The 72,089-nt window shown below is 34.4% G+C and overlaps 1 protein-coding gene across 1 annotated transcript; it reads left to right on the forward strand.

The window, feature by feature from the left end:
- The first annotated feature begins 17,852 nt into the window (after window positions 1-17,852).
- Window positions 17,853-28,857, forward strand: LOC127718763 (mucin-2-like). The gene is made up of 2 exons (XM_052224815.1): window positions 17,853-26,573; window positions 28,795-28,857. The coding sequence occupies exons 1-2, from the start codon at window positions 17,853-17,855 to the stop codon at window positions 28,855-28,857; spliced, it is 8,784 nt and encodes a 2,927-aa protein (XP_052080775.1).
- Window positions 28,858-72,089: the final 43,232 nt, after the last annotated feature.

Genomic DNA, 72,089 nt, shown 5'->3' on the forward strand with positions numbered 1-72,089 from the left:
TCCTGTGACACTAAATATGAACTAGATGACGACGAGGGTATCGTATACTCAAAACTTTGTGTCCAACATGTATCACTACAAAAGTCAAAAAGTCTGAAAAGACCAATTTTTGTCTGAATTTGCATGAATTTTTACTCGACATTCTCTCTTTGTCTGAAATATTTTTAAAAATTCTTGACAAAGTCTGAATTTGTCTAAAAAAAGTTCTTGATTTTTCTTGACATATGTCTTGACAGTATTAACATTGTCTAAATATTTCTCGACACTTTCTTTATCATTTGATAAGTGTCTTGATTAGTCTCGACCAACTCTCGACTGTCTTAAATTTGTCTCGATCAGTCTTGACATATTCTTGACATTCTTAATAATGTCTGAATATGTCTTGACACATTCTTGACAGTCTTAAAGCTGTCTGAATATATCTCGACACATTCTTGATAGTCTTAGAGATGTCTTTACACTATCTAAACAGTATTAAGTTCGCCTGAATTGTGTATAGACACATTCCTGACAGTTTAAACACTTTCTTTTGCTGTTTTATACTCATTTCTATTATTGCTAAACTCACCTTAGAAGAATTAGGATACAATAATCTGATAATATATTGCTAATTATAAAAAGCCACAGTTTGGTACAATAATTGATTATTTACCATATTAACATGATTAACGTTGAATATTATGCATGAAAAATGAAATATGTCTACAGTATGATTTGTTTCAATCACTTAGCAATTATTTATAAGATTTATAAATCAACATTTGTAATTATTTACAAACCCACATTTGAATTGGTTTATATCAACATACTCACATCTGTATTTGTTAATATTTTCATACCCGTATTTGTATCTATAAAAATATTTATATACCCAAATTTTTAATTATAAAAATATTTACATGCTCAACTTTTGTTTTTGTTGTAATAAGTGTAACTTGAAATAACAGTTTATTCTATAAAGAAAAATAGAGATAAAGATAATTCATGTATATTGGTCCTTAGATATAGGAAGATGTGGTATGAGTGCACGTGAATGAGACAACTCTCCATGCTTTGTAAAGCTCAGAATTGTTAAGTAAATTTAAGACACAATTCAAAATGTTCAGAATATGCCAAGCCATACTGAGAAAAAAGAAGAATGTCGAAAACCTGTCGAGAAATTCCAAGACAGTATTCAAATGTCGAGAATTTGTCAAGAAATTTTAAGACCATATTAAGAATGTCGAGAATTTGTCGGGTAAATTTCATACAAATTTAATATAAATCAGAAATTGTCAAGAAAAATTAAGACAAAAGTCATACTTTTGGAGAATGTCGAGTAATTATTCATGCAAATTGAGACAAAAATTGATCTTTTCAGACTTTTGGACATTTATTTATATACAACACCTGTAAAATCGTCTATCGATAAATTGCTTGTCATTAACGACAATCACAATTGCTTAATTTTAATGTTTCTTTGATACTTTGAACTGTCTAAATGTGTGCGTCTTTTTGTGTGTGTGTGTGTTTTGTTCCTAATGTAGTGTAAATGATATGCTATAATCTCTCAATATCTCTGTATTAGAAGAAATAAAGTCAATAAAAATAATAATCATCAAATTATTTGAAAAAATAAATACTTTTATACGTTAATTAAGCCAAAGAATAAAGATGCAACAACGTCAGCGTTAAACGTAGATTTATTTACAATGTCTATTCCACTTAATTTTGCTTAAATACGATATTGTCGTCGAAAGACGTATTTCGAAGTGAACATTTGTATAAAAAGAGGCGAAAATACCAAAGGGATATTCAAAACTCACAAGTCGAGGAGAACCGACAAAATATTCAAAACTCACAAGTCGAGGAGAACCGACAAAATATTCAAAACTCACAAGTCGAGGAGAACCGACAAAATATTCAAAACTCACAAGTCGAGGAGAACCGACAAAATCATGGAAAAAAAACCAAAAACAATAAAAACAAAACAGTCTATGAAACTTTACACAAACAACTTAAGATTGCGCAACACAAACCCCACTTATAACCAGGGTATCCTTTGATTTGATTATCAAGGGTCTGCTGCATGTAATATGACATTCTTCATGACCTCAACTGCTTAAAAATAGTTTCAGTTTAATGTAAACACCCAGAAGTTGTTTTACGTTGAAGCTAAATAATGTGTAATACATTTTGATTGACTGTACTGAAACTTTACTGTTTTCTTTCTCGTGTTTTTTCAATTACTGTCTTTTTCAATAATATTAATTGTTTTATTATAATAATGATTTTTAATTTAATCTGATGATTTATTAAAACCAACATGGAAACCATATATTTCACCAAAGAAGTTACTCAATTTGATAAGATAGAAGGCGGAGTCTAATTCTTATCAGACATGTTTAAGAAGAGGCGTTAAAACCATGCTGCGATCTGTAATACATGTTGTCATTCATTTTCAATTGCAATTACTTAGAAAAATAGTGGTTATTACTCAGTTTATGAAATAAAATACTACCCATCTTCATAAGCATGATCAAGCTATAATGGGCTTTGAACATGTCTTTTGGATAAAAAAAGAAAGAAAACAACAACAAAAGAATCCCTCAAACAAACAAAAAATTGATAATAATTGTATCTGCATTTTTTTTTACTTGTCTATCATAATCCACAAAATATCGTCTATTTCATCTTGTGTTGAAAAAAAAGTGTATCTGCACACTATTTTACTCGACCTGCTATTTTATCCATAAAATCAACTATATTTTTCAAAAGAAACAAAAATGCAAACATTCGATTAAAAATCTGTTCCGCTTTATTATTGTTAAAAAAATCGTTCTACACCATTATTTACATGAAGGTCTAAATTGCAGCAAGTCACTCATATACTTTATTGCTCGTAAAAGTGGCTACTTTTTCATTTGGTATAATGCTAGTTTGACAAATGTTTGAGACGGGATCGCATTCAGACCATTCATTATCCGTTATTTTTATCGTTGCGAAGAAGTGTTCCGACTGCAACTTTTAGTGAACCCATAAAAGAGAATCCCCCGCCGTGCGAGATTTATTAGTATATTGCAGTGAGTAAATTGAATATATCTCTACTTTAATGGGTCGGACCGGAATTATAATCCGTTATGAACAATCTCAGGTATTTTTATACAACTGTAAAAATTAAAAAAAAAAATATCTGTCTTGCGGTTAAGGAGAAGTTGTCCATACGGACAAACAAACAAATATATACATGTATACAGACAGAAACACAGACAGACTGGCGGAGGGACAGGCTGATTCTGTTATACACACCCTCCCTCCCCCCCCCCCCCCCCCCCCCCCCCCCCCCAAAAAAAAAAGAAAAAAACACTAAAGAAAAAAACTATTTTGGGTATAAAACAGACACATGTTTCTCACTAGTAGATTCTCCTGTGGTGTTTTGACATTTATTACATTTTCTATTCCTTGATTCATTGTGTGATGTTAATTTTATCACGTGACCACAATGATGGGAAGAAGCAAATCTTTATCCTGTCGTTGTACTTTGTTGCACCTTGTTTTGGCTTAATGTGATTTAGAAAAATTCAACACATAGTCTAGTCAATGAAAGTAGATTTTCGCAAATTTCATTTATAAACAGTATGGATAAAAGGGGTCCGAGATCAGAGCCTTGGGGTACCACAGCTGAAACAACGGGGGATAATTAGAAATATATCTTATACCTACATCTGTTTTTTTCAGAAAGATAAATGTCCTCATTCAAAACAGTTTCTTTTTTATTTATAAGTTCATTATGTCCTAGTTCATTAAAAGCCGTTGAAAAAAGAGTACGAAACAACTAAATACATTCACGGCTATTTATTAAGAAAAAGCTTCTGTCAATACTTCTATGTCGTCAAATTTGCATTTCGTGTCATTACAATTAGATTTGTATATATAAACTAAGAAGATGTTTGCTATCAAATTTGTGTGGAAGAGGTCTCCTTTTGGAAAGTCTTTCTTTTGATGTTTGAGGGTTAATATGTGTCCTCTCCGCAACTCTTCTTAATTCCTTGTTTGCGAATTGGTCCCATATCATGAGAAGGCATTTAGTTTTGGGGGCCTCAGTGACCGAGTGGTCTATGTAGTTCAACTACTGTATCACAAGCAGGTGGAAGAAATGTCCGCTGATGTAGGCCCTGATGTATCCGGTGCCCTCAGGTATCCGGGTTAATAGGTCATCGATTAATTCGCACGAAAATATAGTTCCCTATTTGGATCAATCTTAATACCAAATTGTAATGTGACTTAATACCAAAGAGCAAAATAGATACAATGCTTGGGTATATAATTATGCTGTAATTAAATAATCTCTTCATTCTAAATGTAGAACTTCATGGACGTTGTATTGTTTATGTTATGTATTTGTGTAAGTCACATTCGTGAAAAGGGAAGGGTATTGTAGTTACGACATAAGGAACATATCCGATATCATCTGTGAAACGGTTATTCCATAACGGTCAACCAACTCGTGATAGCGTCCGTAAAATTTACGAAGGGATGATTTCAACTTCACCATTTGGAACTCTTGGCTTTATAGCTTCCTTGTGAGCAGCAATCCTCTATCAAGGAAATCATGATAGGAAACACAAGCCAGGGAATATCGTATCAATTGGGAGATATATACTCCGTATGCAGGCGCTGCTGGAATGTTGCTACATAGAAATGGAAAGTTCACAATTGGGAAGACTCGTTTAATAACAGATACTAAGCTAGGTATATAATTATGCTGTAATAAATTAATTTCTTCATTTTAAATGTAGGACTTCATGGACGTTGTATTGTTTATGTTATGTATTTGTTAAGGTGAACAGAGTTTATTGGAGATGAAGTGGTTGCATTTTTGTGGGTTTTTGGGGTGACCTCAGGTAATCCCCGTAATTAAAGAATAGTAAATTCTATGCTATGGTATATAATTATACTGCAATAAACTAATTTCTTCATTCTGAATGTAGGACTTCATGGACATGATGGACATTGCATAATTTATGTCATATATTTGTTAAGATTACTTGAGTAAAATGATAATATTTATTTTTTTTTTTTTTTTTGGGGGGGGGGGGGGGGGGGGGGGTGACCTCAGGTATCCCCTGTAATGAATGAATAATAGATACAATGCTAGGGTGTATAATTATTCTGTAATAAATTAATTTCTTCATTTTAAAATGTAGGATTCATGGACGTTGTATTGTTTGTGTAATGTATTTTTTAAGGTGAACTGAGTTAATTTAAGTTCAATGGGTTATATTTGTTTTTTAGGGGGCGTGACCTCAGGTACACCCTGTAATAAAAGAAAAATAGATACAATGCTAGGGTATATAATTATGCTGTAATATTTTACAACATATTACATAAGGGCTTTATTAAACCAGTCTTCCTACACTACAGATTACCTGATTTCACCTTCATTCAACCAGTCTTTATACACTACAGTGTATTCATTTTTGTTTTATAAAAGTTTCCTCAGGTAATCTGTCTATGAAGACTCGTTTAATAAAGATAACCTCAGCTAGTCTGTTGTGAATGTAGACTGGTTTAATAAAGGTGACCTTAGGTAACCTGTAGTGTATTGAGATTTGTTTAATAAAGGTGACCACAGGTAATCTGTCTATAAAGACTGGATTAATAAAGGTGACCTCTGGTAATCTGTGTATGCAGACTGGTTGAATAAAGGTGACCTCAGGTAATCTGTTGTGTATGAAGACTCGTTTAATAAAGGTGGCTTCAGGTAATCTGTAGTGTTTTGAGATTTGCTTAATAATGGTGTCCTTAGCTAGTCTGTTGTGAATGTAGACTGGTTTAACAAAGGTGACCTTAAGTAATCTGTAGTGTATTAAAATTTGTTTAATAAAGATGATCTCAGGTAATCTGTCTATGAAGACTGGATTAATAAAGGTGACCTCAGGTAATCTGATTATGCAGACTAGTTTAATAAAGGTGACCCCATGTAATCTGTAGTGTTTTGAGATTTGTTTAATAATGGTGACCTCAGGTAGTCTGCTGTGTATAAAGACTGGTTTAAGAAAGGTGACCTCAGGTATTCTGTGTATTTAGATTTGTTTAATAACGGTGACCTCAGGTAATCTGTGTATGCAGACTGGTGGAATAAAGGTGACCTCAGGTAATCTGTATACAGACTGGTTAAATAAAGGTGACCTCAGGTAAACTGTTGTGTATGAAGATTGGCTTATTAAAGGTGACATCATGTAATCTATTGTGTATGAATACTGGTTTAATTAAGGGGATCTCGGGTAATATGTTGTGTATTGAGAGTGATTAAATAAAGGTGACCTCAGGTAATTTGTGTATGCAGACTGGTACAACAAAGGTGACCTCAGGTAAGCTGCCGTGTATGACGACTGGTTGAATAAAGATGAAATCAGGTAATCTGAAGTGTATGAAGACTGGTTTAATAAACCCCTTATGTTATCTTTTGTGAATGAAAACTGGTTAAATGAAGTCCTCAGGTAATCTGTAGTGTATTCAGATTTGTTTGATAAAGGTGACCTCAGGTAATCTGTCTATAAAGAATGGTTTAATAAATGTGACCTCTGGTAATCTGTGGATGCAGACTGGTTTAATAAAGGTGACTTCAGGTAATCTGTAGTGTTTTGAGATTTGTTTAATAATGATAACTTCAAGTAGTCTGCTGTGTATGAAGACTGGTTTAATAAAGGTGACCTCAGGTATTCTGTGTATTGAGATTTGTTTAATAATGGTAACCTCAGGTCATCTGTCTATAAACACTGGTTTAATAAAGGTGACCTCAGGGAATCTGTGTATGCAGACTGGTTAAATAAAGGTGACCTCAGGTAAACTGTTGTGTATGAAGACTGGCTTAATAGAGTGACATCGGGTAATCTGTAGTGTATTGAGATTTGTTTAATAAAGGTGACCTCAGGTAATTTGTTATGTATGAATACTGGTTTAATTAAGGGGACCTCAGATATTATGTGGTGTATTGTGAGTGATTAGATAAAGAGGACTGCATGAAATCTGAAGTATATGAAGACTGCTTTAATAATGGTGACCTCAGGTAATCTGTTTATAAGGACTGGTTTAAGAAAGGTGACCTCAGGTAATCTGTGTATGCAGACTGGTTGAATAAAGGTGACCTCAGGTAAACTGTTGTGTATGAAGATTGCCTTAATAAAGGTGACATCAGGTAATCTGTAGCGTATTGCCATTTGTTCAGTAGAGGTGACATCAGGTAATCTGTAGTGCATGAATACTGGTTTAATTAAGTGGACCTCAGGTAACATGTTGTGTATTGAGAGTGATTAAATAAAGGTGACCGCATGTTATCTGAAGTCTATGAAGACTGCTTTAATAAAGGTTACCTCAGGTAATATGTTGTGTATGAAAACTGGTTTAATAAAGTCCTCACGCAACTTATGTATGAAGAATGGTTTAATAAAGGTAACCACAGGTAATCTGTTGTGTATGAAGATTTGTTTGATAAAGGTGACCTCAGATAATCTGTGTGTATGGAGACTGGTTAAATAAATGTGACAGATTACCTGAGGAATTTATTAAACTAGTTTTCATTCACAACAGATTACATAAGGGCTTTATTAAACCAGTCTTCATACACTTCAGATTACCTGATTTCACATATAATCAACCAGTCTTCATACACTACAGGTTGTCTGAGGTCACCTTTATTAAACAAATCTCAATACACTACAGATTACCTGAGGTCTTATCAAACAAGTTTTCATTCACAACAGATTACATCAGGGCTTTATTAAACCAGTCTTCATACATAGCAGACTACCTGAGGTTACCATTATTAAACAAATCTAAATACACTACAGATTACCTGATGTCACCTTGATTAAACCAGTCTTCATACACAACAGACTACCAGAGGTCACCTTTATTAAACAAATCTCAAAACACTACCAATTACCTCAGATCACCTTTATTAAACCAGTCTTTATACACAACAGATTACCTGAGGTCACCTATATTAAACCAGTCTGTATACACAGTTTACCTGAGGTCACCTTTATTGAACAAGTCTTCATAGACAGATTATCTGAGGTCACCTTTATCAAACCAGTCTACATTCACAACAGACTAGCTGAGGTCAACTTTATTAAACAAATCTCAATACGCTACAGATTACCGGATGTCAACTTTATTAAACCAGTCTTCATACACAATAGATTACCTGAGGTCACCTTTATTAAAAAGTCTGCATACACAGATTACCTGAGGTCACCTTTATAAAACAAATCTCAATACACTACGGATTACCTGATGACTTAATTAAACCAATTTTATATTCACAACATATTACATAAGGGCTTTATTAAACCAGTCTTCATACACTACAGATTTCCTGATGTCGCCTTCATTCAACCAGTCTTCATACACTACAGGTTACCTGAGGCCACCTTTATTAAAACACTCTCCATACACTACAGATTACCTCAGGTCACCTTTATTAAACCAGTCTTCATACACACAGATTATTTGAGGTCACCTTTATTAAACCACTCTCCATACGCTACAGACTATCTGAGGTCACCATTATTAAACAAATCTCAAAACACTATCGATTACCTCAGATCACCTTTATTAAACCAGTCTTCATACACAACAGATTACCAGAGGTCACCTTTATTAAACAAGTCTTCATACACACAGATTATTTGAGGTCACCTTTATTAAACCACTCTCCATACTCTACAGATTACCTGAGGTCACCTTTATTAAACCAGTCTTCATACACTACAGATTTCCTGATTTCATCTTCATTCAACCAGTCTTCATACACTATAGGTTACCTGAGGTCACCTTAATTAAACCACTCTCCATACACTACAGATTACCTGAGGTTACCTTTATTAAACCAGTCTTTATACACAATAGATTACATGAGGTCACCTTTATTAAAAAGTCTGCATACACAGATTTCCTGAGGTCACCTTTATAAAACAAATCTCAATACACTACAGATTACCTGAGGACTTTTTTAAACCAATTTTATATTCACAACATATTACATAAGGGCTTTATTAAACAAGTCTTCATACACTACAGATTACCTGATTTCACCTTCATTCAACCAGTCTTCATACACTACAGGTTACCTGAGGTCACCTTTATTAAACCACTCTCCAAACACTACAGATTACCTGAGGTCGCCTTTATTAAACCAGTCTTCATACACACAGATTATCTGAGGTCACCTTATTAAACCACTCTCCATACACTACAGATTATCTGAGGTCACCTTTATTAAACCAGTCTTCATACACAGATTATCTGAGGTCACCTTTATCAAATAAATCTCCATACACAACAGATAACCTGAGGTCACCTTTATTATTTATATAAATGATAAAGTAAATGACATTGCTAATGATATTAGATTTTTTGCAGATGACACCTCTTTTTTTGGTAGAGTAGATGATGATCATGCTGTAGCAGCTGCTTCTTTGACTGATGACTTGGATGTTATCTCAAATTGGGCAAAATCAAGGGCTGTTTAATTTAACTCAAAGAAAACTAAAAATATTGTACTTACTAGAAGGGAAAGGGAGCATCCACCTGTATTTTTTGGGGATAAATGGCAAAGAGGTTGAGAAAATAAATATTCAATGTCATCTTAGTATTACATTTCAGTCATCAGGTTCATGGAACACACATATATTATTAATGATATTATTTATAAAAAAGCATGCTCTCGTCTATCTGTGGTTCGTCAGGAATATATTACCTTAGCTGTATTTGGCAAAACGTTAATGAATTTTGGTCCTCAATGCTCTTCAACTTCGTACTGTATTTGGCCTATTTAACTTTTTTTGGATTCGAGCGTCACTGATGAGTCTTTTGTTGACGAAACGCTCGTCTGGCGTAAATACAAAATTAATCATGGTATCTATGATGAGTTTATCGTCAGGTTAAACATTTATTAGATAGGAGTTCACTTATAGGTATTTAGTATGCTTTTATTAGACCTATATTAGAGTATGGTGATGTTTTTTTGGGGGGCAATTTGCAGCATGAGTTTGAGCTTCTTCAAAATATTCAAATAGAAGCTGCTAGAATTATTACAAGATTACGATGTAATTCCTCAAGACAAAAACTTTATATTGAATTAAGTTTAGAAACTCTGGAGAATAGACGTAATGAACATAAGCTTCCCAGACAAACCCCTTAGTCTTTGAGGAATGAAAAGTACACTTTTCACCCGCCTCTTGCTCGAACTAGCTCTTATTTTAATAGTTTCATTCCCTCCCCTATAAGACTTTGGAATGGTCTTCCTTTGAGTTTACAAAAATCCCTAAGTTTGGGTACTTGGACTGGACGAGTTTTATAGGCCTGATGATATATTTAAACCTTTCAACTATGGGACAAGGAAACTTAATATAAGTCATTGTCAACTCAAAAATAATGCTAGCAACCTAAAATCTCATTTGTTTAATCAGTTCTTATCCGAGAATACCTTTTGTACTAACTGTAATCACCTTTCGTATTTATTTGCCCTAAGTACAATGATGTAAGACAGATCCTACTTGATTCCATTTACTCCATTGCTGATAATGTTGACATAAATATTGAATTATTACTTTTTGGAAACAGATTATTTACATAATATGATATGAATATTGCTATTTTTAAATCTGTTCAGAAATATATCAGTGACACTCAACGTTTTGTTTGAAATTTACTTAATTTTTGTTTTATTTAGTTTTTTTCTTCTCCACTTCAACATAAATTCATTTATTCCACTAAGCAAGCTTAGTGTCTCTTTCAAGCCATATATATATATATATATATTTCTAATGACTTATAAAGGATATTTGCATGTTTCAAGGTACTTGAATACTTTACATTTAGTAAGTAACACTGTAAACACTTATTTGCTCGTGTTTGCTCATAAGTAGCATGCATGTTCCACTATATTACATTATTTTAAATACAGTTGTTGATAATTGTATTATACCTTGTACATGTAATATGGAGAGCGCCTACATCAGCGGACCTTTCTTCCACCTGCGTATCACAAGCCTGTCAACACTGAGGGTGCGCTGGACTCCAACATAATTTACAAGGATTGTCAGTTTTCATGCCAAAGGTCGGTGGTTCTCTCTGGCTTTATCCACCTATCATAACTGACCGCCACGAAAAAGTCAATAGTGCGAAAAGTGGCGCTAAACACCAAGAAATTAATTTATTAATCAATCAATCAATATTCATTCCTTTAGTTATAGAAGATTCTTAAATGCGTGCATAGATACATTTTATTTTCTCTACCAGAATGTTTAAAATTTGATAATCACATTGTTAAAAAGTTGTTCGGGGCTATATCCTTCTATCTACAGGCAGCATATGTTTTGCAAAGAAATCCTCATCTAAGTAACTAAGAAATTCAATATCATGCCTATTTTAGGTTCTATGTTTAATCATAATTTTTGATTATTTATGGATAGATATCTGATATATATGTACATTTAGTAAGAACTTCATATAATATAGATAGCTTAACTGATTGACTTGTGGCATTTCCATGTCCAGCAGCAAACGTTACAAGTGTTTATAAAACAATGTCATGTTACATTGTAGTATAAATAAATCCTGTGGGTGAAAAAGAAAGACACGCATGCGACATGTATCTATCGAGGTAACAGTCTCCAGAAAGACAGTTCACCTTACTGGGGTACAAAAAAAGTAAAATCACAAAAATACTGAGCTCCGAGGAAAATTCAAAAAGGAAAGTCCCTAATCAAATGGCAAAATCAAAAGCTCTCAAACACATCAAACGAATGGATAACAACTGTCATATTCCTGACTTGGTACAGGCATTTTCTTATGTAGAAAATGGTGGATTGAACCTGGTTTTATAGCTAGCTAAACAATTTGTTCACTTCAAGTCTACCGGTTTTTACTTTCCCCACTATAATTAGCTCTTCCGTGGCGCTGTTTTACCACAACCAATATATGATTAATTGTTTCTTTTTGTGTAAAAAAATCCGGGAGTCATTGTTTGTAACATTTATTGACGCATACATGTATTCTATATGTATTTCAATTTCTTTTGACCTTGTTGCTATAAAAAAGGTCCAGTAAATTATTCCGTTTAAATGAGGTTATTCTGGACACATGTGCCGTCTGCAATAGATACCGAACGTTTACACCGAAAAATCATTGATGTTAAAATCCTCCGACTGTTAAAGTGAATTTGGAATAGAGTTGTAACATATGTAAAGCTATTTACGAGATTCTTCCACCTTAATTAAAGCTGTGATACAGAAGATTATTAAGAAAGATGATAGAAAATAGGAGTATGCATTTGATTGTTTATCGTATTCGAGAATGTATAAGTAAGTTTATTCGAATTCGTTTCAGACTGGAAAAATGAATCAAATGTTACTTGAAAAAGCTCTCTGTTTGTAACAGCTAACAATATTTGCTGTCAGTGCTTTATCTAGAAATACTAGTACAGATTATCATGTTTTTTTTTTCTTCAATATCACACTAATATCACACCCGAGATACCGACAATGATTATAATCCCAAGAGCTTTGGTCGACGGATTATATTGATTGATGTTTGAAACTGTGTGTTATATTGAAAAAGCCATATCACATACACATTATTACATACCGCAAGAAGATGTTTTTCCACGTTACATGACGTTATACAGATAATGGGTTTGATAAAGCCTTTGCAACTGTGACTAGTATCGATATCATCACGGATGGGTGATACAGCCCGATTGCCATTGAGTGTATAACACATGCAGTTTACTGGTATAAACTACTAAGTATATAATAAACTAAAATTATAACATTACAAATTGTGTAACTTTCACTTCAATTTCGACTGAACATAAAAACTGTATCTGAGCATGTGGCGCCAGCAAAAATGTAACCCCCCCCCCCCCTTTTTTTTTCTGTATGTGCCTGTCTAAATTCAGCAGCCTGTAATTCAGTGGTTTTTTTGTCGTGTGTTGCTGTATATCATATTTGTTTTTCGTTAATTGTTTTGTACATGAATCAGGCCATTAGTTTTCTCGTTTGAATTGTTTTACATTTTTCAATTTGGGGCATTTTGTAGCTGATTATGCGGTATGGGTTTTGCTTATTGTTGAAGACCATACGGTGATCTATAGTTGTTAAATTCTACGTCATGTGGTCTCTGGCAGAGGGTTGCCTCATTGGCAATCATACCACATCTTTATTTGTCCATGTAAATGTCTTACTGATTTTGCGCTATGTATTGCACGTTACACGACGATCCAAAAGTAAGAGGATTTTCATTTTATTCCAAGGAACGATTAAAGTTTTCAAACGATCTTTGATTATGTTATGCATAAGTTTACAGGATTTGGTTTTTTTTTTGTTGTTGTTGGATGCGAGGTTTTTTTTTACAAATGAGGTTTAAAGTGACCGACATGCTCATTCATACTCTTTTAAAAATAATTCATTTACATATTTTTTTTTTAGTTTTCAGTTGCATGAATGATTAAATAGTTTCTTTTGGTCAGCGGTTGCATCATGTTCGAAAGAGAAAAACGTGTGATTATTTACTATCAATCGTTATTTTCGATAATGTAACCATGCTTATTAAGCCGGTCGAAATCTCGATTTTGAAAAAAAATATACGTTTTTTTTTTTTCCATTTGGACAAGATGGCTACAGTTTATGAAGTCATTGCTGTGGTAACAATACTTATGTTTTCTACAAGAAAAACACCATTAATCGGGAATACATTAAATGTAATTTAATTGCACAAACCGGATATTTGCTTACCTTGCATTACCTAGAACATTTTTCAGAACCGTTTTCAAAATGTCTATTATCAGATTATCGGTTGAAGTGACAATGATTTTGCCTTAACTTCACAATAAGTTTTACGACAACCAGAGACAACGTACGATATATTGACACACAATTCTAATTTTTTTTTAAACATTAAAAAGTTGGATTGACCTTTCTGCGTGAAAATGGAGAAATCGAATATTGATTTTTTGGAAATATTTTAATTTCTAATTGAATTTTTTCCCTTTTTGCAAGAACATTTATTATATTTAAATATAATTTAACATAAAATGATCATACTTTTATTGAGCTGACGAGTCGACGTATTGTTTTCAATAATGATATAAAGCAAAATTAATATTATTCAAACACTGTGCGAATTGGCTTCTAAAATTTCACATGCATCTCGTGACAAAAAAAATCTCACAGTCCTTCAATTAGCTTTGTGAAAAAAAAAGAACTTAACCAACTAGACAAAAAACAAAACTTTGTTTAAACCTGGCAGCGTGTTAAAATGTCGTTTAATGTCTCGCATAATTTGTTGATCAATTTTAGTAGACGTGTTAGGAAGAGATTTGAATACTGTGTTGATGTTAAATAACAATACCGATACAAGATTTAAATGTGGACTCTCTCAAAATACAACTGCATTGAAAAGTATCACGTCGGGTCTAAATTTTAAGACATGCACGAACATTTTATAGATATTAATATAATGTATTTGTATTTGATTGATATAGGAGTGCAAAACAAAACTGAAAAAAAATACCGGAAGAATGAGAATGACAAATTTTATGGCCACAAGCCTTAATATACATTGAGTGATACAAATGTATGAGTAGAATATGTTTAACAGTCAAATAACTCAGTACGTCCAGCACGCAATTTAACAATTTGATTTAATTCGTATCTTTGATGTCTCCACAAAGTTCCGATAATTCTAAATGTTTTTAAACGTCTGGTGGCGTTTTCTACAATAACTCGACACTCTGAAATTCTTCTATCTAGTTTTTTGCATTTCCTTTTTTCCCTCCGTGGTTTTTTTCTTAATTGGTGTCTCCTATATGGCGTAACAATTGGGGAACTTTATATCTCTAGCGCTAGGCTTTATATCCCTAGCGCTGGATATAGATATAAGTGTATACTATAATGTAAATATATAACGAAGTCCCATGACCATTACATCACGTGAGTAAGGTTCTGTGAAAGTTTCACAAAATATATCATGCAGTTCATGGATAAGATATAAAAATGGGCAGACGGAACAATGAACAAAAGAACGGACGGATGAACAAACAAAAGAACGGACGGATAGACCTCCCCGCCTTTAACTATATTCCTTCCTTTGTAGAAAGCGGAAAGAATACTGAATACTAAGTATTCGGTAAACTATAACGAATGAAATCAAAATATGATTAACCAAAAATAAGCGAGCATTGCAACAGGTGAAAATAAATATTCCGTTTTCAAAATCTCCTCCTGACACAAAGATAATAAAATTAACTTTTACTTATGAAAGCTTAAAGCCACAATATCTTAGAAAAATCGTGGTAGAGGAAGCCGTGATACCAAGAAAAAAAAACTACCGACCGTTCACCGAAACGTAGATTTAACACTGATTGAATAGTGCACGAATTTGGTAAATTTTATCAAACTCAATTCGATAGCATCTAAACAATAACTGGGAAAATGTGAATTAGAATAATTTAGTCACACATTTTAACGGTTTTTTGCAGGTAATGTCCCTTTTCAGAATTACATTAAATTGACAGAGTGGCATTTCTAGATTAAATGAAAATAAAGATAATAGAATAAAAATAGGACAAAATGATATGTCTCCCTTCGAGGGAGAAAAAAAAATCTTACAATTCGAATATTGGAAAACATATTTAGCAGAAATAGTACTTCTACAACTCCGCTTTCAGATTTACTACACTACTCCACATACAACCCGAATTGGCCGATGCCGATGTTTCTCGAATTATAGCAAACAAGGAAACAAGGTTAAATATTTATATTGAATGAACAGTTATGATGGAAGTCGATATCAGAACGAGGAGGGAAACAGTGTCTGTCACTACAGGTCACTATACTGCCTTCAACAAGGAGCAAAACACATACTGCATAAAAAATTATAAAAGGCCCCTCGTATTAAACAACCAAAATCTTCTCACAATGTGTTCTTTGTTAAAAAAAAAGAACTAACAGAAACATTAAAAAAGTCAAATAGAGAAATAAAAAACAGTCATAAAATTTAGAATGGAAATGGGGAATGTGTCAAAGAGACAACAACCCGACCATAGAGCAGACAACAGCCGAAGGCCACCAATGGGTCTTCAATGCAGCGAGAAACTCCCGCACCCGGAGGCGTCCTTCAGCTGGCCCCTAAACAAATATGTATACTAGTTCAGTGATAATGGACGTCATACTAAACTCCAAAGTATACACAGGAAACTAAAATTAAAAATGATACAAGACTAACAAAGGCCAGAGGCTCCTGACTTGGGACAGGCGCAAAAATGCGGCGGGGTTAAACATGTTTTTTGAGATCTCAACCCTCCCCCTATACCTCTAGCCAATGTAGAAAAAACAAACTCACAACAGTACGCACAGTAAAACTCAGTATAAGAGAAGTCCGAGCCCGATGTCAGAATAGGAAACAAAAGAAAATAAACAAAATGACAATAATACATAAATAACAACAGACTACTAGCAGTTACTGACATACCAGCTCCAGGCCTCAATTAAACTGATTGAAAGATTATGTCTTTATCATATGAATAACATGTTTGTGTGTGTTTTTTGTTTTTTTGTTTTTTTTTTGTTATTGTTTTTTTTTTTCTTTCTATCTTTAATCATTTAAGAATAGAACAGAAATAACTTAAATGAATAAAAACACAATTAGTAGATAGTCTTGAATAAAGGGATTTATCCATTACATGACTTTTTTTGTATATCTAAATTTTAAAACAAATATTCAAAAGTACCTTAAATTCAATGGGTTTTAACGGACAGCGCGAACTCAATTTATGTATTTTTTTCAGAAATGTTATTGACAGTGTGTTTCGCTTTATATCTAAGTATCGTCAAAGCCACAAGAGGTAAGTACAATGAAATTGTACAAGAAAAATGTTTATGTATTAAGGCATATTTTATATTGACAATAAGCCCTGAGATTAATCGTTTATTTCAGGCTTTATCTAAACCTTTATTAAACTGTTAAACGAATTTTGTTTTCAAAATGAATTGAATATGTTATTGTTTTTATTTTGAAATAAACTACCAACCAATAAATAACATGATTCGGAAGTTTATACTCCATGCCGAACATGCTTCCGTTGATGCTTTTGCGTCTAATTGAAACAACAACAAAGTTAGTGTTTAGTTAAACGTCTGAATAAAAACGAAGTACATGACCAACATACAAGTAAAACTATTGCCATACAAAAAGAAAGATATAAACTGAAACTGAAAAGTTGGTTTAGCTATAAACTGTAGATCAAACATTTGGGGTGTTTTTCTTCAATGAAAAATGAAAGAGAGATATTTATGCAAAAATATCGGCATCGATACAAGTGATGAAATAATAAGTCAGAATGCTTAAACGTGAAATTTTAGGTTCACCAAAGCTGTGATCGGTATATTTCAATATTTATGAACATGTCAGCATATATGTTTTCTTTCTTAGTTAGCACAGAGGTGAATTTAAATGAAACTACAAGACATAGTTTGACAGAACTAAAGTCAACACCTACAGCGGACAACACGTCTGATATTAACCTATCCTCAATCTTATTCAATATTACGCAATCGAAAAGCAATAATTTTAAAGTAGATGGAGGGTCAACTAATGCATTGCATAATTTCCCAAATTCTAAACTTCAAACTAAATTTGATTATATGACCAAACAACAAGCACGGGTACAGAGAGGAACATTGACTAAGACAACACGATCCCAATCTAAACAAAAGAAAGCAATAATTCTTGGAGTAACACTGCAAACTATAGAGGATGAGATCGTTAACGTCAAAGATAAAACGAATTCTGAAATAAACCAAATGGATGAAATTACAACGACTACGCTTACAGCCACATCTACCATTACTACAAATGTGCAAACTACCTCACCTTCACCCATTACTGCAGATGATACAACCGATGCTACGCATGCAATCACTACAAAATCAACAACCGATGCTACGCCTACGCCTACAACCACAACTTTGCCTACGACCGATGCTACGCCTACAATCACTACCAAATTAACAACTGATGCTTCGCTTACAATCACTACTGCATCGACTACCGATACTGCACCTACAATCACTACTTCACCTACAACCGATGTTACGCCTACAATCACTACTGCATCTACAACCGATGCTACGCTTTCAACCACTATTGCATCTATAACCGATGATACCCCTTCAATAACAACTGAATCTGCAGCCGATGCTTCTCCTACAATCACTACCGAATTTACAATGGATGCTACGTCTACAATCACTGCTTCACCTACAAACGATATAACGCCTACTACCACCAGTGCATCTACAACCGATGTTAAGCCTACAATTTTTTCTTCATCTAATACCGAGGATATGCCTACAACCACTACTGCATCCACAACCGATGCTACGCCTAAAACCATTACTGCATCTAAAATAGGGGTTACGCCTACAACAAATACTTCATCCACAACTGATGATCCGCCTACAATTACTACTGAATCTACAACCGATGGTATGCCAATTAGAACATTTTCATCTACATTCGACACTACCACTACAATCACTGCTTTGCCTACAACCAATACTACATCAACAACCGATGCAGCGAATACAATCACTACCGAATCTACAACTGATGGTATAACTACAATCACAGCTGAATCTAAAACTGATGCTAAAACTACAATCACTTCTGCAACAACCGATGCTACACTTATAAGCATTATTGCATCTACAACCAATGCTACGTATACACCCACTATCGAATCTGTAACCGATGCAAAGCCTACAACCACTATTTCGTTTACATCCAAATCTACGCCACCAACTCCAATTGCAACTACAACCGAGGCTACGTCTACAACCGCTATTGCATCTACAACTGATGCTTCGTCTTCAAGAACTTCTTCATATACAACCAATGCTACACCTACAACGACTACTTCATCTTCAAACACTGATACACCTAACATTACTACAACATCTACAACCGATGCTACCCTTACAACCACTCCTGCATCTACTACCAATACTAAGCCTACAATCACTACTTCACCTACAACCGATGTTACGCCTACAATCACTACTGCATCTACAACTAATGCTACGCTTACAACCACTATTGCATCTACAACCGGTGCTCTGCCTACAATCACTATCGAACTTACAACTGATGCTACGTCTACGATCACTACTTCACCTACAAACGATCTAACGCTTACTACTACCAGTGCACCTACAACCAATGCTTTACCTACAATCACTACTGCATTTACAAATGCTGTTACGCCCACCATGGGTACAACCACTAGTGCATCTAAAATCGGGGCTACGTCTACAACCACTACTTCATCCACAACCGGTGCTCCGCCTACAATAGCTACTTCATCTACAACCAATGTAACGTCTACAATTACTACTGAATCTACATCCGATGGTATGCCTAAAACTACTGATTCGTCTACACTCACAACTGAATCTACAACCAATGCTACGCACACAATCGACACCGAATCTACAACTGATGCTACGCCTACAATTACTACTGCATCTACTACCGATACTAAGCCTACAATCACTACTTCACCTACAACCGATGTTACGCCTACAATCACTACTGCATCTACAGCCGATGCTACGCGTACAACCACTACTGCATCTACAACCAATGCTACGCATACACTCACTACCGAATCTACATCCGATGCTATGCCTTCAATTACTACTGCGTCTACTACCGATACTAAGCCTACAATCACTACTTCACCGACAATCGATGTTACGCCTACAATCAGTACTGTATCTACAGCCGATGCTACGCTTACAACCACTACTGCATCTACAACCAATGCTACGCATACACTCACTACCGAATTTGTTACCGATGCTAAGCCTACAACCACTCACTTGCCTTCAATTGATTCTACAAATGCAATCACTACCGAATCTACAACAGATGAAATTTTAACAGTCACCAATGCACCTACAAACGATGATACGGCTACAACCACTACTTTATTTACATCCAAATCTACGCCATCAACCCCAATTGCAACTACAACCGAGGTTACGCATACAACCGCCATTGCATCTACAACTGATGCTTCGTCTTTAAGAACTTCTTCATATACAACCAATGCTACACCCTCAACGACTACTTCATCTTCAACCGATGATACACCTAAAATCACTACAACATCTACAACCGATGCTACCCTTACAACCACTACTGCATCTACTACCAATACTAAGCCTACAATCACTACTTCACCTACAACCGATGTTACGCCTACAATCACTACTGCATCTACAACCGATGCTACGCTTTCAACCACTATTGCATCTACAACCGGTGCTCTGCCTACAATCACTATCGAATTTACAACGGATGCTACGTCTACGATTACTACTTCACCTACAAATGATCTAACGCCTACTAATACAAGTGCACCTACAAACAATGCTTTACCTACAACCACTGCTGCATTTACAAACGCTGTTACGCCCACCATCGCTACTTCATCAAATACCGAGGATACACCTACAACCACTAGTGCATCTAAAATCGGGGCGACGCCTACAACCACTACTTCATCCACAACCGGTGCTCCGCCTACAACAACTACTTCATCTACAACCAATGTAACGTCTACAATTACTACTGAATCTACATCCGATGGTATGCCCATAACAACATCTTCAGCTACAATCGACGCTATCTCTACAATCACTGCTTTACCGATAACCAATATTGCATCTACAACCGATGCTACGAATACAATCACTACCAAATCTAAAACCGATGCTAAGCCTACAACCACTGATTCGTCTACAATCACAACTGAATATACAACGAATGCTACGCATACAACCGCTACCGAATCGACAACCGATGCTCTGTCTTCAATTACTACTGCATCTACTACCGATACTATGCCTACAATCACTACTTCACCTACAACCGATGTTACGCCAACAATCTCTACTGCATCTACAACCGATGCTACGCTTACAACCACTACTGCATCTACAACCGATGTTCTGCCTACAATCACTATCGAATTTACAACGGATGCTACGTCTACGATCACTACTTCACCTACCAACGATCTAACGCCTACAACTACCAGTGCACCTACAACCAATACTTTACCTACAATCACTACTTCATTAACAAACGCTGTTACGCCCACCATCGCTACTTCATCAAATATCGAGGATACACCTACAACCACTAGTGCATCTAAAATCTGGGCAACGCCTACAACAACTACTTCATCCACAACCGTTGCTCCGCTTACAACAACTACTTCACCTTCAACCAATGTAACGTCTACAATTACTACTGAATCTACATCCGATAGTATGCCTACAACTACTGATTCGTCTACAATAACAACTGATTCTACAACGAATGCTACGCAAACAATCGACACCGAATCTACAACTGATGCTATGCCTACAATTACTACTGCATCTACTACCGATACTAAGCCTACACTCACTACTTCACCTACAACCGATGTTACGCCTACAATCACTACTGCATCTACAGCCGATGCTACGCGTACAACCACTACTGCATCTACAACCAATGCTACGCATACACTCACTACCGAATCTACATCCGATGCTATGCCTTCAATTACTACTGCGTCTACTACCGATACTAAGCCTACAATCACTACTTCACCGACAATCGATGTTACGCCTACAATCAGTACTGTATCTACAGCCGATGCTACGCTTACAACCACTACTGCATCTACAACCAATGCTACGCATACACTCACTACCGAATTTGTTACCGATGCTAAGCCTACAACCACTCACTTGCCTTCAATCGATTCTACAAATGCAATCACTACCGAATCTACAACAGATGAAATTTTAACAGTCACCAATGCACCTACAAACGATGATACGGCTACAACCACTACTTTATTTACATCCAAATCTACGCCATCAACCCCAATTGCAACTACAACCGAGGTTACGCATACAACCGCCATTGCATCTACAACTGATGCTTCGTCTTTAAGAACTTCTTCATATACAACCAATGCTACACCCTCAACGACTACTTCATCTTCAACCGATGATACACCTAAAATCACTACAACATCTACAACCGATGCTACCCTTACAACCACTACTGCATCTACTACCAATACTAAGCCTACAATCACTACTTCACCTACAACCGATGTTACGCCTACAATCACTACTGCATCTACAACCGATGCTACGCTTTCAACCACTATTGCATCTACAACCGGTGCTCTGCCTACAATCACTATCGAATTTACAACGGATGCCACGTCTACGATTACTACTTCACCTACAAATGATCTAACGCCTACTAATACAAGTGCACCTACAAACAATGCTTTACCTACAACCACTGCTGCATTTACAAACGCTGTTACGCCCACCATCGCTACTTCATCAAATACCGAGGATACACCTACAACCACTAGTGCATCTAAAATCGGGGCGACGCCTACAACCACTACTTCATCCACAACCGGTGCTCCGCCTACAACAACTACTTCATCTACAACCAATGTAACGTCTACAATTACTACTGAATCTACATCCGATGGTATGCCCATAACAACATCTTCAGCTACAATCGACGCTATCTCTACAATCACTGCTTTACCGATAACCAATATTGCATCTACAACCGATGCTACGAATACAATCACTACCAAATCTAAAACCGATGCTAAGCCTACAACCACTGATTCGTCTACAATCACAACTGAATATACAACGAATGCTACGCATACAACCGCTACCGAATCGACAACCGATGCTCTGTCTTCAATTACTACTGCATCTACTACCGATACTATGCCTACAATCACTACTTCACCTACAACCGATGTTACGCCAACAATCTCTACTGCATCTACAACCGATGCTATGCTTACAACCACTACTGCATCTACAACCGATGTTCTGCCTACAATCACTATCGAATTTACAACGGATGCTACGTCTACGATCACTACTTCTCCTACCAACGATCTAACGCCTACAACTACCAGTGCACCTACAACCAATACTTTACCTACAATCACTACTTCATTAACAAACGCTGTTACGCCCACAATCGCTACTTCATCAAATATCGAGGATACACCTACAACCACTAGTGCATCTAAAATCTGGGCAACGCCTACAACAACTACTTCATCCACAACCGTTGCTCCGCTTACAACAACTACTTCACCTTCAACCAATGTAACGTCTACAATTACTACTGAATCTACATCCGATAGTATGCCTACAACTACTGATTCGTCTACAATAACAACTGATTCTACAACGAATGCTACGCAAACAATCGACACCGAATCTACAACTGATGCTATGCCTACAATTACTACTGCATCTACTACCGATACTAAGTCTACAATCACTACTTCACCTACAACCGATGTTACGCCTACAATCACTACTGCATCTACAGCCGATGCTACGCTTACAACCACTACTGCATCTACAACCAATGCTACGCATACACTCACTACCGAATATGTTACCAATGCTAAGCCTACAACCACTCACTTGCCTTCAACCGATTCTACAAATGCAATCACTACCGAATCTACAACAGATGCAATTCTAACAGTCACTAATGCACCTACAAACGGTGATACGGCTACAACCACTATTTTATTTACATCCAAATCTACGCCATCAACCCCAATTGCAACTACAACCGAGGTTACGCATACAACCGCCATCGCATCTACAACTGATGCTTCGTCTTTAAGAACTTCTTCATATACAACCAATGCTACACCCTTAACGACTACTTCATCTTCAACCGATGATACACCTAAAATCACTACAACATCTACAACCGATGCTACCCTTACAACCACTACTGCATCTACTACCAATACTAAGCCTACAATCACTACTTCACCTACAACCGATGTTACGCCTACAATCACTACTGCATCTACAACCGATGCTACGCTTTCTACCACTATTGCATCTACAACCGGTGCTCCGCCTACAACAACTACTTCATCTACAACCAATGTAACGTCTACAATTACTACTGAATCTACATCCGATGGTATGCCCATAACAACATCTTCAGCTACAATCGACGCTACCTCTACAATCACTGCTTTACCGATAACCAATATTGCATCTACAACCGATGCTACGATTACAATCACTACCAAATCTAAAACCGATGCTAAGCCTACAACCACTGATTCGTCTACAATCACAACTGAATTTACAACGAATGCTACGCATACAACCGCTACCGAATCTACAACCGATGCTATGTCTTCAATTACTACTGCATCTACTACCGATACTATGCCTACAATCACTACTTCACCTACAACCGATGTTACGCCAACAATCTCTACTGCATCTACAACCGATGCTACGCTTACAACCACTACTGCATCTACAACCGGTGTTCTGCCTACAATCACTATCGAATTTACAACGGATGCTACGTCTACGATCACTACTTCACCTACAAACGATCTAACGCCTACAACTACCAGTGCACCTACAACCAATACTTTACCTACAATCACTACTGCATTTACAAACGCTGTTACGCCCACCATCGCTACTTCATCAAATATCGAGGATACACCTACAACCACCAGTGCATCTAAAATCGGGGCAACGCCTACAACAACTACTTCATCCACAACCGGTGCTCCGCCTACAACAACTACTTCATCTACAACCAATGTAACGTCTACAATTACTACTGAATCTACATCCGATGGTATGCCTACAACTACTGATTCGTCTACAATAACAACTGAATCTGCAACGAATGCTACGCACACAATCGACACCAAATTTACAACGGATGCTATGCCTACAATTACTACTGCATCTACTACCGATACTAAGCCTACAATCACTACTTCACCTACAACCGATGTTACGCCTACAATCACTACTGCATCTACAGCCGATGCTACGCATACAACCACTACTGCATCTACAACCAATGCTACGCATACACTCACTACCGAATCTACAACCGATGCTATGCCTTCAATTACTACTGCGTCTACTACCGATACTAAGCCTACAATCACTACTTCACCGACAATCGATGTTACGCCTACAATCAGTACTGCATCTACAGCCGATGCTACGCTTACAACCACTACTGCATCTACAACCAATGCTACGCATACACTCACTACCGAATTTGTTACCGATGCTAAGCCTACAACCACTCACTTGCCTTCAACCGATTCTACAAATGCAATCACTACCGAATCTACAACAGATGCAATTCTAACAGCCACTAATGCACCTACAAACGTAGATACGGCTACAACCACTATTTTATTTACGTCCAAACCTACGCTATCAACCCCAATTGCAACTACAACCGACATTACGCCTACAACCGCCATTGCATCTACAACTGATGCTTCGACTTTAAGAACTTCTTCATATACAACCAATGCTACACCCTCAACGACTACTTCATCTTCAACCGATGATACACCTAAAATCACTACAACATCTACAACTGATGCTACCCTTACAACCACTACTGCATCTATTACCAATACTAAGCCTACAATCACCACTTCACCTACAACCGATGGTACGCCTACAATCACTATTGCATCTACAACCGGTGCTCTGCCTACAATCACTATCGAATTTACAACGGATGCTACGTCTACGATCACTACTTCACCTACAAACGATCTAACGCCTACTACTACAGGTGCACCTACAACCAATGCTTTACCTACAACCACTACTGCATTTACAAACGCTGTTACGCCCACCATCGCTATTTCATCAAATACCGAGGATACACCTACAACCACTACTGCATCTACAACCAATGCTACGCATACACTCACTACCGAATCTATTACCGATGCTAAGCCTACAACCACTGACTTGCCTACAACCGATTCTACAAATGCAATCACTACCGAATCTACAACAGATGCAATGCTAACAGTCACTAATTCACCTACAAACGATGATACGGCTACGACCACTATTTTATTTACATCCAAATCTACGCCATCAACCCCAATTGCAACTACAACCGAGGTTACGCCTACAACGCCTATAATCACTACTGCATCTACAACCAATGCTACGCTTACAACCACTACTACAACAACAACTTCTCCTACAACTATTACTTCTCCTACAACAAATACTTCTTCCACAACTTCTACTTCTCCAACAACAACTACTTCTCCCACAACTTCTACTTCTCCAACAACAACTACTTCTCCCACAACTTTTACTTCTCCAACAACAACTACTTCTCCAACAACAACTACTTCTCCCACAACTTCTTCTTCTCCAACAACAACTACTTCTCCCACAACTTCTACTTCTCCAACAACAACTACCTCTCCTACAACAACTACTTCTCCAACAACCACTATTACACCTACAACGGTTTTCCCACCTACAGCCGCTACTAAACCGAGAACAACTTCTACTTCTACAACCAGTTTACACACGTCAACAATGGTCCCTGGGAAAGTGCCAGTAAATACAGGTTTGCTCATATTGTAATTTAATGCATGTTGTATTTATTTTGGAATCCTAAACAAAATTTTGAAAAGAGAAAACACCTTTAAGTTACAAAATGCGGATTTTGAACAGCTTATTTTATAATTTGTCTTTTTGTTTTTCTTTTCCCACTCTCATCTTTTATTTGGCTTCACATTTCATTTCAACAAGCAAATATGACCATTTATAAATTATGTCAGAAAAATTTATGTTGGGGAAAATGAAAATAATATTGTATATACTTCACTGGTTTAAGCTGTCACAGTTTGCCTTTTGTTTTTCAAAATACAGCAGTATGACACCTTTATATATGTGCACCAATGGGTGGTTGAAAATAGATTTATCATAGCAGAACTATTTTATATGAGATTTTAACAGTGAAGTAACATTAAGTAGAGTGACTTATACGTATTTATTTTTTGTTTACTTAAAATCTAATAGTTGTTCTGCGTATTTGTTCATTCATTTAAATTGTCCTTGAAATATACCGACTACTACGAGTTATTCGAATATTCCCATTTTCATATTATTTATATGTTCGATTTGAACTTCTTGTTATCTCCTTAATTCCTTTAAGGAGTTAACGTTTCAGTGCAGTTGATATTTTGTTTGAGTGGACCCCATGTAAAAATCAGGACAAATGAATCTGGAAATTTCAGAAAGAAGATACTCAAAGATGTAAGTTTTATTACAAAACTCAGTTGCATTCAATTAATTCTAATCTAATTTCTTATAAGAGTCTTTTGGTTCGTTGAGCAGCGAAAATAATTGCAGTGCTGAAAGATCGTGTTTAAGGCTGCATGGAATTCAAAGTCGTTCAAATTCCGATGCCCTGTAATGGATATTGCTTTGATTTCTATACCTCAAAATACCTTTGTTAAAACTGGTAATATTCCGTAGGGGATCTGTTCAGAGTATTTGACAGAACTACATAACAAACCTTTTTTAAGTCATTGACTTCAGATTTCCCGTCTATCATCTAGGTCGAATCCGCAGTGATGTGCATTCTTTTATGTATTACGTAATTTCCTCTCGGGAACCAGTAGAAAATGTAAGTACTGCATTTCCGTAAGATATTTGATGTTTCCATTCATAGATTTCTACCTGTGCAGTCAATTGTAAAACTTAGCAGCCTGTTGGTGAATGATTGTACAATGTACTGTCATTGCTTTAGTGGACTAGACAATCTGTGAACGAATCTGAAGTGCCAATAATTCCTTTATTTGATAGCAAAAATAAAAAAAAACTAAAAAAAAACAACATATTCATATATATGAGATCTTGAGCTATAAGACAGCACCTTGGCAATCCGTTATACCTAGAACAAACAATTCCACATACCGGAATGCATAAGTATGTAACACAATTTGAAAGTTCATTTTGGGTTTATAGGTTCGAAACAAAAAATCATTGGAATCAAACAGGTAAAATAAGGGTTAATGTGTCTAGTTTTTGGAATTTTCATGAAATGCACTCACTGCATAATGATTAGATGTAAATCCAAGATTTAAACGAAAGAATGAACGGAAAAGGTGAAAAAAGACACAACGGAGGGTTATAACTTTGATTTGCCATTGTATTATTATTTTCTAATCGATAAAAATATAAAGATAAGGCGTCAGTAAACATGTTTAACCCCGCCACATTCTGTATGTGCCTGTCCAAAGTCAGCACCCTGTAATTCAGTGGGTGTCGTTTGTTGCTGTATATCATATATGTTTTGTTTGAATTGTCTTACATTTTTCATTTCGAGGCCTTTTATAGCTTACTCTGCGATATGAGTTTTGCTCATTGTTGAAGGCCGTACGGTGACCTATAGCTGTTAACTTCTATGTCATTTTTGTCTCTGGTAAAGAGTTGTCTGATTGGCAATCATACCAAATCTTTTTATTTTTCGATAAGAAGATGTTGTTTGATTGCCTTGGAGACAACAATACACGAGAGACCAAATGACGTGGAGGAATCATAGGTGAACCAATTTAATACAAACATTTCAGCAATGCTAACTGCCAAAATTGTTGAAAGCTAAATCAAAGTTGTTATACTACACATGTATATGCATAGACGACTTTTAAAACTAGAGACTAATTTTAAATAATCGTTTAATACTAAAATTTCAAAAATCTAGAGGTTTAGTAATTTGGTAAATACAATTTACTAAATTATTTGTTTTCTTTAATTTTGATTTTTTTTTTAGCTTAACAGAGCGTTTGAAAATCTAACTGGATTTATAGCAGTAAAGAACATGAACTTGAGGTAAACATTTTTAAAAACATTCTGTATGTGACTGTACTAAGTCAGGAGCCTGTAATTCAGTGGTTGTCGTTTGTTGCTTTGTACCATATTTGTTTCTCGTTCATTATTTTGTACATAAATAAGGGCGTTAGTTTTCTCGTTTGAATTGTTTTACATTTGTCATTTTGGGGCTTTTTATAGCTAACTATGCGGTATTGGCTTTGTTCATTGTTGAAGGCCGTATGGTGACCTATAGTTGTTAATTTCTGTGTCATTTGGTCTCTTGTGGAGAGTTGTCTCATTGGCAATCATACCACATCTTCTTTTTTTATATCCAATAAATGTATTGTTGGATTAACATGTTTAGGCATTGACATAGAAAAATGGGTAGTAAGGCATGTTGAACAAATGCCTCCCACACCTAGATAAAATGGAGATAATTTATGTTGGTCGATCATACACTATTCAATTTTAAGGAACTGTTTACTGAATTTCGTGTAATCTTTTCTCAATATGGCACATTTGAAATGAATTTTGATTTATGAACATCTAGAAGCAACTGCAACAAAGACACATGAAAGATATTTAAACGTTTTATTGTCTTTCAATTTTTTGTATTTACTTTCTTAGTTCACCAAAGAGCTGGCCAGAAATTTAAATCACTGTTCTAGTAATTTTAAACAGACACCAAAATCAGTAGTATGGAAGTCATTAAACAATAAAAAATGTCATTTTAATAACATTCAAATCTCTGACTTTGTAATATTCTGTGTCATTTTAGTAGCAAGGCAATTAGATAAAAGGTTTGATGTACAGAAGACAAAATTCTAAAAGTATTCTAGGAATACTTGTTTTTGAGAAAAATAATATTGTAATGCCTGTAAACAATGGGCGATTTAGGTCAATGATTCACAGTAACCGTATAATGAATTGGCTACAATTGTACAATTAACAAACTTTAAACATAGCAAGTTGTCATAATTGCATAAAAAAATTGTTAAAATTTTTTTTTTTTAAATTGAAAACGTCGGTAGCGTATATATTTGGTATGCATTTCCTCAATGTAATTGGGGTTCTTTTATAAATGAACGTATCCTATACGTACAAAAACTAATACCACATGAATGATTGAATGAATGAAATAGTTAATGTGTTAACGTTTAAATAATTACAGAGAAAATCCAGTTATCTTGATTATATTGTTCAAATGATGTTATATGAACAATCATCTTGATTTATTTACTTACACGCAGATATACTGAGTGCCAATGAAAACGCAACACTTGTAAATTTCAAATATTTTAAAATATATAAATATTTTTTTTAAATGATTACCTATATCGGTTTGAAAATGAATCGTCAGACTTCTTTCGACAACTTTACGCTTGAATGATTTTAGAAAAAAAAAGTTACGTGCTTACGTTACAGAAAAAGGGGGTGAGTCGAGTGCACCGCTATTTTTCGCACGAGTGATTTTTTCATTGTGTGTTTTGGAAAGCCTCGCTTAAGAATTTAACTTTCCCATCCTTTTTTGTAAGCCACTGCAATAAACTAAGGCGTAGATGCCAAGACTTTCAGACAACCAGAGACATGAAGTTTGGGGCATGGTGCAAGGAGGCATTTCAAGTCGTGAAATTGCACGCAGAATTCAGTGTTCAGCCTCAACAATTACCAGACTTATCCAAAGATTCAATCAAACTGGGTCTTTGAATGATAGACCACGTCCCGGAAGACAGAGAGCAACTACTGCCCAACAGGACCGATACATTCGTCTTCAGCATCTGCGAGATCGGTTCCGTGCGGCTGTCCAAACGGCACGGGAGACTGTCGGCGTCCATAGGAGACAAATTGGAGCAAACACGGTAAGACGCCGTTTGCGCAGCAGTGGATTAAGGGCACGGAGGCCTTTCCGTGGTAACATTCTGACAGCAGTACGACGCCAAAATCGCTTTAGATGGACACAACAGCGTCAGAGATGGTCACACAGGCAATGGACAACTGTCTTATGGACGGACGAATCAAGATTCCATCTTCGTCGTAGTGATGGACGAACTCGTGTGTGGAGACGAAGAGGAGAACGCTATGCAGATTCGTGTATCCAAGAGACAGATCGTTGAGGTGGTGGTAGTGTCATGGTATGGGGAGGAATATCATTCAACCATAAAACTCCGCTCATCACTATCAATGGCAATTTAAACGCTCAACGCTACATTGACGAAGTTTTACGGCCGACCGTTATACCGTTTATGGCTAGGCATCAAGATGTTAATCTTTTTCAGCAAGATAACGCTCGTGCACACTCCGCACGACTCACAACTGCGTTTATCAACAACAACCATGTTCAGACATTACCATGGCCAGCCTTTTCGCCGGATTTGAGTCCAATTGAACACTTATGGGATCAAATTGGACAAGCCGTAAGACGACGACAGCCACCACCAGTTACGCTGCGCCAACTCGAAATTGCATTGCGGAAAAAATGGACAAACATTCCACAACACCGTATCCGACGTCTGGTCAGGTCAATGCCACGTCGTTGTAGAGCTTGCGTTGCAGCACGCGGTGGACACATTCGTTATAGAGACTGTGAGTTAGTGAACTGTAGCGTTGTGATGCATAACCGTATTGCATTCGAATCGTGGCAGTTGAACATTTTTGTTTGACTTTTATCTTTAGATAAACCCTTTAACTGTCATTAACAATTACTATATAGAAAATATTATTTTGTATAAAAATTTTATTTCTAAAAAACTTAGTGTTGCGTTTTCATGGCACTCAGTATAATATAATCATTCATCACAACTCTGCCGATTCCGTACCGCCATCTATGGAGAGAAGCGGAGTCACCCAAGGTTAGCCGATTGATAATATAAAATTATTTTTACAGCTTGAGAACTACAACGGGTAAGCAAAGAATACGACAACAGGTCAACAACAGGTATGTTGTTTATAAATAACCTCTGTTCCACATTAATCAGCATGAATATGACAGCAAAAGGGAGGTTATACAAACTTTAACGGGAACAGATCCCCATTCAGCCAGTCTACATACGGTTTTTGTCGCGTTCTCTGATACGTTGCATATTTTAATGACCGAAACAGCCATAATATACTACATGTACACGTCTTTATTATGCGATACGGATTTTTTAGTATATATATATGCATTTTACATACTAAAAATTAACTAACTTAAAGTAAATTTTATCTCGAACCCAGAAATAATATTGTATAGGATATCAATACTTATATTGGTAAAAAATACTCTGTCGAAGGATCAGCTGGCTTTTAAATGAGTTCATGCCATTAAAAATTTTTGTTAAATTTTCCTGTGTTTCAATTATTCTGAAAATAATAATAAATAGGAAGGAATTGTTAATGGCAAAAATGATCAGCAATTCAAGACCGACTATTCGGTGACTCCTTAAGAAATTATGATCATGTGTTTTGCAGCACAAAAGCTCAGAAGTTTAGGATCTACAAAACATGAATGTGACCAAAAATAGTAGATGACTTCTTAAGGGAAAATGGTTCTTGAATGACGATTTTTTAAGAATGTTCGTGTTTTCTCAAGAACTATAAAATATAGATGAAAACAATAAACAGCAACAATAATCAGCAATGTATGATATAAACAAGCAATATGACCAAAACCATTGGTGAGTCCTTATAAGATTGACTGCCCGTAATTCTTTTTTTGTTGTTGCTAATTTCTAAAATGTTACAAATTATCTTGAAAACTGTAATAGATAGGTAGAAATTGTTTATAGCAAAATATGATCAGCTATACAAGAGCTACAAAAATGCAAAAATGGCCAAAACTGTTGGTGACTTTATCAGGAGTTATTGCCCTTAAACGACGATTTGTTAATATTTGTTTGTGTTTTTGTATATCAAAACAAGGTACAAACTGTGCACTGTTAAGAGATCGGCAATACAGGATTTACGAAAATGAAATTATGGATTGCAATAAAGCTAAACATTAATATAAGAATGGCATATCTTTATCTGTTGAGCGTGTTTGGCTTTTAGAAGCCTCTTGTTTAAAACGCAATGCCGTGGAAGTCTGTCATAATTTGAAGTTCCTTTTTGTTATTCTCAGAAAATTAATTTTCTATAAATTGTTAATTGTTACAGTACGAAAACTACGACGCAGCACGATTTAAAAAACATGGCTAATATCTGAACTTGAAAGTATCACAAAAATAATTTTGGAAAACCTTGGAATACCCAATAGCTATCAGTGGTCTTGTTACATGTAAAAGTTATCAAACCCGAATGCATTATTTTTTTCAGAAGCTGTGTACTAGTAAAACTAGTGTTGATTGTTCAACCATACATCAACACTACTGATAGAAATGTCACCGATATAACAAACGATATTTATATAATAATTAACGGATCACAGAAAATAGGAATTTATATAATTATCGAACATCAGACATTACAAGAGCTGTTAGAATTAGGTAAGCTCAAACTTAAAAAAAATCTTGTAAGCTATTAAATGTTAACTTGGAAAACGCAATTTGACTTAACGACTGAAACCCAGTGTAAAACATACATTTAACTGAGAAATGTATAACTTGATTGGGTGTAGCGTGTCTTTCCATAGCACAACACACTGAAACACATGATAACGTAAACGTTGGGTACTAATCATCATAAGACAGCAACCAGGCAACAATACGTTATAAATAATGGGAAAGTACTCAAGTTGGCCACCATTTTGGTAATGTTTTACTCAATATACATTTTTAGAATAACCGCTAGGCAAACGCATTATGATTTTAAAGATTGTAAAGACTGACTAGTATTGTAGATATCTACGGAGTATAGATTCGATAAGCAATGATTGTCTATGCTTTAAACCTAAAGTGTTCTTAAACATATCGTCAGATATAACTAACGATTGTCATGCATTAATAAGATTTAAGTATGCATAATTTAATGTAATATTATCTATAATGTTTGGTTTTTTTTTTTTTTTTTTTCAAATTTCTTGTACTTGTTTCTAGTGAAATCGGCAGTAAAAATAATTGAGCCTCAACTATGTTCCAAAGAATACAGATTCGACAGTGGATTTTGTTACTTGTATGCACCTTGCATAAACAATCCTTGTCAACATGGCGGGAATTGCGTAGTCAACATACAACGAAAACCGACATGCATGAAAGTGGTTGTATTGGCAAACCATCGATTATTATTTTTTACGCGGCTTTAATTTGTTATGTTTCTACTATAACTGGCACTCAGAATCTACTACTCTCAATACTTTTAAAAAGACTAGTTGACTACAGCTTTTATTAGAATTCTTCGACTGCACTACTTAGGTCTACTCATCCCGTAATTATGATCCTAGTTTAAAGCTGTGACTTTCGGCCTCTTTTACCTATCTACTTTTATACAATATAATATTATGATTTTCAGTCTATGGAAAGTGTGAATCAAGAAATCTGTTTCTTATGTAGAATAGCGATATTTTTTTTTGGTAAATGAGATGCATTGTGGGGAAATCTCAGACGACTTTTGACATTTGTAGGAATAAATGAAAATTCATCTGAAAGTACTTGTGTATTCTTTTTAAAACATGAACGTATTAAACAGGACAAACGTATATACAACTTGCAATGTACTTTGAACATTTAATCCCAAGTATGTTGTTTATATGCATTAAATAAAACCTATGATTTTGAGTTGTCCAAATACTTTGACAATAATGTACCAAAGACAGTGGAATGGCCATTGAACTTATTCGATTGCATTCTACGCCATAATCACTTGTAATAAGACAATTTTTTCTTATATGAGTGCGACGTTTTTATAATAGAAAAGCGATAAAATTATGCCTTTATTATGAAAAAAATTTCCAATGCGATATTTTTCTAATAGATACACGATACTGTTTTCATATGAAAAACATACGATAAAATGGCACAAAACATCCTAACAAAGTAGAAACATCGACAATTATTCATGACAGGTTCGATGGTACAGGCAAAGTATCACTGAAATTTCGTATAGATGATGTACGTATACATTAAACCAATTATACGCATATAAAGAAATAGACACAATGTATGATATCCCCTGCCCGTCGATCAATATTGCTTTTTTTCCAGATTAATATTGCACAGTGTTTACAACCTCCCAACTTCCGATGAAATAATTGTCTGGTTAGTGTCACTCTAGAATAATAAAGTGTTCAAACAGATATATGTATGTACATGTGTAGCATCTGTCATATCTATTTGTAATTTTGATACGATGTGACAGGGCGTGTATTTCCTTGATCGAGGGTTGCTGCTCACAAGAAGAGTTCCAAGTGGTGAAGTTGAAATCATCCCTTCGGAAATTTTACGGACGCCATCACGAGTTGGTTGACCGTTATGGGATATCCGTTTCACAGATGACAATGATATGTTCCAATTGTCCTAACTACTATCCCGTCCCCTTTTCCTGAATGTAATCTACCGAATTAGACTTATCACCGGGTTTGTACTAAAATGAGCAACACGACGGGTGCCACATGTGGAGCAAGATCTGCTTACCCTTCCGACTCACCTGAGATGACCCCCAGTTTTGATGGGGTTCGTGTTGCTCAGTCTTTATTTTTATATGTTGTGTTTTGTGTACTGTTGTTTGTCTGTTTGTCTTTTTCTTTTGAAACCATGGCTTTGTCATTTTTTTTTCGACTTACGAATTTGAACGTCCCTTTTGTATCTTTCGCCTCTCTTTCAATAGTTAAATGCAGTTGTTGAAATTAAAATGAATACTTTATCATGCATTTATTATGCAAACCATTTAAAGTCAATGAAACGTGACTGAAGTTGCAGGGCTAAATAATCTCTGGAAATGAGATATGATAATGCTGTTACAACTGCATACCAAATATCATTGACCTATTGTTAATGGTTCTCCTTAAACTGACTAAAAATCACTTTAAGTCAATGAACCATCTTTTAGAGGGCGAGGCCGTTTGATCTACATAACAATATGCCAATGCTAATACAAATGCATACCAAATACCCATTGACTTATCGTTAATAGTCCCCGTTTTAAAAAACTCATCTTACATGTATCACAAGTTTTAAAAAAAATGTTGACGCCGCCGACGCCACCGGAATCAGCACGCCTCCATTACTTCGTAGAGTCGAGACAAAACATACCTATTCTAACATTTTTTCGACCTCTTATATCTGGCAAATCTATATTTGATGTAATGTTATTGCAATTTTATCGAATTATGCATGACGATTTAAAAGGCTGCATTCGATAGGTTAAAATGTGATTTTAAAGTTGTTAACTAGGATTTGTTTCTTCTTTTCCATTATCACCGCGATTTAGCCTTTTTACGCTTATGCGGCGTTAAGTAATCACCAATAGATCAATCTTTTCCATTACTTAAAGTACGTTTTATCTTCCAGCGATCTTTTATTTGACATGCCTGAAAACTCGTGTTTAGAATAGCGATATTATCTAAACACATTTCTAAGTAAACACATTAAATGTACTTATACTGCAATCAGGTATTTTACTATACAGATAAAGCTATACGTATAAACGTAAGCTTTATACGTCAATGACCTCGACTGACCTATTAGCCACGCCTACTTACCGGAACTACTTTATTTCAACAATGTCACGTCACTTCGATGGCAAGTGTGTCAACAATCGTTAAACTGTCGATAAACTGTCAGTGTTATTAATAAAAATAATAATAAATTCGATAGTTTTGTTTTCTTGAACCAACTATATATTTGTTTTTAGAATTTTTGACATTTTCAATTGATTCTTGAAAAGCCAACATATTCCAATGCCTTAAACCCTCCCCACAAACTTCGACTGCTACAATTTCCAGAAAAATGTCGGACGAAGTCGCAAATTTCAATCTTCTATGGTCTCCATCAAATATGTTAGAAGATGAACAAGATGTAACTTCAAATATTGATGAAGATCTAGAACATGTCCTCATCCAAATAGATATGCTGGCTGATCAAGGAAGTACTGAAATATGTCTTGAATACTCCCTTGATAGTGATACACTCACCACTGACACTGCAAATACATGTATTGCAACTGTTCCAAACACAACACATGAAGACATGGATTTTGAAGATAAACAGTTTGACGAAGATTTTTTACATCTTGATGAAACTGGTGTACAAAACTTTCTTGATAAGCAACAAAACAAAAACACTGCAAAGAAATCATTTTATGACCTAGCATTGGTTACCAGGTTTCTTAGAAAGAAAAATGAAACTAGAGAAATACAAACAATACCAGTTGCTGAGCTTGACTCTCTTCTTTCTAACTTTGTTCTTACTGTACGAAAAAGATGGCCAAGAGTATGAACCGTCGACTTTCCGTGGCTTCATAAGTAGTGTCGAGAGAAAACTTAGGCGTCACAAATATGGTGACTCTATCATTTGAGATGACAATGATGAGAGTTTCCACCTTACCAGAGAAACATTAAAGGCAAAGCAAAAACTATTAAAACAAAAAGGCAAGGGCAACAAACTAAAAGGGCCCAGCCATTAACAGATGAGGAGATCAGCATGCTATTTGACAAGAATATTCTTGGTGACAATTCTCCAAAAGCCCTCCTCAACACAGTATGGCTGAACAATTGTGTTCAATTTGGACTAAGAGGCATCTCAGAACATTACTCACTTCGGTATGTTTTTATATGAAATTATATTTAAGTTCTGAGACAGGTATTGTTAAATGCAAAAAAAAAATTGATATCAGAGAATTTCAAAAAACTAACATAAAAAAAGACCAATATTAAAGCGATATGACATACGTCATAAATCACACACCAATATCTCCTAGATCTCGTCGATACAGTTGTTTCATTGGCAATCATATCGCATCATATCGTTTCTTTTAAACAAGCATAAAAAAGCTGAAATAATCACAGGAATAGATCACATTTTATGTTTATAAAATATTTATAAACCACACGGATAATTTTTACTGCATATTTGCTCGAGTGTAATCAAATTTTCTAACTTCAGGTGAATAAACAATGTACATACATTTTACATAAAATGCATCTATATGTTGATTGATTGATGGTGTATAACACCACTTTCAGACCGCATAGTTATAATGTGTTTTGTGGCGAACAGTTACGAAGTCCATATTTAGTGTACAAACTGCATCTGGTTGTCGCTTTTTTTTTCACTGAATAATACATGCATATAAATCCACTTGATGAATAAACTTAATAGCGTCTCATTCTATACAATTCTCTATATTTGTGATACATCTTTCATCTGTAATAATCTACTGCGAGTGAAATTTTGCATCATAGTATAAAAAGTTGTTGCCACAGCTTGGAGTTTTTAATTCTATAAATAATTCTAGCACAATACTTCATCACTCACAAATATTTATCAAATTCAGACATGTATAAATGTAACTACTCCTTAGTTAGTGGATGGTATGGAGTTCAAATTCTTGCAGCTAGCAGATCAGAATCTCTGAAAATAAAATATGAGACTAGCCACTTAATAAAAGTGATTGGAGTATAATGCATAAGAATAAATACACAGCAAACATGAAATAAAGTCTCATTTAAATATTAAGAAATTTGGTTTTCTCGTCCAAATATGACATATTGGCCTTTTATAGATTTGTATACATTGTAGAAGGCTTTCATACATATACATTGGTCTCTGGTTGATCGTTGTCTCATTAGCAATCTACCGCAAAGTAAGAACGGATTGTCTGATATCATGACATTGTTAACTGCGATTGACCAAGTCCACTGGTGTAACTCGTTCATAAATAAACTATTATTCTCAAATTGTGAAAAATATGATAACGATGTTGTTTTTTTTTCAGTTGGGGAGATGTAACTTTAACCACGGCATATGATGGCACAAAATACCTAGAATTGAATGAAAGGCAGACAAAAACTCGAACAGGAGCAAATGTCGCAGACGTTAAAGAAGTGTCGCCTAAAATATATGAAACAAAAGGGGATCATGATCCAATTAAGTACTATGAAGTATATAAATCAAAGAGGCCACAAAATTTCAGTGATGCAGAGGACCAATTTTGTTGGCGCCACGCACCATTTCATTAGCCGACACACGTTCCCAAATATGGTTTCTTCGCCAGAAAATAGGAGAGAAAAAATGGGTTCAATAGTTAAAACCATGACGATTGAAAGAGGGTTAGATGAACACAAGCGTTTAACAAACCACAGTGCCCGAAAGTATCTTGTTCAGAAACTAAGATCAAATGAAATTCCTGACACAGACATTATGCAAATTTCGGGTCACAAAAATGTTAATTCCATAAACAGTTCCAGTTCAATTTTAGAAAACAAACAGAGAAAAATTTCAAATTTGTTAAGTAATACAAGCAGCGAGGAAACTTGTCACACTTCCACCGGGCCAAACTTACCGTGCACAACAGCTTCAACAGTCCTCTCATCTTTGTCTCAGCCTGTCAACCAACAAAACAACCTTGGTATGATGGCATTTTCCATTAGCTCGCAAACCAACATGTCCAGCCGTATCAATTCCATGTTTTATGGCCCTACTCTCCACATCAACTCCCTCAATGTTTACATGGACAAACCGCCTCAACAGTAATGGCCGCGCGCCAAAATCCGTTAGATCACAACGTGTAATAACATTTGTCAAACTTTTATAAATTCAAACTCTTTATGTCTTCAAATTGTTGATTTACATACCATATTTATTAAATATCACTCTGTTATGAATCTAATTTATTTTCTCTTTCTATTTCCTAAAAATATCAATGTCTTATCGCCTGGACTTTATGAATTACTACGCTATAAAGGGAAATACCCAACAATGGTACCCCAAGAGGGAAATTCTGAACACTTTTTTTTCTTATTAACAATAAATTTGTTACGTATTTTATTTTTGATATTTTTTATCGATTTCAGTATAAAGACAATATTAAAAAAAAACACATATTTCAGGAAATTCCAATAGCGAAAAAAATATTAAGCATCTATTTTGAATTAAAAAAAAATTCATTTAACATGTTTAATTACTCCTTTGCTTGAAGCTAAAATTTTGATCCCATATGGCAATGTCTTAAAGAACATACATGCAAAAAACTTTTGTCCAGGGGCGGGTCCAGCCATTTTTAAAAAGGGGGTTGCAACCCAGGATAAAAAGGGGGGGGTGTTCCAATCATATGTCCTCATTCAAAAACATTAATCGTCAAAAAAATGAAGGTTCCAACCCCCGGAACCCCCCTCCCCTGGATGGCCCAAAATTAAAGGGGGGGGGGGGGGAGGTTCTTGCATATGCAATCTATATTTTTGTATGTGTCCGGTCGTCAGATTTCTAATCAAGACACACCTATCCCTCAGTATGTTCGAATATGAATGTTTGTTTAATGTTGAGAAGGAGGATGGGGATTTTTTTTATTAAACCGTAGCATGTAAAATACATTTATCATTACCTTCGTTGAACTGATACATGCGAGTTCTTTGGGTTATAGATATTGCTTTTTCTTCAGTCTCTTCTGCCAAATCCAACGCCTGAATCAAAATGTCGTCCGTCTTATACCCCGTCCATATTGACAACTGCATACAAGGAGCATGGTGTATTTTTTTTTTGTAAACAGAATGCACGATACTGCCAACCTTGACCTGTTGGTCCATATAAGCACATGCATTTAACGGGAATATGCAAATCGGCAACTTTGAAATTTGTAAAATCTACTCACTTGTCAAAGTTTGAATGAAGATCGTCAAAGTAAGGTTACTAGTGGGGTTTCATCTAAAAAAATATGCCTTTTCTTATTAGTTATGGTTTGATATTGTCAATCAAAATGCTATCCGTTCTTTTTATTTATTTGATATTCAATGTAAACAAATTAAATTATTTTTAGTATCAGGTGTAAGTAAGTTATACACTTCGGGATACGGCGTATCTGGATAAGAAACCCCTCCGGCCTCCGGCCGTCGGGGTTTCTTATCCAGACACACATATCCCTCAGTGTATAACTATTACTTAAACCATTGTCGTGACGTAAGCCTATTCATTTACCATGGATTCTTTTTCTAGAATCAACGCTTTCTAAATCTGTCGCTGAAATGGATTCACCAAATTATATTCAATTGTTTCCTTTGTATGTCTAATTTCATTAAGTTTGAATTAGCTAATTTACTGATTTCTGTTCACTAATGGAATTAATTTAAAAACTTACCTTTAATTTTTGTTACTTTTATATGCCTTCACTGGGAAGCGAACCCGTCCTTGAAATCTGTTATGTGTGACTAACATCAACATATCGACGAAACCTCTCGGCTACCAATTGGTTACAATTTACATGTCTATTTTATATATATAAATGAACATATGATATACATCGGTACAACGGACACACAGGGCTTGTACCTTTATATATACATAATAGGCAATCGTATAGTATCAGTTGGTAGCCGCGAGGTAACATGGTTAAGATCAATGAGTTAAAGAGTCAAGTTAAAGGTAGGGACTTGTAGGTTTAGGTTCGAATCCCTGTCCCTATTCTTTAGTTTTTCTGTTTTTTTTTTTTTCTTATTTTGTATGTAATTGTGGATATTTTTGTAATAATAGTGAGTTTTACCGTTTATTTTTGGATTATTATTGGCTATTTCACATATTTGAAACGAAAATGATTACATTCAATTTGTCCATTTTTGTTTTATAAATATAGTAAGATTTCATCTGTTTTAGTACATAATTTTACAAATGTTTATTCGCAAATTCCTATGCGAGTAAATCGTGATGTGCCTAGAATTAAGCTTCTTGCTAGAAATTTTTGGTAACATACTTATTATATATACTTTTATATATGCTCTTTGGTCAGGTTGTTGTCTCTTTGACACATTCCCCATTTCCATTCTCAATTTTATTAGAAATAAGTTCGAATATGTCAAGTTATTTTGTAAACACAGGTAATATTTAGATGCCTGATAATTTAAAGGCAGACGTGTCGTGTTATATTTGTATTTTTCTAACCAATTAGTTGTGATCTTAAATTTAGTAATGCATCGTTGAACATGATACCATGGTTATTCATACTTACTTACAATTCCTTCTAATTAAGAAAAGGCTTTAATTTTGAAAAGACATTAACACAATAGTTCAAGTTATAGATACAGTGGATAAGCGTTGATTCATGAAAAACAAACCATTCGCCCTCCGGGCTCATAGTTTCTTTTTCAAGAATCAACGCTTATTCATTGTATCTATATTACATATGTCTTGAATATAAACACTTTTAAGTGGGCTTAAACACTAATACCTAAGCTAAGCATGATCCTAACCACAGTTCTCAACACTTTCTCCAATCAAAACATGTTATGATATTAAATATGTTAAAAAAAGTGCGCAAACAATGTACAATATATTTAGAATTGTGTTTAGAATTTAAACACCAGTTATACAGTTTACATGTAGTAAGGATATCGAAAATGCATTTTTGACGTGTTCATATAGAAATTTAATAGATGTTATGTCAATACCACCAATTTGAGAGAAAATCTGGGTCGGTCTATTCAACATGACTTGATTTCATTCTTCACATATAAAAAGTTAAAACAAAAAACAGAACTCCAAGGCAAATTCAAAAAGGGGAAGTCCATAAAAACTGACAAAATCAAACGCTATCAATCAACGGAACAAGTGAAAAACTTCTGCCATGTAACTTTAATCTAATAAAAATATGTTTGGAGAACAATTAAGAATTTCTAAAGATGTCTCAAAAATTCATTTTGACAGTGATCAGTGGGGTTACACTGCTACCTCATATTACATGAAACGTATAGTAACAAATAAAACATACCGCAACTACATAAGAAAATGTCGCATCTACAATTAAATAAATAGCGTTCAATTATTTATTCACAAAAGAAAAACGTAGCAGTACAATTTTTACAAGAATATACACTTCTGCTATTACTTTGGTATTGATCATATTTCAAGGCTTAACTTTTGTTAAAATTTAAATGATAGGGTAACAGTTTATATGTCTATAAAGACATTTCACATTTGTGCTTGTTTAACTGGTCAATTTAACTTTGTTCCTTTAAAACGACCTTGAAAGGCTGATAAACATGATAAATAGAGTATATCATATGGCTTTTTCAATATCACATCCGTATCAACCCGAAACACCAATATAATTCCAAGAGCGCTGCTAATAATAATCGATTTCACAATTTATTGATTAATGGTAAAACATAAATCTCCTCTGTTTGTCGCGTGAATTGATTTCTGTATGAACGTACTAATATATTTTAATACTAAATTTTTTTTATCGCAAAAATCATCTTTTTCCTCATGGAGTGTCTGCATATTTACAATTTCATATTAGACAATATCGCGACTCTACATAAGAAACGGCTTTCTCGATTTGCACTTTTCATAGACTGATTTTTAGAAACGGTAAAATAACAAAAAAACTCTCCACACTTGGAATATCCCCGTGCTCAAAATGGAAATAGCAGGGTGTGAATTTTTAGGCGGGTACATGACGACCGATTAATTTGTGATAAAATGTGACATTTTACCAGTTATTTGTGATTTTGAATGAACTATGATATCTAGTGATTATTCTGACTTTTCATATGGGTAGAAAGAAAGGGAAACGTAAAAGATCATCAAATTCTACGGTTAGTTACACCCCAAGCCCGCACACAAAAAAAAAAATGGCAACGGCATCAAAAATGAATCCATCAACTCCGATAGGCAATGCCATTGGCCGAGCAAATGATGTCATTCACGGCACAAACTCTCATTATTTTAAAACTGGAGTCAGTGTTCCACCAAATACACCGTTTAAAACTATATACCCTAGCCCAGATTCACTACAGTTTACTGACCAGGGGTCCTCTCCGCACATTAGACCGTCCGGCTATGAAACACAAACCTTACATGATGTGATTAAAGACATTTACATAAAACTACAACCACTCGATCTTCTGCCGACGATAAACAATCGACTCAAAAACCTAGAACTTAGATTGAATAATCTAGATAGTGAAATTAAATCAATGAAGGGGCAAATAAACCAACATGATAACAGACTTGAAACAATAGAAAATGAAAATAATTTTTTTACTTAAAGAGTGTGAAAGTCTCAACCAACAAAACACACAATTGTACAACGAGACAAACCAGATGTATGAAAAGTTACTTGACATGCAAAATCGGTCGACGCGGGACAATTTGATATTAAGCGGTATAGCAGAAGTGGCCCGAAGGCGAAACCCCGCCTGAAATTATTGCACGACGCAATGAGCTTTGGCCCGCGTTCCGTCACCATCAACAGCAGGAGGACACCGTCTAGTTTTACGATGTCAAACTGATAGTAAATGGAAGGCGAATTTATCCGTCCACTTATCACCAACCACTTGATTAAACTTATGCTCCTCATCCAGTTCAACGTACTCGTTATCCTGCCGTACACATGCCCCCAGAACAAAATAGCCAACAGCAGTTCCCGAAACCCGGACCTTCCTTCGTCTCAAACATTCCGCGTTACCAACCGCACACTAGAGTTCCGCAACCATTTCAACAGAGAACTGGTCAAACAAGGATCCCTGTATTTCAGGAACAGCAAAATGTGAGAACACCAATGCAGCCTCCACAGCAAGTTACTTGTTAGGACATTGATACAAGAGGCCCTATATGGTGCACTGACTATAGTTCTCAAACACAGAACAGTCTAAACATATCGTGTTTAAATGTTTTTGGGATCAAAAGCAAACTTCTTTTACCTGAATTTATTAATTTGATTATGATGTATGATATCCTTATTTGTCTAAAAATTAAACAGATGATCTTGATCACTAAAATTGCCAGGTGGATACATACATTTTTCAAAAAACCGTAAGGGCCTAAACAAAAAATCGTGGGGTAGTAATTTATAAGAAATGTCTGAGCAAACAGATGAAATTTAAAAAAATGTAACAGCGAATTTGTGCAATGGGTGAAAATAGAAAATACCCCTGAGCAAGACACTTCATTTTTACTTGGGTGTATTTATATCCCCCCTTATGATAGTAAATATTCTTCTACCATGTCTACAGATGCATTTGATGAGATAGAGAGTGAGTTTATTTCTCTTCAAAATGATAGCACTTTTAATGCGCTTGTTGGGGATTTTAACTCAAGAACAGCTGTTTTACCAGATTTTTTTTATGCAAATAAAAATTTGATGCATATTTTACAAGATGTAGAAAGTGATGTTAGTGAATATGTTTTCAACTTTAAAAAATTGCTTTTATATAATGTTCCACTTGAAAGATTTAACCAAGATAAGTCAAAGCCTAATGCTTATGGCTATACATTGTTACAGTTGTGTAAAAACTTTAATTTGTTTATAGCAAATGGGAGAATTTGTCAAGCCAGATATATTGGTAGAGTAACATCCGGTGGTTGTAGCCTTATTGATTATTTGATTGTGTCTTCTGAAATTTTCCCCTTTATTGTAGACTTTAACGTCCTTGACTTTGACCCATTGTTTTCTGACACCCACTCACGCCTACATTTTACTATAAAATATTACGCTAGAGTAGTTCATGAGAACCAGTTTAACCAGTCTGACAACAATTACCACAGATGGGTTAACAGTAAACGTGATATTTTCGTAGATGCCATTAACAATCAACAAGATACAATGTAGCATTGACTCTATTTTGGTGAATCTTGAAGAGGTGAATACCCCAACTCAAGATGAAATCAACAATATTGTTAATAAGATGTCAAATATATTTGTCAGTAGTAGTGAGTCGGGGCGGCGCCAGGGGCGTAGCTGCCGTTAGGCACTTTAGGCACGTGCCTACACATAATTTTTTCACAAAAATTTTTGTTATTAAAAAAAATAATAAACAACGTTATCAGTAGATGCACGTGAAGTCGTCAAAACTCTTTAATTATGAAATATCATTTGTACACTAGTCTATCGTCCTTAGTGAATGAAGTATTGGATAGAATTGTATGTCATTATAGATAGAAACTAAAAACTAGAACTTTGGTCCAGATCATTTCACTTCTATCAACAAATACTTGAATAAACCTCAACATGCTCAAAACCCTGACATTGTATTCTTAGATACATGATTTTTTAATTAGTTGTTTTTGGCTTTCAACTAGCGTACCACTTGGTCTTCATCCGACCTACAATAAAACCCTTGCCAAAGTTGGACGTCTGTTTGGCTGTGCGGGATGTATAAATACGGAGGCACGTCTGGTCAGAATTGGGACATTAAATCCAATGCCTAGTGTAGAGAGAATGCCACGCTCTATGCACATACACTTATATACTTGCAACAACTCTTTGAGGGGTTCGTAGGTGGTCTGAAGAAGGGCAAAATTTCTGTTCCTATCCAATAAATCCTCATTTTCCAATGCATGGCATTTCCAAATTTCCAGACCTTCATCCTGGACGACCCCTATTGCAGGACCTAGATACCTGTTGTATTTATTGTAAATTATTTATTGTGAACATGCATGAACTATTTGCCATTGGCTGTTTAGCAATCAATCAATCAATCAATCAACTAGCTTTCAGTAATTTCGAGTACTCTCAGATCTACGTGAAATGACCATAATTATTCAAATTCCTAAGCAGGTAGGGATTTTACAATACAGTATATCAGAAAATATGAATTTCTTGAATTTTGTTAGATAGTATGAACAGAACAGAACTTCTTCATGAGGCATCGACTGTGTGTGTGTATGTGTTTGTGTGGCTGGGGGAGGGTGAAGGCTTAAGAATCAAAAGATGAATGGTCGATGCGTAGTCCAAAGGATAGTATTATTTTATCTAAAAAAAAAAAGCGTTTGACACAGTTTGGGGGGTAGGTTAATGGCAAAACCTCTTAGCTAGTGGAATTAACGGTAAAATATTGAGAGAAATTGTTAGTATGTGCAACGGTATACAATCATGTGTCAAACAAGGTAATGCATTATCTGAGTTCTTTAGTTGTGATATTGGTGTACGTCAAGGAGAAAATCTATCTCCATTTTTATTTGCAATTTTTTTTAATGATTTAGAAAGTTTTTTTACTGAAAATAATGTTTCAGGACTTGACATGATTACCAACTTTTGTGAAGAAAAAAATCAGTGTTATGTACATTTATTTCTATAATTGTTATATGCTGACGACACAATATTATAAGCTGAGAGCCCCGAAAATATGCAAACTATGTTAGAAAAATTTGAGAACTACTGTATACAATGGAAACTAAAGGTGAACTCACAGAAAACAAAAATTGTTATTTTTTCAAAACGCAAATCCAGACTGAATTATGATTTTAGATATTTGGTGAAACATTAAAAGTTGTCGATGATTGCTCTTACTTGGGTTTAACTCTAAAATATAACGGTAATTTCTTTCTAGCAAGAAAAAACTTGATGCAGCAACCACACAAATTACTTTTTGCTCTGTTAAGACGTACTAGGAATTTGAATATTCCAGTACATCTCCAGTTAAAGTTTTTTGACAGCTTAGTGTCACCTATTTTGCTATATACCTCTGAGGTCTGGGGATTCGAAAATATGAAGGATATTGAGAAAGCTCATTTGCAGTTTATTAAGAAGATCCTGGGAATTCGTACTAGTACACCAAATTATATAGTTTATGGGGAAAATGGAAGGTACCCGCTGCACATTCAAGTAAAACTTAGAATGTTGAACTTCTGGAAGAAATTATTACAAAACCCAAGTAAGTTATCAGGTATATTGTATAAATCATTGCATACATTACATGGTACACATAACTTTAAATTTAAATGGATTGAATGTATCAAGTCTACATTTGATAATATAGGTTTATCTTATATATGGAATGGTCAGTATTTGTTACATAATAATGATATTAATTGTTTAGTAAAGCAACAGTTATTAGATAATTTTTACCAGAACTGGTATAAGGATATGGGTAAATCTTCTAGAGGCGACTTTTATATGTGCCTTAAGAAAGAATTTGTACTACAAAGATATCTTTTAAAACTAACTAAAGTTGATCGTTTAACTATATGTAAACTAAGATGCTCAAATGTAAAATTTCCTGTCGAAACAAGTACATGTAGATGGGTTGGTACATCCATGGAACACAGGATTTGTCATTTGTGTAACTTGAATGAAATAGGTAATGAATACCACTACTTTTTTGTATGTAACCATGTTAAAGTAACATCTCTTAGAACTCAGTACATTCCAACATATTATACACGTTATCCAGCTGTATTTGAAATGTATGGACATTTCTCATTATGTAATATAAAGGTCTTGAAGAATAAAGCTATATTATTGAGGAATTTAGAAAAAATATTGTAAGTAGCTGTACTGTTCAGATAAAACATCTGCTCATAATTAATTTAATGATAGAAATTTGTATATTTTAGCTGCCATTTCCATTTGAATATATGTACTGAATTCCTCTTGTAACACTTTATGTGTCTGAGAGTTTACAATAAAGAATTTGAACTTGAACCTGAACTTGAACAAAAAAATCCCGTTCCTAATATAAATTCAACTGCCGCTAATCATGCTAATAGAAATTCACCTTCAAAATTAAGCACATTTCACAATTGTGTTAAAGGAGGCAATGCCTCTGCAGCTAGATTGTTCAACAAAAACGCTCGTGGATATCCACAAATATTTCCGCGCAATGTCATAAAATGACAACCCTGTTTCAGATTATCTTCAGATAATACAGTTCGGTCATCAGTGAACGGAAGAACTTTATATCTCTCCTTTTCATATGAAATTACTTGTAATACCCAAAGCCTCATATATCTTGTTACATGAACAAAACTGAAATGTAGTATTCAATATGTAAGGCAAACTGGACGTGAATTTTTCAAACGAACACAAGAATATCTATACCGCTTCCGCAGACCTAAGAAATTCAAAAGCTTAGTTTACCAAAATTTACACAAACACAAACACAATATTAAATCTATCAAATCCCAACCACTTCAAACAGTCAATAAGCAACCAACACAATCACATAAACAGTTTGAAGATTCTCGTAAAATTTGCGAACTGTCTTGGATCAAACGACTACAGACAGCGTATCCCCTAGGTCTAAATGACAATATCATGGGCCAAGGGAACATATCTAACACTTCCTTTATTGATACCATGACTATTGTTGATAAACGACAACGTAATCACATGTCTCATGGCAATCGCATTAACCGCAATCAACGAAATAAACATCGTTCTAATTTTACACTTGATGATTTTTTATCTATATTTAAAAACAATGGTAGACATCAATTATTATGTAAACTGGGTCAAATGTCAATTAGTAAATCATATAATATTTAAAACGAGTGTGATGCAATATCGTTTTTTAGTCCAAAATATGAGTGTACACGGATTATTACAACTTTTTGTCACCATAGACTCTTCCCTCAAAGTGACAAACCTGAAGATCATTAAAAGTATTTTACAAAAATAAAATACATTAATAGAGGTATTGATTTTATTGGTTTGTCTAGTATTTTTCATGATTCTACCGTTCAAAACTTTATATCTCCATATTTTGATAACATTGAGGCACCTATAATTTCTTATTCGTATAAAAAACAGAGTAGAAGTTTAATTTTTAATTATACGTCAGTTACATCAGACGTCAGTATAGAAAATAATGCTCCTTCAACATGGGACTGTGAAACGTGGCCATGTAATTACAGGGGACCTCAACATCGTTCAGGACCGAGATTTTATAAACTTTCTGAAAAAGGGACCAAGATATCGTCCACCGTTGAAAATAAATTGGGAAGAGTGTCGTCAGGTTATTACAGATGCTCTTTCATCCTGTTGTTAAAAATGGTGTAAACGAATGAAATCTGACAAAAAGTCAATTGATTCCTATTTAAATAAATGTAGGAATATTGTAGATATTCGTATATCACATTTCGAAAATAGTTTAGAAATAAATAAAAGAGTAAGTAATACGCCCATTCCTATGATTAAAAACAACATTCAAGTACTATCAAAACGTTTTATGTTCGTACCGGCCGACAAAGCAGCCAACAATGTGGTGGTGGTTTGATATAAATACTACACGGAAGTCCTTAAGAATGAAAATATACATTCAACTACATTCAAGGCCGTACGCTCAACAGAGAGTCATATAGTAAATAATCAAGTCACTACCACAGCTCAACTTAAGGACTTCTCGGAACATTTGAAGGTCCCCACTACATGTACTACATAAAAAACCCGTAAAATATCGTTTCATCTCGGCCTCTAGTAAGTGTTCTACCACCAATCTTTCGGTGCTTTTAACGAGTTCCTTACCTTCTATCAAAGAACTTATCGTTGATTTTTGTAATAAAACATGAAAACAGTGGAATTAAACCATTTTTGGAGTGTAAAAAGTTCTTTGGATGTTTTAGATAAATTACGTGCTTTTGATGGTCCTTTTGAATCGGTTAAAAATTTTGAATATTCCACTCTTTATACTACACTTCCACACAATCTTATCAAATAAAAGTTTTCATATCTAATTGAGTGGTCGTTTGATAAATCTGGTTACACATTTATTTGCTGCAACTTATATAAAGACTTTTTCTCTAATGAGAAAGGTAAATATGCTAGATATACTTACTGGAGGTGTGATGAGCTAATTAAAGCACTAAATGTTCTCCTTGATAACATTTATGTACGTTTCGGCAATAAAGCTGATCGACATTTTGTAGGTATTCCTATGGGCATCAACTGCCCCTTTAATAGCAGACTTGTTCCTTTACTGTTATGAATCACAGTTTATGGCCAAACTCAGTAAAGAACCGTCTAAATTCCATTTAATAGATAAATTTACCAACACTTACCGTTATCTTGATGATATTTTTTCGTTAAATAATCAAGAATTCTCTAACTATACTGCTGAAATTTACCCAAAGGAACTTATTTTAAATAAATCTAATATTAACAGCAATAATTGTCCTTTCCTAGATTTAGATATTTGAGTATTACACCAGGAACTCTTCACAAAAAATTACGACAAAAGGGACGATTTGTCTTTCCCTATTGGTAATTTCCATTTTTGGACGGTGATGTTCCTTTGCACCGTCCTACGGTGTTTATATATCCCAACTCGTTCGATATGCCCGTGTATTAAGTGACGTTTTGGGTTTTAATGAGCTTAATATATGTATTACTAGTAAATTATTGAGTCAGGGATTTTGTTACCACAAATGACTTAAAACCTTTACTAATTTCTTTCATTGATACAAAGATTTAGTCTGCAAATTTGGCTGTACCTGTAGAAAACTTGTTTCAAACGGAATAGCAAAACCTTAATTTTACGGTGATGTTGTAAATCGAGCCCGGAAATTTAGATACGATCCGGGTAAACTTATCAATCCTTCAAATAAACTTATTCTAAAAGATTACCTTTTCAACACTGTAATTAAATCTTTGAATATTGATTTTATTGGTATAAATATTCATTTTGTTATCAGTAAGTTAAAACCATACTAAATATTACACATTTGTACTTTCACTGTACTACAATCTGTCAATACCTTTAATAGTTTGGCATTTCACAAGGTCATGTTTTTTCTCTGACTGTTAATGACGTCTTGACTAAATTCATTGTATGTTGGATGTGTACTGGTTGATATTTTAGTCTTAGATACATGATTTTTTTCATTAGTTGTTATTGCTTTGAACTAGCTGTCAGTAACTGCGAGTAAAATGCAGTTTTTGGCTTATATCTCTGAAACTAAAGCATTTAGAGCAAATCTGACAGAGTAAAAATATTCATCCGGTCAAGATCTCTATCTGCCTTGAAATTTTCAGACGCATTAGACAATCCGTTGTTGGGTTGCTGCCCCTGAATTGGTAATTTTAAGGAAATTTTGCAGTTTTTGGTTATTATCTTGAATATTATAATATATAGAGATAAACTGTAAACAGCAAAATTGTTCAGCAAAGTAAGATCTACAAATAAGTGATCATGACCAGAATTGTAAATTGACTCAATCAGGAGTTATTGCCCTTAAAAGTCAATTTTTCACAATGTTTCGAAAATTTTTGTAATCGTTTACAAAATTCTTCTTTTCTGAAACTACTGGGCCAAATTAAACCAAACTTGGCCTTAATTATCCTTAGGGTATTTAATTTTAAAAATGTATCCGATGACTCCGCCCATCAACCAAGATGGCCGCCATGGCTAAAAATTGAACATGGGGATAAAATGCAGTTTTTGGCTTATATCTCTGAAGCATTTAGAGCAAATCTGACGAGATAAAAATGTTTATCAGGCCAAGATCTATCTGCCCTGAAATTTTCAAACGCATCAGACAATCCGTTGTTAAGTTGCTGCCCCTGAATTGGTAATTTTAAGGAAATTTTGCAGTTTTTGGATATTATCTGGAATATTATAATAAATAGAGATAAACTGTAAACAGCAACATTGTTCAGCAAAATAAGATCTACAAATAATTCATCATGACCAAAATAGTCAATTGACCCAATAAGGAGTTATTGCGCTTGAAAGTCAATTTTTCACAATTTTTCGTAAATGTTTGTAATCTTTTACAAAAATCTTCTCCTATGAATCTACTGGGCCATATAAAATTAAGCTAAGCCACAATTTTCAGTAGGGTATCTTGATTGAAAAATGTATCCGATGACCTTGTCATCCAACCAACATGGCCGCCATGGCTAAACACAGAACATAAGGGTTTACTATAGAAGTCTACGGGAAAATTGTAAAAAACAATTTCAAATGGTCAAAACTTGAAAAACTAATTTAAAAAAATATAAGGAGTCTTTGGTAACTATTGTAAGACTACAATAGGACGACCTGCTTTAAATTTAACTACTGAGCCGAATTAAACCAAACTTGGCCTCAATCATTATTAGGGTACCTAATACTATTTATTATGATTTTATCTTTATTTTACATGATTTCATAAACCACAGTAGATTCAGGTGAGCGACACAGGCTCTTGAGAGCCTCTAGTTTTATAATCAAAATCGAAACAACTAAGTTGTCATAACTTTACTAGTCCATTTATTTCAGGTTTTCGTATGTTATTTAACGGTCACCGATTGGGTTATTTTTACAACCGACACGAGATATATTGAGAGACCAGCAAAAAATACATGTGACCAATAAATATTCCCAGCAGTTCAGGAATTCAGTATAACCCACAAACGTGTCTTTGTTTTCAGGGCACGTTTCTTTTTATATTTAAAGACCTGTAGGGACAAGGTTGCAAATGGTGTATGCGTAATCTTTTGGATGTTTTTGTTTAAACAAATAGTCACGGAAAATACTTGTACGTTATAGGAAAATATCAAATTTATTTGTAAAAACTTAGAAACGGCTCGACCACCTTTTTCTCCAGTTTCGTAGCGAGTTCAAATACGTTTAATATTTTCCTTCAATGTACGATTATTTTTTTTCATCCAGCAATTTAACATTTACGCGTAAGTGTATATATATTTTTTTTTTCCCAACCGTTGGATTTATTTCTTAATGAAATCAGCACAACTTAAAAGGGGACCGCGATTAGGACCCCAAATTGAACTGTGACGTAAACAGTAATTTGATTATAACTGTCGCTCACAACAAAAGTGGGATATCAGATGACTATATATAAACGTATACAGTTTATGTTATCTGTCAACATGTAGTTGTATAGTAGAAAGGTTGTTTGCAGGATAAATATAGATTCTTTCATTTGTAACAGTGGATTATCGGATTTATCCAATCAAGATAGTAAAAATATCGAATTTAAAAGTCCGAGTCTTGGCGAGGGCTTGAACATTGAAAATTTAGATATCGAGATTGGATAAATCCGATAATCCACGAGTAACTGTGTAATAAGTTAATTAACAAAGATACCGAACTCTCAGGAAAATTCAAAACGGAAAGTCCCTAATCAAATGGCAAAATCAAAAACTCAAACACATCAAACGAACGGAAAACAACTGTCATATTCCTGACTTGGTACAGGCATTTCCTTGTGTAGAAAATGGTAGATTAAACCTGGTTTTATAGCTAGCTGAACATCTTACTTGTATGACAGTCGCATAAAATTCCATTACATTAACAACAATGTGTGAACGAAACAAACTGACATAATAGGAAAAAATGTCAAAAATAGGGATACAGCAGTCAACATTGTCATTGACTGTGTTATAATCTTAATCACTATAAAACAAACAAATATGTCAACAGAGAAAAACAAAATAGCATATAGACAAAGCACATAAGCAAAAATGAAAGACAAGAATACAAAAAATGACCATAGCACAATAACACAACGACGGGATGTATAAGTACAGAGCCACGCCAAAAGAGTCTGTTTGTCTAATGAAATAACATAATTATATAATAAATTGACAGTTTTGATAAACGAAAATCCCATTCGAGAGCTTTCCGCATTCCACAAAGTTGTCAATTTCTCTAACACCTGTTAGCACATTCTATTCGTCCAGTGAGCTGATAAAGGTTATGATCCTTAAACTCAGTCAATCATCTTCTGAGATCATCGGCAACCACACGTTGATTAAAGTTTGTTTTATAATGTTTCCAGAAAGGGTTAAATTGCCATAGGTTGACTCTTAGCAATGTCAAGGTTACAGGAAGATTCTTTTTTTTTTTCACAAAATATTTATTTAACGTGTAAAATTTTGATTGGAGTATGTTTGATGGTTTAAGTTGAATATTTCTATGTAACATTTACAGCAAAGAAAATTTTGACATTCTACTGTCCACATGCAAAAACCAAAATGGGAACGCGTTTCAAACTATAATTCACCTAAAGGAAGTCCAAGTTAAATCTTGTCACACAGAAGACCATTGTTGTAGGTACATGTATCCAAATCGAGATTATCGCAGCCATTACCAATCAAACGATCCAGTACACGTGTGATGCATGTACAATTTAATAGTCAACCTTAGAACCTTCGGTTCTTTTCATTTTACTTTATTTTCATACAAATCCAGCCATGTTTTCTATTGCACGGAATAAATGCCTTGCGGTGGTTACATATTCGAATGCATACATGAAATAAAAGATTGTACATTTTACATCTGATATTATATATACCTGATTCATTTGAAAGTTATAATGGTTTTTACATTTCAATATTGTAGGTGTTCCGAAGACGACGAGAACACATATTCTGGTGCACACTGCGAAAATAAAACTTCAAAGTTGTTTTCTGATCTAAAATACATAATTGCTGCGGCAGCTGGTTGGTTCACCGCTGTTCTGTTAATTATCGCCGTCATATGTTGTATGTGCAGACAGAAAAAGGGAGACAAGAAGGCCCGATGCGATAATGAAAATATGTGAGTTTTCTGCAAGATCTTTTTTCAGTTTTCGTGAAAAAAAGTTCTTATTGATTTGGTCGATATTACTATATCGATCAGAATTAGATTGTTAGTTTCTGTTGGCTTTTATGATGTATAATACTTAATTTAGCTATATTAAATTCACCGTGTAGAACGCTACATGCGGGGTATTTGCTTTGTTTGACAAGGGGTACGGATTTCGAAGCGGAGAAAAACGATCACTTTAAGTAAAAATATCAGATTTTCCTTTTTTGAGAACTATTTTCATCAAATGATGTATTTCACGAAATGTACCGACCCATAATATATTCCCAGCATGCAGAATCAGACGTCAAAAGAGGTCTTTTTTCTCAGACACCCCTCCTCAGTTTTCTGTGTCGTAGATTTGAGACTTCAAATGCAAGTTGCAGGATAAAAACTACTTTTCGGCGAACTATTTCCGTACTTTTTGTTTGAGAAAACAGAGCTCTTTTGACGTCAGCTTCTGCTTGCTGGGTCGGTACCTTCCGTGCAATACACCATTGACTGCTTTTTTTTTTGCTTTATAACCGCCACCCCATGTCAAATCTGGCCAACGCCCCGCATGTGACGTTCTACGTTATCAGTAAATCGTGTGCTCTACAAGGATCACCAGTCCTTCTCCTTTTATCTGATACCTTAATTACTAAAATGTATGCTACATAGTTTAAGATTTACCCTTATGCGTAGGAACTAATTTGTTTTAAATATGTACTACCTTCCAGTATGTTCTTTTTTGACCGGGTGGTGTAACATCTACTACATAGTCTATCCAAATTATTTTTGCAAAGAATACCGCTCAAGCCGGTGCTAGGTGCCGTCTTTAACTTGCATTGAGATGAGAGTTTTTTCCCCCGTGTTGAAGGCCTCACAGTGACTTTAAGATGATGAGATGAAGAACAGCAATAAAAGCGCTGTTCCTTTGCTTTTTGTGTGTGTTTTTTTTTTACTGTGCATGTACTGATTTTGTGTCATGGATGAATACCAAATATCCTTTGATTTTCTATTACACGGTGAAATTGGAATGCAACCTGTATTCTATTTCAATATTTGTTCACTTCCTGTTGCATCAACATGTATCTGTCAGTTACGTGAAAGAGTAATTTGTTCCCAATAGCTATAGGAATTGCTTTTTACCACGAGTTGATAAAAATCTGTTATGGTATAAGTTTTCAATATCTGAAATGCATTTAAAATGGCTTCAAAATAGATAAACCAAAAGGTATTACAGAAAGTTAAGAATTACCCAAAACGAAAATGTGTTATTTGGAAAATGAAATTTTCTATGAATTAAAGTATTATGAAGGGAAATCAAGTCACTCCTTATTTTGAAAATAAACTTGGTTGTTTTTCTATTGTTTTTTTAGACATGAGCAAGAGAATTTGAGTTATAACCATCCTATGGGACTTTTGAGGCGTCAAAGAGTTCCATCAAACCTTTACTTAACAGATGCTAGTAGAGATGACAGCTATTCTATTGATTATAGAAATAGGCATACCTATATGGAAGGCACTATGGATAGAAATAATGTAAGCATCTAAAAATTAATGTTGCTCTTGCTTTTGTTTTAGTGTTAAACTTTGTGCCTTTGTATTTTTCGACGTCTGTCTTGTTTTTTCTAGGAAAATTCTTATCCATCTATTGTCCTGAAAAAAAATGCTACAATCCTAAAATTTTATGTTCTGTCATGTTTTAGAGCTAGAAACTTTACATGACCGATGGATAGCGAATTTGGGAATGTTTTGTGGTTAGCTAAGAGTCAAACTCGCTTTTTATACGCCCGTTTACGGTAGTTTTTGGTATACCGTTGTCCGTCCGTCCGTCTGTCCGTCCGTACGTCCGTCGTCCGTCCGTCCGTCGTCAACATGTCGGACAATAACTCAAAAACGCTTTAGTCAATTTGCATGAATAATTGGTGAATTGTTTATATCTATTGACGTGAGCTCCCATTTCGTTTTTTATAAATTTTAGATTTTAAGTTTCTGAGTTATGGGGTTTTATTCCTTAAAAAGAGGGATTTTCCAGTTTTCGGACAATAAATCAAAACACTTTCACTAATTTGTAAGAAACTTTGGTGAATTGTTTATATCTATTGACATGAACTCCCTTTCGATTTTACGTTTCCGAAGTATGGGATTTTATTCAATAAAAAGACGGGGGATTTTTCAGTTTTCGGACAATAACTCAAAAATGCTTTCAGCAGATTTTGATGATTTTTTGGTGAATTGTTTATATCTATTGACGTAAGCTCCCTTTTGATTTTTATAAATTTTAGATTTTACGTTCCCGAGTTGTGGGATTTTATTAAAAAAAATGGGTGATTTTCCAGAGCAGTTTTCATGAAACTTTGGTGACTGGTATATATCTATTAAGATAACCTCCCTTTGGTTTTTTCATAAATTTCTGATATGACATTGAGAAGTTATGTAACTTCATTCTTTGAAAAAGCGACGAGCATATCGTGCGTTCATGGCGCAGCTGTTTATTAAATATTATTATTATTATTATTATTAAAATTGTTATTATTAGAATTATTATTAATAATATTATTATTTCAAAATTAAAATATATTTCAACACTAATAATTCCTCATCAGTTAATTTGATTTATTAACGCATTTTATGTGAAGCTGGGTCAATCTAATTAACAACCGATCTCTATTTTTAATTAGATTGTAGCAGGGTTTGTTATTTTTAGGAGCACCTGAGCCCTTGATTTTGGTAAGGTTCGTGTTTCTCTGTCTGTACTTTTCTTTGTGTTGTGGACTTTGTATTCAATTTTTCGTCATTGTTTGTTTCGGCGCTCTCAGTTTCTCTTAGACTAATGAGTTTATATTATGTTATTATTTAACCAAGAATTATTCGTCGGTATCCCTTGTCATAAACTTGCATTTGTTCGATGTCGATCATAATAATGGCCTACAATCATGGAAATCTTTTTCTATCCAATAATAACATTTCAAGCATATTCTTTTTTATAATATAAAAATAAGAAAATATGGTATGATTGCCAATGAGGCAACTCTCCACAAGAGACCAAATGACACAGAAATTAACGACCGTGTGCTATGCCATGATACGGGTATCGACAGATTGTAGAGCCATGAATGTGCATATGTATATAAAAGAAATGTTTAGTTTGATTTCAATTTACTGATAACAAAGTCGATATTAATACCAATAAAAAAGAATATTCAAAGATCTAATTACAGTGTTGAATTGGGAACCTTTCAGAATAAGTTTATTAAAAGGATCGATAAGTTTACCATATCTAAATTTCCGGGCTCGGTAATGTCTGGAAAATTTTTAAATAAAAAGAAAAAAGTCAAAACTTTGTGTTTAATATAACAATGCACATATATTAGAATTGAATAATTATTTTAGAGTATTAAGACATCACCTTTTGTTGATATTAAATAAAAGAAATGAATACTTATTTTTTGGTAATTTTTACTGGGGTGTAAAAGTGTTGACTGAAGCACATATTGTATGAAGCGCGGAAGCGCTTAATTCTGAAATGTGTCCACGATCAACACTTTAACAACCCTATCAGATTACTATGATAAGCATTTATTTCTTATAATTATATTTTTGTGCTAAGACTATGAAAACAAGTTTTATCAAGTTTTTCTTTTATTTACCTGTCCACTTTTTTGTGGAAGCACGTTTCATTTAGAATGTAACAGTTCATTTTGAAATGAAGGTTAATTCTTGAATGACACGCGATTGTTGTTAGCCTATCAAACTAACCGATTCTCGTGACACATACATGTAATGTAATTATTAGAAAGTATACGCTTTCTCACATGTCTTATTACGTGTGTGTTATAGTCAATGTCAAATTCATTTAATGCCAATCTTAATTACTCGATTAAATATATTTTAGATATATAATGAAAATACATCTGATGGGGAAGACGATATTGACTACATTCCAGATTTCTGCAACAATGCGATATTTGAAAAAGAGGTAAAACCAAAAATTTCAATTTTAAAAGACGAAGTTTCAAAAAAAGTGAATTTGAATACTAGTATATTGAACAGCTGAATCATATTTATACGCTTTAGTATATTATTTTTAGCAAGTTAGAGAATAAAATGATGTCGATAGTAGCTGTTTTAAATTTAAAGGAATCCCAACTACACATAAATGTAGATATTTACGTACTGGTAAACCTCGTTTGTAGTTGTAGCATGCCGTATCTTAATGTTTTTCGTCATTTTGAGAATTTGATTTCAAATGTTATATGGCAGACTTTTATTGTTTCGTTTATACTTATTCATAGCTTGTTTACACAAGGGATGGTTCAGAACTTTACATATTGAAAAGACACATGCATTGTAATGAATAATATATTTTGACCGTTAAGTGTCTTTTTGGTTTTTGTCGTTAGATTGCTGTCATGGTGGTGTTTATCCTATAGTCACATTGTCTTCATAATGTATACTTTACACAAAAACAAATGCTACGATGAAGACTTTTCATAAAATTGAAATGAACCGAGACAACAATGGATGCCTGATCTAACTATCATTTGAAATAATCATTGATTGATTGGTAATTGCTTAACTCTCAGTATAAATTAACAATTAGTGCAATAGTATAAATGTGGTATGATTTCCAATGAGTCAACTATCCACAAGAGTTAAAATAAAGTTGTTGTTAGCAATAATCAGCCAGCATATGACCTTCAACAATATAACACCTATTCCGTCTAGTCGGCTTCAAAAAGTACCGACATGAAAAATGAAGAATAATTCACATTGGAAAACTAAAAGCCTTATTTATAACAAAATAATTACGAAACACAAATATGACAGACATGGAACATCGACGACCACTGTACTACAGGCTCATTACTTGTGGCAGGCACATAAATAACGTGTCAGGCTTAAATGGTTTATGAGCGCTCAACCCTCTCCTTACCTGGGACAGTGGTGTAACAGCACACCACAAGAACAAACTGTTAGCATCAGTTGCTATTGGGCTAGATCAAATGATCGGTACGAGGCAGAAAAAACTCAAGCATAAAATTATAGACACAAGCACCGAAATGAGTTTGTTTTAAAAGATAGGGCAACTCTGATAAAGCGATGGTAATATTGACTGCCATAAGAAAAAGATAGTACTAGACAGTAATTACACATTGAAGGCCATTTTCGTAATCATCAGACAGCTGTGTGTGCAAAGGGTCTTTAAATTGCACACAGCGTAAAACTTTCCCAACACAATGCATGGAATTGAGCTTCCTCATTTCCTTCCAGAAGTGGCTGTGTGTATTTCACATCCCGAACTGTCAAACGAATGCTTTTCAATATAAAAAATGGTAGCATACGCTATAAATTTATTTCTTTGGGATACCACACGGTATAGTTTGTTAATAGTGAACAAAAAGGTAAAACATGCTACACAGAGAAACAAGTGAGCAGTATGCTGGAGTTTCTCATGGACAACATATTTGTTGAATTTGGAGGTAAATTTTTTCCACAAATTGTCGACATTCGTATGGGAACGAACTGTGCGTCTTTCTTTGACGACCTCTTCTTATTTTCATATGAGTGGGAGTTCCTTCAGACACTTGTCAAAATCAAGAAGAACAAAGAAGCCAGATCATTTAATTTCACATTCAGATATATTGATGATGTTCTTTCCATAAACAATCCAAATTTTTCTGATTGGGTTCCATTAATATATCCTCCATAACCACAAATTTAAGGAACAACAGACACGGTTTCCTCCGCATCATCTTCAGACTGTTTCCTCATATTTGACATAAGCGGTCATCTCAGTACCAGAATCTATGACAAACGAGACGATTTTAATTTTTAAATTATCAATTTCCTCCACCTTAGTAGCAATATACCAAATTCACCTGCATATAGGATATACATTTCCTAACTCATTCGGTATTCACAAGCTTACAGCTTCTACTCAGACTTTGTTAAACGTCACCAGTTTCTGAGCAGAAATTTTGAGAACCAAGGTTATGTTAAACATGTCATATCCAGAAATCAACGCCATTTTGTTTTTTTACTATTATACTGAATAAAAAAATCGGATACGGGTCACGGAAATTATATTGAAATGATAGGGAATTTTGAAAAAAAATGTCTGTTTTAACTTTAATTTAAGTGATAGACAGGTTGCGGGGACAGAAAATAAATATACACATCAATATACACCATTTAAACGAAACATAATAACTGTCGTTGCAAAAATCAAGGTTCCTGAGCTATTTTAAAAATCGAAGCGAGAGGCTTTTAACATTGCAGTATAAAATACAGGCTAAAATGGCTGAAACGTCAAATTTGCAAACTTCGTGTTGAAAATTGGCTAACAAGGTCATTACAAATCCAGGTTGCGGGAATGAACTTGAAACTTGAATGTCCAAAGAATAAGCAAGTTCAAACCTTGTATGTGTAGTCGTTGAACTCTAGGTTCCCACGTAAAGTTAAAATGCCCCTATTTCAAGAAGAATAAACTCACGAAAACAAGAAAAATTCACTAAATTCGCGTTCATTGTTTTGATTTTGACCGCCTGACAACTTTACGGACATATCAGAGTGATTATAAACAAGGCCTCTGTGACGGGCAACTTATAATATCCGTGTTTTAAAGATTTTCATGATATCAAGCCAGTCCAGTTCAAACTTTTATCACGTGGTACAATTCTCATTTACATATTATGAATATTAATTAGCAAAAGTACTACTAATTTCAGGCTATGTTAAAGAACGTCTCCTTTTTCTAAAAAAGTTCATCGGAAGATACCAAAACCTTGTTGATAAGTATTCCGTATCAACTTTACAAATAATACATGATGGTCTTGATGTATAGATTCTAGGTACTGACGTTGTTTATCATCTTAATTACGTGTTATAGTGTTATTTTATTTGTCTTTGTAAATTATTAACGTTTACTGTTTGGTCCATTTTTGGTAATATCCTTTTGGCGTGGCTCGGTACTTGTACATCATGCCATAGCGTTGTTGTGTTGTGGTAATTTTTTGTATTCTTGTCCTTCATTCTTGTGTATGTGCTTTGTCTCTATGCAATTTTGTTTTTCTTTGTTGACATATTGGTTTTTTTTATAGTGAATGAGATTATAACGCAATGTTGACTGCTGGACCCTTATTTTTGACATTTTTACCAATTATGTCTGTTTGTTTTGTTCACACATTGTTGTCAATATAATAGATTTTTTTGCCACTGTCATAAAAGAGAGAGGTTTAGCTAGCTTTAAACCCAGGTTTAATCCACCATTTTCTACATAAGGAAATGTCTGTACCAAGTCTGGAATATGACAGTTGTTTTCCATTCGTTTGATTTGTCTGAGCTTTTGATTTTGCCAATTGTTAAGATACTTTCCGTTTTTAATTTTCCTTGGAGTTCGGTATTTTTGTTGTTTTACTTTTCACGTTACACGTGGCAAGGGTTCTGATGCTAAACGAGAGACGTCTATATATTTTTTTTTTCTTTTTTCGTTTGTTGTGCTCACTCGACAAAAAAACTTCCTATTATAACTCGCATCTGTTATTTTACATTGCCAATATGCAGAAAAGCTGATGATTGGTTCCTTAACTCAAAGTTTTGGCCCTAGAAATCTGAAAATTTGTAACCGCGGTAATGGTTGATGAACACATATGGTACAATGTCAAATTATTTCCGTTTAAAAGATTTTCACCATTTGCATCATCAGTGATGTATATGTGACATCAGGAAAGTAGGTGAATTTCATTAAAATATGATGTTGTTGCATAAGGAGTGATAACAAATGATAGTTTTCTGAATAATTTAAAGTGGCGTCATCCCACGCAGACCAAATATTTTGCTGAAACGTTTTTTATGTACTATATATTTTCATTTTCAACAAATATTTCAATTGCCGAGGGGTAGTGTTCCATAGGAAATCATGAAAAAAGGTCAAAAAATGGACTTATTTGAAATATATTCCTACTTCAGGCTATTAAAGTTGTAAATATGAAGCAGATATATTAATAAAATTGAGAATGGAAATGGGGAATGTGTCAAAGAGACAACAACCCGACCATAGAGCAGACAACAGCCGAAGGCCACCAATGGGTCCTCAATGCAGCGAGAAACTCCCGCACCCGGAGGCGTCCTTCAGCTGGCCCCTAAACAAATATGTATACTAGTTCAGTGATAATGGACGTTATACTAAACTCCAAATTATACACAAGAAATTAAAATTGAAAATGATACAAGACTAACAAAGGCGAGAGGCTCCTGACTTGGGACAGGCACAAAAATGCGGCGGGGTTAAACATGTTTTTGAGATCTCAACCCTCCCCCTAAACCTGTAGCCAATGTAGAAAAAACCAACGCACAACAATACACACAGTAAAACTCAGTTTAAGAGAAGTCCGAGTCCGATGTCAGAATAGGAAACAAAAAAAAATAAACAAAATGACAATAATACATAAATAACAACAGACTAGTGGCAGATACTGACATGCCATCTCCAGACCTCAATTAAACTGATTTAAAGATTATGTCTTCATCATATGAATATCAGGCACAATCCCTTCTGTTCGGGGTTTAGTATTATACCATCATAAAATATATGAGAAGAACATAACCCGTGTTATGCCAACAACTGGTTTTAGAATAAATATGTTTAATTCCGATGCAAAGTCCCTATAAGTGAATCAATATTAAAGCAAAAATATGCAATCTTTAATGACCTGACGACAGTATCGTTTGTTTAAAGGTTTTGTTAGCTTTTGAGGTGAATACTGACATTTTTGTGCTTTGTAAAGAATATTACCATAACAGATTGGATGTGAAATACCCGATCGTATAAGATGTCTGCATGTTGAGTTATATTTACGAATGATGTCCTTATACGGATGCAATTTAGTTAATGTTTTGACTAGTTTATGATATCGAAAACCCTGGTGTAATAATTTTTCAGTAATACATAAATTTCTCTCGCTAAAATATAATACGTTGTTACATACACGAGCGAATCGTACAAGTTGAGATATATAAACACCATAAGATGGGGACAAGGGAACGTCACCATCTAAAAATGGATAATTAACGATAGGAAATGAAAAATAATCTCTTTTATCATAAATTTTTGTATTAAGCTTCCCGTTAATGATATAGATATCAAGATTGAGGAAAGGACAGTGGTCATTGTTAGTATTAGCTTTATTTAAAGTAAGTTCAACAGGATAAATTTCTTCAGTATACATACTGAAGTCGTCATTATTGAGAGCCAATATATCATCCAAATATCTAAAAGTATTATTAAATTTTTGTATCAGATGTTGTTTCGATGGGTCTTTGCTGATTTTAGTCATAAATTGTAACTCATAACAATACAAAAACAGGTCCGCAATAAGTGGTGCACAGTTAGTCCCCATTGGAATTCCGATAACTTGACGATATACGGAATCTCCAAAGCGAACAAAAATGTTATCAAGTAAAAATTCAAGGGCAGATATGTTATCAAAGCATGTCCAATTGACATAGTTCTTTTGTTTGTTGCTACTAAAAAATGACCTAAAGAGTTTGAACATAATATGTATTCGCATTCCGACCTTTTAAATGCCCATTTAATTAGGTGTGTGAATTTTTTCTTAATAAGAATATGAGGCAAAGTGGTATATAGGGTAGAAAAATCAAAACTTTGATCAGATTCAAAATCACCAATATATGCATGCAATTTATCAAGTACTTCCAACGAGTTTTTGACACTCCAAAAGTAGTTAATTCCACTATTTTCAAAGGCCTTATTTGAACAATTTATTATTAGATTTTTGATTGTACCAAGTGTACTAGTAAGTAAAATAGACAATTTAGTAGTGGAACAAAGACTTGAAGACGAAATAAATCTATATTTGTAAGGTGATTTGTGTAGCTTTGGAAGCCAGTACATAGTTGGGACTTTCATTGTATTTGGTTCTGCTTGTAAAGAAGTAGCTAATAGTTTATGTTTGTTACAGATATCGTTTTCTGAAAATGAAGTCAGTTGGAATGTTGGTGAATTCGTGATTTCCTTTTGCAGAACCTCAATGTAAAATTTACGTCAAACTATATAAGATATTATTAGCAGCTTTATCAGCCGGGACAAAACAAATTCCTCGGCTAGTTCTTTTAGTTTATGTTTGATACGAGAAATAGGATTTGTATGGTTGTTGTTAAGAGTAAAATGTTCTTTAAAATGTTGTATACGTATATCAACTATCTTCATTACTGAATTAAAAAAAGAGTCCAAAGATTTTTTGTCAACTTTTTCCCGTTTTATCCATTTCAAACAGTAAGCACGAAGTGAGTCGTGGATGATATTACTACACTCATTCCAATTAATAATTGACAGGGGACGATATTTAGGTCCTTTCCTGAGGAATGATTTTAAATGGAAATGGGGAATGTGTCAACGAGACAACAACCCGACCATAGAGCAGACAACAGCCGAAGGCCACCAATGGGTCCTCAATGCAGCGAGAAACTCCCGCACCCGGAGGCGTCTTTCAGCTGGCCTCTAAACAAATATGTATACTAGTTCAGTGATAATGGACGTCATACTAAACTCCAAATTATACACAAGAAATTAAAAATTAAAAATGATACAAGACTAACAAAGGCCAGAGGCTCCTGACTTGGGACAGGTGCAAAAATGCGGCGGGGTTAAACACGTTTTTTGAGATCTCAACCCTCCCCCTATACCTCTAGCCAATGTAGAAAAAACAAACGCACAACAGTACGCACAGTAAAACTCAGTTAAAGAGAAGTCCGAGTCCGATGTCAGAATAGGAAACAAAAGAAAATAAACAAAATGACAATAATACATAAATAACAACAGACTACTAGCAGTTACTGACATGCCAGCTCCAGACCTTAATTAAACTGATTGAAAGATTATGTCTTCATCATATGAATATCAGGCACAATCCCTCTTGTTAGGGGTTTAGTATTATACAATCATAAAATATATGAGAAGAACATAACCCGTGGCATGCCAACAACTGGTTTTAGAATAAATATGTTTAATTCCGATGCAAAGACCCTATAAGTGAATCAATATTAAAGCCAAAATATGCAATCTTTAATGACCTGACAACAGTATCGTAACTATATCCCTTCCTAATAAGTATGTTTAAAGGTTTTGTTAGCTTCTGAGGTGAATACTGACATTTTTGTGCTTTGTAAAGAATATTACCATAACAGATTGGATGTGAAATACCCGATCGTATAAGATGTCTGCATGTTGAGTTATATTTACGAATGATGTCCTTATACCGATGATAAAATATAGTATATGTTTTGACTTGTTTATGATATCGAAAACCCTGGTGTAATAATTTTTCAGTAATACATAAATTTCTCTCGCTAAAATCTAATACGCTGTTACAGACACGAGCGAATCGTACAAGTTGAGATATATAAACTAAGCTTTTTTTGTTATACTTTCAAACAATACATGTAGTAATACATACATACATTAGATTTTTTTTTTATACTTTCAAACAATACATGTAGTAATACATACATACATTAGATTTCCTCAAACAATTGAAAAATACACGTTAAAAGTGCCGTTTATTTGGTTATTGCCTTTATTCCGCACAACGCATGTTAATCCATAAAGCATCAACTCATATTCAGTATACGTTTACTTTGAAACAAAATTAGTTTTAATTTGCTTTGAACTAGCTTTCAGTAACTGTGAGTACTCTTAGGTGGGTATTTGGTGTCTTTAGTCTATTTGTTAGTTGTTTATTGTGTTTTGTGTCGATCTGATGAGTCAAACCTACCTGCACTTTGTTTTATGTTGTGTTGTTAACCACTGTCCCCGGTTACGGAAGGGCTTAGTTCTCACAAACTTGTTGTTATTCGCAGTCTGTTATACATGTTTACGTTTAAATTGATTTATACTTAAATATGATCTTGTTTTCTTGTTTGAATTGTTGCCGGGGCCTTTTATTGCTATTATACTGTATGAACTTTGTTCAATGTTGAAGGCTGTACTGTATCCTATAGCTGTTTACGACCACGCCATTAAGTTTTAGGCGAATAGTTGCCTCATTGACAGTCATGTCAGATCTTCTAGTTTTTATATTTTCTAATGGTAAAAGTCGAATTCAGTCAGTGGTAATATAAAAAGTATTAACCATATATCAGATTAACAACATAACAGTTGGCAAGTCAAATATCTTCATCTGTTATCATATCAATTTTAATTATTGTTCTATATTGTAAATTCTCAATCTGGAGCTGATTATTGTTTGATTGTCAATTCAAGATCTTTCATGTTTTCAAAAGCGTGCTTAGATAGTGGGTTTTTTTAATCACCAAAATGACTTCGGAAGTTTGTAGTTGCTTATGGTTGTGTTCTCTTATAAATTTTCGAATCACAATTTGTTAGCAAGGTCAAAGTGGTATGAGGTATTTTAAGTAAAGAGATAAACTAATTGTATGCTCATTCTCAAAGAACCCCGCAATGTTAAGTAATCCACTAAAATGGACATGACATCGGACAAAGCGTTCTATACGATAGGACTTAACTTATAAGCGATATTGATTTTCTCCAAGATTCGTTACCTCAGTCAAATTTGCTTGGTTCCAATGTTACCAAGATTTCAATAAAAGAACAAGATTCCAAATAAGTGATTGAACCAAACAACAGTGAGAAGGAATAGTTTATTTGTCAGATATTGAAAGTTTTCTAATCTTATACACGTTACAACTTCAGTTATGCTATTATCAATTTTCACCTATTTATTATCCAGTTATGCTATTATCAATTTACATCCATTTATTGTCCATCAAACGGCGAAGTAGGTCATTGTCTTCGGGAATCTGTTAGCTAGTAGTTACTGCGGTCAGATTCTTGTTATTACAGAATATTACAATCAGAGTTATATCGACTCTCAATGTATGGTACTGGTTGGCGGTAACAAGTTCCAAAACATTCTTTATGAAATGAATGTTTTTGAACTTGTTTAGTGGCGGACTTTGTAAGCTGCACCAGTACCGATGAACTTGATATATCACTGTATTATTATTTAATTTAGAACATTAATCCATGTAATCTTCATTTCCACCTCAAACGTAGTTTCTCATGTTGATTTTGGACATCTGTTGCCAGGGTTCAATTCATCACCCCATTATTTCAAAATTTCATTTCATTTTAGTTTTTATTTGAATTTTGAATTTTATTTGCATCTAATTTACGGTTGTCCAAAGACCCTTTGTTTGTGGGTTGGTAACCGACAGAAGCCATGATCTTACTTTGCCAATAAAATATATTTTGACTTTGATAACGTCTTCTCTCTTACAATTCGATTTAAAGGGCTTGACCGTTAAATTGCGTTATCAGTGGAAAGTAAGCCTTGCGACAGTTCATGTACAGGTCAATGTCACGCGCATGTCTTAATTCGATTACACGGCATTTCAATTTTAACAGCTATAGCACTCCTCACACTATTCTGAATGCACGGTCTGTTAGGAAGTAACTGAATATATCTAAGGTCAGATTGTTGAGTTTATTGTACGCATAATTAATGTAAACCCACCCATCCCTCCTCTTTTAGTTTTTCAAAACTGCTGTTTTATGTCTTATTTTACAAAGTTCTGCTTGTCTCTAACTCCAACATAGAACTCCTTTTACGGCTTCTGGATTTACAACTCTTCGACAGTCTATAAACACAATTAACCACAGTACGACGTCCATCTGACGAGTGATAACGGATTAACAGTCATAGTGTACCGATAAATAATGTTATGACAGTCTTTTAGAAGAGTTCATCACTAGGTTGGACTTTATAGGCTGCACCAGTACCGATGAACTTGATTTATCACTGTATTAATATTTAATTTAGAACATTAATTAATGTAATCTTCATTTCCACCTCAAACGTAGTTTCTCATGTTGATTTTGGACATCTGTTGCCAGGGTTCAATTCAGTACCCCATTATTTCAAAATTTCATTTCATTTTATTTTTTATTTGAATTTTGAATTTTATGTATCTATTTTATTTGCATCTAATTTACGGTTGCCCAAAGACCCTTTGTTTGTGGGTTGGTAACCGACAGAAGCCATGATCTTACTTCGGCAATAAAATATATTTTGACTTTGATAACGTCTGATCTCTTATAATTGTCAATATCTATGTTGTCTTTGTTGCTATTCATATTGTTGCTATCACAGCCATGTTTTATTATTATTTCAGTTTAATATAAAAAGACCACAAATAAGAAGTGAAAGTATACCCGTCTTTAACAATTTCGGGAGGTATGTTTTACAAGATTTTATAGTTTCAAATCAGATCTTATTTAAACTGTTTCAATTCAAACTATTATTGATTTTTTGTTTCAATTCAGCGTTTCATATTATTAAGGACTCAAATAGTTTAATTATACAAATAAGGAGATGTCGTTTGATTAACAAATGAATCGACTATCTACCAAAGTTCAAATGAAGTGGGTGTAAGTAATTATAATATTGTGCGGCCTTCAACAATGAAAATACCCATACAGTATAGTCAGCTATAAAAATGAGAATAACTTCACCCCATTGTTTGAATTTCTATTAATGAGACGCTATTTCAAGAATACTTCTGTCATGTCTTGCTATATGCTGGTTTTAACATAGGTTGGCATTTCATTAATCAATGTATTTCCGACGAATGATTGCGAGATGTAAAAATGTTAACAATTTATGTTTAAATGAGCATACATCATGGCACGATAGAACTATTTCGATTTTAATTCAATATTCAGATATTTTGACGTCGGAAGGGACCTACAAAACACCTTCGAAAAGACACCAATTTGGGTTTGTTGAAGCCAAAACGTTATTAAAAACTGGCCGTGTTACGGTTAAAATCACAAATACATGTAATCTTACTTTTAGAATGATTTTCCGAGCGACCAACACCAACCAAAACGTCCATTTTGATATTTTGCATGCATTTTCAAAATACAACTGATATTGTAATTCTAATTTTGACGTCACGCACGTACAACCTATGTTCGAATTAAACCATAGCGTTGTTAACAAAGCGAAAGAAAGAACACCATACTAGAATAAGACACCACAACGTTTTGGTGTACGCCTTCAAAGTTATAACCTACCATGCATTACATCTGAAACGTCGAAATGCAAATTAGTTGCATTTGTAAGGCAGCATGGATGCTTTTGTTTAAAAAGACAAGAAGATGGATAAATAGATGATGGATGTTTAGTGTTCTGATGACTATCTTTCTTCCATATCAATGACGATAACATTTACCTATGCTTAGATATGAACCGTTGGAATGAAAACAAAAATCCGTTACAGATTGGAATTAACGTCTTACATGTAGGTATTCACCGAATGAAAATAAGGCGTCCGTTTGAAAAACAGAGTTCTATAAAAACACATCGAAGTTCTGTATAATCCAACAACAACTGCATACTTATCGGTTAACTACATAATTGCAATTATAAATTATGTTTTTATGTTTTAAAAAAAGAGTATGAATTAACCTGTTATGAAGCAAAAGGTACACTAACAAAACGAATTTAACACTACCTACTCAGAAGCTGGTCCTATAATAAATTGTTCTTATCACTACTTTTTACTTCTTTTTATCATGCATATTCATCAATGTATCTTTTATCATAAAGAAAACCAGTTGTATTACACATGATATTTGTTCAATTTTATTTCAGGCCAACGGCATACAGACCGGACTATATTTGATATGCAAACCAACAGACGGAAATCCGTATGCTTAACACTTCACTCAATTCAAAAGAATATACCATATGATGTACCTTTGTTTGTAAATGCCTGTAGATTGGATATTATATTGTCGATGTAAATAGTAATCATTCTTAAGATTTACATTTTTGTTAGAGTAATATTTGAGAAAACATAGGATACTCAAGGTGGATCATCACTAAATATTTCCTCATATAGAATTTTCTAATACTTTGCTATAGTTAACCATGCTTTTTTCAATGATATGATAAAAAGTATGGGTCAACGTGATATTTTGCAAACAACAAGATGTAAAGTTGCCCAATTTTGTATACAGTATTCATGAAACACAGTTTTTTGTGAACAACAAGTAATCTGTGTGAAAAAATTTAAAAATTAATAATGAGGGAGTAAGTTTAATAATATGTTTTAGAAAAAAAAAGTACGACCGAACTTGTTTCATTAACATTCTTTTATATTTTTTTACTACACGAGTTATCTACTTTTATATGGCTAAGTTGAACAAAAACATGATTCGAAAAAAAACTATTTTGTATGTGTTTAAACAGTCTCAATATAGAATATCTTGCTTATTTTTATTTATTTGAATATATAAACAATCCAACACATACATTGTCCCAAAAAGCTAGACCAATTGTGTACTGCTGTTTCACAATCCCAAATTGCGATATAACATTAGTTTACCTTAAATTATTACCAATTAATCATACACAAAATAATAGGCATGCGCATATGCAACAATTTTGAAAGCTATAATATTCTTTATCGGGATAAACATAAATTTCATTGCACAAGAACTTTCTATATTCTCAAAAAGAAGATATGAGGGTCAAAAGTAAAACCACACAGCTAACTTGCTACCAAAAGTTAGTGTCGCAAATCATCTTGAATTACACTGAATTAACTGCAATACCGCAATGCAAAAATTAAATAAACATATATTTAATTATCTTTAATCTTCTACGTGCAAATAGCTAATTCCATCCGTAAAGTCCTGTTGATGAAACGTGAAAAAGTTTACATCTGTATTCCTTTTCCTAAATAAACCTGCTAGTGTATTAATTTATCGTGTTTAAGGTAATACATTGTTTAAATATATCTGTCAAACAGACAACTCCGAAGATCATAAAAGAAATAAAGAAATCACAATATGCAGTTACCCCACAAACACT

Source organism: Mytilus californianus, unplaced genomic scaffold (assembly GCF_021869535.1).
Source record: "Mytilus californianus isolate M0D057914Y unplaced genomic scaffold, xbMytCali1.0.p SCAF_10, whole genome shotgun sequence".
Classification (NCBI taxonomy): domain Eukaryota; kingdom Metazoa; phylum Mollusca; class Bivalvia; order Mytilida; family Mytilidae; genus Mytilus; species Mytilus californianus.

Bases quoted from the DNA above. Each gene is read 5' to 3' on its own strand.
- LOC127718763 (XM_052224815.1), top strand. From the start codon at position 17,853: ATGGATGAAATTACAACGACTACGCTTACAGCCACATCTACCATTACT. The intron at 26,574-28,794 runs GTAAATACAGGT...TTTTTTTTTTAG, and splicing joins TGGTCCCTGGGAAAGTGCCA to CTTAACAGAGCGTTTGAAAA.